Source organism: Bufo gargarizans, chromosome 10 (assembly GCF_014858855.1).
Source record: "Bufo gargarizans isolate SCDJY-AF-19 chromosome 10, ASM1485885v1, whole genome shotgun sequence".
Lineage (NCBI taxonomy): Eukaryota > Metazoa > Chordata > Amphibia > Anura > Bufonidae > Bufo > Bufo gargarizans.
Genome location: NC_058089.1, coordinates 116,805,603 through 116,877,691, shown reverse-complemented (window position 1 = coordinate 116,877,691; position 72,089 = coordinate 116,805,603). Strand labels below are relative to the sequence as shown.

General features: G+C 44.6%; 1 protein-coding gene across 1 annotated transcript; it reads left to right on the top strand.

Moving 5' to 3' along the window:
• The first annotated feature begins 39,951 nt into the window (after positions 1–39,951).
• SHCBP1 (SHC binding and spindle associated 1) lies at positions 39,952–54,278 on the top strand. Its single transcript, XM_044270245.1, has 13 exons — positions 39,952–40,080; positions 41,443–41,607; positions 43,813–43,928; positions 46,183–46,391; positions 47,157–47,249; positions 47,713–47,952; positions 48,042–48,219; positions 50,043–50,163; positions 50,341–50,472; positions 51,303–51,421; positions 51,742–51,828; positions 52,279–52,417; positions 52,674–54,278. Exons 1-13 carry the CDS (start codon positions 39,993–39,995, stop codon positions 53,072–53,074), a joined length of 2,088 nt encoding a protein of 695 aa, XP_044126180.1. The 5' UTR covers positions 39,952–39,992; the 3' UTR covers positions 53,075–54,278.
• Positions 54,279–72,089: the final 17,811 nt, after the last annotated feature.

Genomic DNA, 72,089 nt, shown 5'->3' with positions numbered 1-72,089 from the left:
AGACAGGACTGGAGGACTGACCTACATCGAGCTCCATCAAGTTGGAGGACGGAACTGTGTCCACATAGCCATCAGCTCTAGAGGACTAGATATGGGCGGCATGATGGCTTAGTGGTTAGATCTAGTGCCTTGCAGTACTAGGGTCCTAGGTTTGAATCCAACCAAGGACAACATCTGCATGGAGTTTGTATGTTCTCCTCCAGGTTCTCCGGTTTCCTCCCACACTCCAAAGACACACTGATAGGGAACTTAGACTGTGAGCTCCAATGTCTGTAAATATATATAATAAATAAGTGAGTAAAATAAAGAAATAATAGATAAACTCTGTTTCAAAAATAGCATTTACCCCCAGGTGTTCCTGGTGATAGCACCGGATTGTAAGGGGCTCCACTGCAAACGGCCTGCCTCTGAGGTTCCCCCCAACATTTTCTTAAGCATAATGAAGATATAAAATATATAAAAATATATAAATGAGCATAATGAAGATTCAAATATATAAAAATGATAGAACCTTAGAAGAGATTAAATGATTCAAAGTGGAGAATGTGTATCACACCGGGCAGCTGGGCATGTCATCACAAGTTTTGGCTCATAGAAAAAATATCAGTCAGTGATGTGGACTCAATCCCAGTGCAGATTCATATGTTCAAATCCTACACAAAATTATATTTAGCCATAATATGAAGGTGGAGGTGGATGGCAGAGGCTGGGACTCATACATCATGTGTACCGTGAAGAGGTCCAAGACATTGTACTGCACACCGCACCAACAATGCTGAGCAAATAGTCTATTTCTTTTTATCCTTGTACATAACAGTAGTATTATAGTAGTTATATTCTTGTACATAGGAGCAGTATTATAGTAGTTATATTCTTGTACATAGGAGCAGTATTATAGTAGTTATATTCTTGTACATAGGAGCAGTATTATAGTAGTTATATTCTTGTACATAGGAGACAGTATTATAGTAGTTATATTCTTGTACATAGGAGCAGTATTATAGTAGTTATATTCTTGTACATAGGAGCAGTATTATAGTAGTTATATTCTTGTACATAGGAGCAGTATTATAGTAGTTATATTCTTGTACATAGGAGCAGTATTATAGTAGTTATATTCTTGTACATAGGAGCAGTATTATAGTAGTTATATTCTTGTACATAGGAGCAGTATTATAGTAGTTATATTCTTGTACATAGGAGCAGTATTATAGTAGTTATATTCTTGTACATAGGAGCAGTATTATAGTAGTTATATTCTTGTACATAGGAGCAGTATTATAGTAGTTATATTCTTGTACATAGGAGCAGTATTATAGTAGTTATATTCTTGTACATAGGAGCAGTATTATAGTAGTTATATTCTTGTACATAGGAGGCAGTATTATAGTAGTTATATTCTTGTACATAGGAGCAGTATTATAGTAGTTATATTCTTGTACATAGGAGCAGTATTATAGTAGTTATATTCTTGTACATAGGAGCAGTATTATAGTAGTTATATTCTTGTACATAGGAGCAGTATTATAGTAGTTATATTCTTGTACATAGGAGCAGTATTATAGTAGTTATATTCTTGTACATAGGAGCAGTATTATAGTAGTTATATTCTTGTACATAGGAGCAGTATTATAGTAGTTATATTCTTGTACATAGGAGCAGTATTATAGTAGTTATATTCTTGTACATAGGAGCAGTATTATAGTAGTTATATTCTTGTACATAGGAGCAGTATTATAGTAGTTATATTCTTGTACATAGGAGCAGTATTATAGTAGTTATATTCTTGTACATAGGAGCAGTATTATAGTAGTTCTATTCTTGTACATAGGAGCAGTATTATAGTAGTTATATTCTTGTACATAGGAGCAGTATTATAGTAGTTATATTCTTGTACATAGGAGCAGTATTATAGTAGTTATATTCTTGTACATAGGAGGCAGTATTATAGTAGTTATATTCTTGTACATAGGAGCAGTATTATAGTAGTTATATTCTTGTACATAGGAGCAGTATTATAGTAGTTATATTCTTGTACATAGGAGCAGTATTATAGTAGTTATATTCTTGTACATAGGAGCAGTATTATAGTAGTTATATTCTTGTACCTAGGAGCAGTATTATAGTAGTTATATTCTTGTACATAGGAGCAGTATTATAGTAGTTATATTCTTGTACATAGGAGCAGTATTATAGTAGTTATATTCTTGTACATAGGAGCAGTATTATAGTAGTTATATTCTTGTACATAGGAGCAGTATTATAGTAGTTATATTCTTGTACATAGGAGCAGTATTATAGTAGTTATATTCTTGTACATAGGAGCAGTATTATAGTAGTTATATTCTTGTACATAGGAGCAGTATTATAGTAGTTATATTCTTGTACATAGGAGGCAGTATTATAGTAGTTATATTCTTGTACATAGGAGCAGTATTATAGTAGTTATATTCTTGTACATAGGAGCAGTATTATAGTAGTTATAGTCTTGTACATAGGAGCAGTATTATAGTAGTTATATTCTTGTACATAGGAGCAGTATTATAGTAGTTATATTCTTGCACATAGAGCAGTATTATAGTAGTTATATTCTTGTACATAGGAGCAGTATTATAGTAGTTATATTCTTGTACATAGGAGCAGTATTATAGTAGTTATATTCTTGTACATAGGAGCAGTATTATAGTAGTTATATTCTTGTACATAGGAGGCAGTATTATAGTAGTTATATTCTTGTACATAGGAGGCAGTATTATAGTAGTTATATTCTTGTACATAGGAGGCAGTATTATAGTAGTTATATTGTATAGAGCAGTATTATAGTAGTTATAGTCTTGTATATAGGAGGCAGTATTATAGTAGTTATATTCTTGTACATAGGAGGCAGTATTATAGTAGTTATATTCTTGTACATAGGAGGCAGTATTATAGGAAGTTATACTGTTGTACATAGGAGCAGTATTATAGTAGTTATATTCTTGTACATAGGAGGCAGTATTATAGTAGTTATATTTGTGTGTAAGAATATAACTTAGTGATGGCTGACCTCTGGCACTCCAGCTCTGATAAAACTACAACTCCCAGCATGCACTCTTGCTTGGCTGTTTTTAGAACTCCATAGAAATGAATGGAGCATGCTGGGAGTTATAGTTTCAACACAGCTGGAGTGCTGGAGATTAGCCATCACTGATATAACTCCTGGCTTTCCCAGCCTTCTGATGCCGATTTCAGTAAGAAAAAACAGTCAATAAGCAGCAGAGGACGGGAGACCCGGGAGCTCATGGATATCAGGACTTATTGGCACGCTCCGGAGCTGTTAGGACTTAGCAGTTAGGGCAGCATGAAACTGGTGACAGATTCCCTTTAACTTCTTCATTTGTATTTTAATCGTTAACAAGCTGACAGTCTGAATATTGGCCTACAAAATCACTTCTTTCATTGTGCATGGATGAGAGATAGAAATAATATTTCCAGATTATACCAATGAGATTTGATACAGTACTTTACAATAAAATCACCTACAAAAAAACCAACAACAAAAAAAGAGCTGAGTCTAGAATAGCTCAAAATAAATTCAAATCTTTATTCAGTAGATATACAGTATATAAAATGCAGTAAAATATGGAGACAGAATACATTAGAAGTGCGATATACACCTGAAGGAAGCATAACAGGTATCTGTTGCAGAGGGGGATACCATAGTACTCTCTCCCTTGCCCGACTAGGATGGCCAAATGGGAGGACACAATATATACATAAATCAGAAACAGTGTCCTAAATACAAATGTATTAGCCATTCATTCACAAATATAACAGACACAACATAACACCAGTCTTATAACATACCCATAAAGTAGGAAGATCGCCTCATAATACATTTGTATTTAGGACACTGTTTCTGATTTATGTATATATTGTATCCTCCCATTTTGGCCATCCTAGTCGGGCAAGGGAGAGAGTATTAGGGTATCCCCCTCTGCAACAAATACCTGTTATGCTTCCCTCAGGTGTATATCGCACTTCTTTTTCTAATGTATTCTGTCTCCATATTTTACTGCATTTTATATATATTATATACTGAATAAAGATTTGAATTTATTTAGAGCTATTCTAGACTCAGCGTTTGCTTTTTTTGTAGGTATATTTATGTCATGTTGAGTTTGCTGTTTTGGAGTTTTTTTTTTTTAATGCTGCCTATTACTTTCATTGGATTATCAACTATTGTTGAATTGTGTGACCTGCGTCTATTGATCCTGCATTTCTATGGTCATACTGTATTGTCTCACTTTGGATGACGGCTGGATTCTTGCTCTCGGCATATATTTATCAGTTGTGTTCTCCGTGGATCACAGAACAGCACTGAGCTGCGTCCTGTCGGCCAATTATTTCTGAGTCAGAATCCACTAAAGCGCTGCAGTCAGGGGCCACAATGCTAAATGGTTGACTGATTGAGCAGACAAGATAACTCCACAGACTGAACCTGACGCCCAGCGGGCAGGAGCCGCGGTCTGTGCCTCGTTCTCTGCAGAGCGAAGAGAAAGTCGATGCCAGCCATTGATCATTCTATGATGTTTCACCTCCCAGTCCCTGCAGGTGAACAGGTCTGATAACTGATGACATTGTGTTCCTCACATTCCCTATTGAACTCAGAAGTGAAGGGAAAAGTAAGAAGAAGCAATGAAGGCTTGTCACGTACAGACAGACCTCCATCAGACCTTGGTAGTCTGATCTGGGAGACATACTCTCTTCCATCCAGTCTCGGACTGGTCCACAGTGGTACAGAGGAATCCTCCTGGTGGGCCCCTGAGCAATGTGGGCCCCTAGTCTCCCACCCTGCACCAGTGGCACATAACACAGTAGACTGATTGCACTACATACATATACTCAATGTACAGCTCCTCAACCAGCCTATGTTCATAAAAAAAATTTGCTAGATCATTTGTTATATTTAAATGTATCCATTCTGTGGGCCCCCAAAATATATTTTACTGGTGGGCCCTAGGTACCCCAGTCCGACACTGCTTCCATCTGTTGCCTACTATCGCTTCCTTAACAATTGCATGTTATGAAGATGGAATGGACAGACCAGAAGGAATATGACTGCAGGATCCGACTACACAGGGTTTGTTTGTAGTCTGTAACCATGGAGACACATAGGTTTGCATGGAACCTGTATAAGACAAAGCAGTAGAAGATTTACTCATCAATCAAGATTCCGATTTGCACAGGCTGTTCTCCTTATATGATCTCCTGTCCCAGCGTGTACCAGGACCTGACCATGTGCTGCTCCTAATTATAGGCCGTCTTCACCTTGAGGCCGGTGGGAGGCCACCGATGGGACTTTTTGCCTTTTGTTGCCTTGTTTAGGATTACGAGCAATGCAAATCTTGGAAATGCATGGAATTTGGAAGCTTTGAAGAGTATTACTGAAGGAGTCGATGAGTATCCAACCTATGTGACCATCTGTCTAAAGCTTGGAGTTCCTCTTTAACATGTGATGTATGTGGAAAGACCCGTCCAGCAGTCATACATGTCTATTTCGCGTGGGACCGTTTAATTATCACTGTCAGCCTGCAGTAATAGAAATGACAAATAACGTAATTGTGCTGGACGCAGTTCACCCAGTGACTCATCTACAGCAGACATAAGGTACAGAGAGGCGGTGGGAGCGCGGATAATGAGCAGCAGCTCTCGTGGGAAGTCGCCATTACCACTGTCTGTCCTTCTCTGTCCTTATGTCTCCTCATGAGCTCCGTTCCCAAAGAGATTCAGCTGAAGATTTTATCATCTGTATTCAGGAATATAATACCTGACATGTAAGAGAGGAGGATGAGGCAGCTCTTTAGCTCAGTGTTATGAAGTAACTTGTCCTGAAGTGTGATAAGGACAGATTTTGTGTGTACTGATAGGACGGCAGCCATTTTATTTTTCCTAATAATCACTCCCCAGACAAAACGAGCCATTATAACTAATGAAAGGTATTGGGGAATATATTTATAATAAACTATTATTTAAGTATTTTCATTTTCTTAATTCCCGGAGAACCCCTTTAAGCTGGCCATTCATACCGTTTTCAGCAGGACCGGCAGACTGTGTACGGTTTCCTCCCACCACCTACAGATCCTATCTGTACGGACGGCTACATGCACACAACCGTTGTTTGTTTTGCGGAATGGCACGGACAGCCATTGATATAACTGCCTATTCTTGTCCGCAAAATGGACAAGATCAGGACAGGTTATATTTTTTTTGAGGGGCCACGGAACGTGTGCTGTTCGCATCTTTTGTGGTCCCATTGAAGTGAATGGGTCCGCATCAAAGCCGCAAAAACTGCGGTTCGGATGCGGACCAAAACAACGGCCGTGTGCATGAGGCCTAAGTGTAGGGGAATTATGACATGCAGTATAAACATGCATTTTTTCGTTGTGGCGTCTTTCTTCTCTTGCGGTACTATTTTAGGGTCCATGGCATATTTTTTTTTTATTACAGCATGCTCTAGCTAGGGTGCTCTCCCTGGCAAATTTCTCCCATACACCTTCATGTGTATTGCTTTTTTAAAGGTTTTGATGAATTTTTTTATTTACTTTTTTTTTACTTTTTTTGTTTAATCTTTTATAAAAATGTCAATACCAATGCAGAATCTGATCATTTATCTGTAACTGATGGATATGCAATGAGAAGTATCATTGCAATGATTGTAAATTACTATTTTTGAATAAATAAAAATACTAAAGACAAAAACAAAAAAGATCATTTAAAAAAAAAAAAAGTTTAAAAAAACCCATAAAATGCATGCACTAAAATACACTATTTATCAAAAATGCCACAAAAAGCCTAATGAAAACACCATAAAAACTGCATGTAACTCTCTGGTGGTTAAAAAATTAAAAAAACTTTATAGCAAATTTCTATGTGAAAGAAGCCGGTACTAGATAATATACATACAAACAGTACATCATATTATAATAATATAAAATAATAATATAATATATATATATAATATTAATAATATAAGTCAGGGCTCCAGATGGCGACTAGACGCGCCACCGCAGCTTTGGAGTGGAATACAGCGGTGGGGCACAGGAGATGATAGTTCTCTGCCCCGCCGCTGATGTTCTTCTCAGCAGTGCAGTGGAGGAGTCTCTCCCTCCCCCTGCGCTGCTGCAGCGGCCAATAAGAAGAGAGAGGGGCGGAGAAGGGGAGGGGCTGTGGCCACTGCGCCACCAATGAAGATAACTGACCTGTTAATACAAATACAGGAGGCGGGTGCAAATAGCCAGCACCCGACCTCTATGACAGGGAGCTGCGATCAGCGGCAGTTAACCCCTCAGGTGCGGCACCTGAGGGGTTAACTGCAGCGGATCGCAGCTCCCTGTTCTTTGCGCAGCATTTGTGCCCAGCCGCGCCCCAACTGCCGGATCCTTAGACATGCCCATCTCATTAGAATTCACTTCGCTGGGCGGTATTTTCCTGTCCCCGACATTCCGAGATCCTGCGCATGCGCCCGGCACCCTCACTCGCTGGGATCACATCACGCCCGCGACCCCTATTGAGGCCGATGACCGTAACTTCGTATTGGGCATGCATACAAACAATAAATAAATAAATAAACATATTGCATAAACTATTAAATTATTAAAAAATATCTCCTATGCGGTGAGCGCCGTAACAGAAATAAATAAATAAAAACCATGCGATTCGGCATTTTTTTTGTCACCTTGCCCCCCCCCCAAAAAATAGGATAGGACTGTTCTATTATGGGCCAAACGTTTCATAAAATGCGGAATGCAAGCGGCTTTTTTTGGTGTTTTTTTATTTTCCGCGTGGTTTTGAGTATCGCAATACTTTTTTTATGGTGTCGAAAGTGAATCGAAATTTTGGTATTAAAACAACCCTACGCCGATCTGATCGGTTTCGATTTGTCGACAAAAATTTAAATTTGGCTCCTAAATTTTTCAGTTCAGGAGCCAATGGCTACTAGCTATTTTTTTTTTTGTCTGGAGCACTGTAAGTACAGCAAGGCTCCATAGAATTCAATAGGGTGCTGTATAAAAATGTATTCCCATTCATGAGCTCTTTAAGGGGTTTCCAGGATTTTGGTATTGATAGTTTTTCTTAAGGATAGACCATCAATATCAGATCGCTGGAGGTCCGGCAACTCCCCCCCCCCCCCCCAGCCTCGCCGATCAGCTACTACCAGAAGTAGTCACTGGAAGTACACAGCCCCACCACTGGTGTAGGAGAAGGAGCTGGTTACACTGAAGTGAATGGGAGTAGCGCTGCAGTTACCAGCCCCGTCCACTACATGATGGATGTAGCTGTGTAGTTCTGGCGCTGGTAACACAGATCGCCGGGGTTGCTGGGTTTAGGCCATTAATATAAAATTTCAGACAACCCTTTTAAATGGATCTTAATTATAAATTGCTATCAGTATGATGAAACGTCACCGCTCTGATAGTGACTGGTAGTCGGATCCCATCAAATACATAATGTCTAACAGGATTCTCAAGCGCCACCTAGTGGTTAAATAAAAACAAACTTTTTATTTTTTTGTGTTTCCTCAATATTTGATTGCTTGTTTAAAAAGATCTGATTTAGTATCAAAATACATCCCATCCAGTATCTATTCCCTGGATACAGCACGCAGGCTAGTGCAGAGATAGAAGATGAAGGTTCAGCGGCGTGTCAGCTGCTTCGGGAACCTGCCGCGCAGCAATTAAATTCAACTTCACCATTTTCTCGTTCTCGCTGTTAATCAGCATCATGGTCCCCGCCTCTTAATTGACTCACAATTAGTGAAGAAGGCAGGAATAATCAGCAGTTATTTGCATGCAGCTGTCTACAGACAATATGTCGTCAATTTGCTAGGAGGGGGAACAAAATGACAAAACGATGTTCAGAAGAGGGAAATGGACATTCCTTTGGTCACAGTGTAAAAATGAAAACAAATTCATCCCATTCATTCAATATGACACTTGCCCCATGTTTGAGTGGCACAGACTATGAGAAGGCGAATATTACTCCTGGGCAGTATGTGCGGTATATGGCATTAGGGCACGGCCAGAAATATCTGCAATCTAATTAATGCACAAAATGTAAATATTCTGCTCGCAAACAATTCATTTTTTAGAATATCGATGGTTGGTGCAGGGGAGACAGAGTTTGTGTCTCTCCTGCCTTTCCTCTTGATTGAATAGGCAGATCATGCCGTATGATGACCCCCCCCCAACTCACCAATTAACCATAAAATATTGACACAATGCCACCTGGGTGTAACAGCGGCTGATGTGCGCTGCTGTTCTCCCGCTTACCGCCGCGGTCCTGGGCGCCGTGTTCAGGGGTGATCTGCTGCCTGTGCTTCCCCATTCACCACTGCAGTCCTGGGCTCTGTCCTTGCAGGTACTGTTTGTTCTGGGATCTGCTCCACGGTTTCCTTTCAGCCCTTGCCACAGCATGCTTGTGCAGCCAGCCAGAACCGCAGGGGCGACACGTGAGGTGCACGGTGGGCCGATGAGGGGCCAAGCAATAACACAGTTCATCGGTTTACTCGCGGTTAGCAGAAAGCCTCCCTGGGCCGGCAGCACAGTGTTGAGGTGGACAGCACGAAATCCTCCGCTCGGTGGTAGGGAAGCATCAGCCAAGATGCCCTTGGTGGCAGTGGTGTTTAGGGTGCTTGTGGCGGCTGGGTCACAGAAGGAAAACGCTCTCCTGCGCCTCATACCTTGGCTCTACCTCATTTCTGCAGCTGGCTTCACCCACTATTCCGTGGTGTGTAGCCTCAGCTTAACAAACGCTCATCTCATCACCTCATCATCTCATCTCCTCACTTCTCTAATCTAACTCCACACCCTCTCCAAATCCGCCTCACTAGGCCTGACCTAGGTATTTATATGACCTAAGTACTATCCCCATCTAGTGGTGGGATGTATAAATTACACCAGACCAGCCTATGAACAGGAATACAACGGGTGTTGTAATACAAAATGACATGCAATAAGATAATGCCGTTTTACATTAATTTTGCAGTTCCCACGTGTCCTGAGTGGGACACAACCAGATATTAAGGATGAATTAGCTGGTCGCGACCGTCCATCCACTCTGAATTACCTGATCCTCTTGGCCGCAAGAATAAATATGCGTTTCAGGGAACGTTCTAAGGAGGTCGCATGCACCAGAAGACCACCTTGTTTGGCTCCATCCTTCCAGAGAGCGGTTCTTCCTCTAGTGTCCACCCCATCTGAAGAGCCCATGTATATAGAGCGCCTTTGATTGTCTGACCAGGAACGTCTATGCCGCGAAGCTGAGAACCTGTGTCTGTATTGTGGAGGCAGGGCCCACTTTGTGCGTAATTGTCCACAGAAGCCGGGAAACGCCAATGTCTAGGATCAGTTGGAGAGGTGGTCCAAGACAACAAGAAGTCCTCTCGGAAACTTTCAGTTCCTGTGATTCTCTCTCACAAGGAAGTTGCATTCTCGGACTCTGGGTCAGCTGGTAACTTCATTCAGCAAGGTCTGGTCCATCAATACCGGCTCCCTACCATCCGTCTAGAAAGGCCTCTGTCTTTGGCTTCCATAAATGGACTGCCACTTCCTGAACCTGTGCTTTCTGTTACTATGCCCCTTAAGTTGCAAATAGGGCTTCTGCACTCAGAGATGATCTCCTTCTATGTACTACCAGCGTCCTTGAATCCGGTTATCCTTGGTCTACCCTGGCTGTGTCAGCATACTCCAGTTCAGGACCGGTCAGACTCTGCATTGGGGATTATCCTGTCAGTCCACCTGCTTATCGGAGGTCCGACCTGCTTCCTCGCCTACAGTAGTCACTCTATCTCATGGTCGAGTCTACCCACTCTCGCTTCCTGAGACCCAGGCGATGTCTGATTACAGCAAAGAGAATCTCGAGAGGGGGTTTATCTGGAAATCTACTTCACCAGCCGGTGCCGGGTTCTTCTTTGTACAGAAGAAAGACGGATCCTTACGGCCCTGTATTGACTATTGAGGTCTAAATAAGGTCACGGTCAAGAATCGATACCCTCTTCCGCTAATCTCCGAACTCTTTGACAGGATCCGGGGAGCTAAGGTTTTCACTAAATTAGACCTGCCGGTGCATGCAACCTTATCCGCATTCGAAAGGGCGATGAGTGGAAGACTGCTTTCAACACTCGTGATGGTCACTACGAGTATCTCGTTATGCGGTCAGTGTAATGCTCCCGCGGTATTCCAGGAGTTGGTAAACTATATCTTCCAGGACCTGCTCTATGTCTGCGTGATAGTGTATCTGGATGATATACTGATATATTCTCCAGATCTGACCACTCACCGGAGGCATGTACAGACGTGGACAAAATTGTTGGTACCCTTTGGTCAATGAAAGAAAAAGTCACAATGGTCACAGAAATAACTTTAATCTGACAAAAGTAATAATAAATTAAAATTCTATAAATGTTAACCAATGAAAGTCAGACATTGTTTTTCAACCATGCTTCAACAGAATTATGTAAAAAAATAAACTCATGAAACAGGCATGGACAAAAATGATGGTACCCCTAACTTAATATTTTGTTGCGCAACCTTTTGAGGCAATCACTGCAATCAAACGCTTCCTGTAACTGTCAATGAGACATCTGCACCTCTCAGCAGGTATTTTGGCCCACTCCTCATGAGCAAACTGCTCCAGTTGTGTCCGGTTTGAAGGGTGCCTTTTCCAGACTGCATGTTTCAGCTCCTTCCAAAGATGCTCAATAGGATTGAGGTCAGGGCTCATAGAAGGCCACTTTAGAATAGTCCAATTTTTTCCTCTTAGCCATTCTTGGGTGTTTTTAGCGGTGTGTTTTGGGTCATTGTCCTGTTGCAAGACCCATGACCTGCGACTGAGACCAAGCTTTCTGACACTGGCTAGTACATTTCTCTCTAGAATTCCTTGATAGTCTTGAGATTTCATTGTACCCTGCACAGATTCAAGACACCCTGTGCCAGACGCAGCAAAGCAGCCCCAGAACATAACAGAGCCTCCTCCATGTTTCACAGTAGGGACAGTGTTCTTTTCTTGATATGCTTCATTTTTTCGTCTGTGAACATACAGCTGATGTGCCTTGGCAAAAACTTCGATTTTTGTCTCATCTGTCCACAGGACATTCTCCCAGAAGCTTTGTGGCTTGTCAACATGTAGTTTGGCATATTCCAGTCTTGCTTTTTTATGATTCGTTTTCAACAATGGTGTCCTCCTTGGTCGTCTCCCATGTAGTCCACTTTGGCTCAAACAACGACGGATGGTGCGATCTGACACTGATGTTCCTTGAGCATGAAGTTCACCTTGAATCTCTTTAGAAGTCTTTCTAGGCTCTTTTGTTACCATTCGGATTATCCGTCTCTTAGATTTGTCATCAATTTTCCTCCTGCGGCCACGTCCAGGGAGGTTGGCTACAGTCCCATGGATCTTAAACTTATGAATAATATGTGCAACTGTACTCACAGGAACATCTAGTTGCTTGGAGATGGTCTTATAGCCTTTACCTTTAACATGCTTGTCTATAATTTTCTTTCTGATCTCTTGAGACAGCTCTTTCCTTTGCTTCCTCTGGTCCATGTCGAGTGTGGTACACACCATATCACCAAACAACACAGTGATTACCTGGAGCCATATATATAGGCCCAATGGCTGATTACAAGGTTGTAGACACCTGTGATGCTAATTAGTGGACACACCTTGAATTAACATGTCCCTTTGGTCACATTATGTTCTGTGTTTTCTAGGGGTACCATCATTTTTGTCCATGCCTGTTTCATGAGTTTATTTTTTTACATAATTCTGTTGAAGCATGGTTGAAAAACAATGTCTGACTTTCATTGGTTAACATTTATAGAATTTTAATTTATTATTACTTTTGTCAGATTAAAGTTATTTCTGTGACCATTGTGACTTTTTCTTTCATTGACCAAAGGGTACCAACAATTTTGTCCACGTCTGTATGTTTAATTTTACAGTGATTGAGAGAGAATCGACTTTATGCCAAACTCGAGAAATGCATCTTTAAAAAAATACCGTACCCTTCCTCGGATACATCATCTCGGATGCCGGGTTGCAGACTGATCCTGAAAAATTTAATGCGGTAATGGACTGGCCCCGCCCACAGGGTCTTCGCGCCGTACAGTGCTTCTTTGGATTTGCTCATTTCTATTGTCAGTTCATCCCGAATTTTCTTTATCTCTTATGACTCCAATCTTCGCTCCTACTGTCCCCACCATCCTAAGGGTACAGAGGGTGGTAACCAGTTGGGGGGGGGGGTGTACCTGCACAGTCTGATAATGGCAGCACTGATTGGATAGAGTGAGTCTGTAAAGGTACACACCCCAAACTGGTTACCTCCCCTCTGTACCCTTACTGCAGACTGCTAGCAATTCATTCATAACTTCTAGTAGAAATAATAAAGGAATGGCACAACATACAGACATAAGAATAGATGCTCCACAATTGTTATTATATGGGGAATGCATGAAGCAAATAAAACAGACATGTCATGAGAGGTGATAGGTTATTAATGCTGTTATTTATTGTATTTCATGCACTGTGTTTGGTTGTCCTGCAGGTGGCAGTGTATCTGGCAGAGTGCCTTTAGATAGAATGTACCTTACCATTCCATTCCCTCCCCCCCCTTTGGGCAAAGTGGGGTAGTCCTGCTTCCTACCAAGGGAAGGGTTGCAGGACGCTGTATAGGGAGTTGTGTTCAGAGTCCAAAGGGACCAGACATGGTGCAGTGAGGGGAGCGTTTCCCCCCTTGTGCAGCAGGAGTCTTCCAGGGTAAGCAGCTTGCAGAGCACCCTGGATCCAGTAAGTTCATAGACTAAGTATTATGAGGGGTTCAACGGCCAAAGGCACCCCACTCAACGATACCAGACCTGCTAGAAAGTTCAGCAAACAAACTAAAGCCAAAGATCAGCCCAGCAGCAAAGGGGCAAAGCAAAGTATTCAAGATTACCTGTCAGTTTACCCTTAGCCTGCTGGAGCCAAGAGAAAGTTCATATATTGTTTAGATGACTTAAGTTTATTGCAGGTGCGATGCACGGCGATGGCCATGGGTCCCTTAAAGCAAATGTTTTTCATGATCCCAGTTGCAGTGAAGCAACAAGGGCACAGGGCCCCTTTTAGTGATGTAGTAGATGGTACCCAGGTGTAGGAATGCCAGAGTGGTGTAGGGTGGTTTATAATGTACCGATGTAGTAGAGTTAGCCCTCCTGCTTTCTGAGATTTCTGAGTTGTGTTATCTAATCTAAGCAAACACCTTCAATTGCTTTTCAATGGCTTTTGTCTCCAGATAACGCGATGAGTTAAGAAATTTGAGTTAAGAGCTGGAGTGCTAACCCTGCTACATCTGTACCTTAATGTTTTTGTGCACATGTCACGGTGCTCCTACCCGGATATGCTGGAACCCAGGCGTTGTTGTCCGAAGCAGAGCAAATAGGGGAAGTAATCGAGAGATTTAAAGAAATAAATTGAGTCCAGACCTTGTGATGAAGTTCAATAACAGCTTTAGGCTACTTTCACAGTAGCGTTTTGGCTTTCCGTTTGTGAGATCCGTCATGGGCTCTCAGAAGGGGTCCAAATCGTATCAGTTTTGACCTAATGCATTCTGAATAGAAAAGGTTCCGCTCAGAATCCATTAGTTTGCCTCCGTTCAGTCACCATTACTCTCTGGAGGCGGACATCAAAACGCGCCATGTGTTTTTTTCTGACACAATAGAAAACGGATCCGTCCCCCATTGACTTTCAATTGTGTTCATGACGGATCCGAAGCCAGACAGCTTTTCCAGGAGCAGATATGACTAGGAAAAAGCTGAATGGATATCTATAGAACCGCCAGTAATTACATCTATAAATATCTTTAAGGAGCTTGCATATTTCTTGAGGTATTTTCCCACCAGACCTGGGGCAGTCGGTCAATGGGGAATGTCACTTGTTAACTGACTTGTTTATCAGGATGCAGCGGTGAGAAGAGATCACAGTACATTTGTTGTTTTCCCTATATTGCGAGGGTGGTTATTTCTGTTTCAATGTGTATGTGAATTTATGTTCTCAATACATCCAATTAGCATGCATGAGCCCACACATAAATTAGTGCTTTGCAGAATATGGCCGGGAAATAGAGAATTGCTGCTCACTATTCTATTCAAGACTGGACAAAAAGAACTGAAGAAAATTGCTGGTTTTAGAATTTATCCATCCATCCGGTGTGAGGAGGGAGTACGGTAACTGAAAAATGGAGACTACAGCGGGATGGAAATAAAGATAACGGACAATAATTATTGTATATAAAAATAAAATAAAATACTGCACCCATGTACAATTTGCGTATATAACTGCTATAATACTGCTCCTATGTACAAGAATATAACTACTATAATACTGCCTCCTATGTACAAGAATATAACTACTATAATACTGCCTCCTATGTACAAGAATATAACTACTATAATACTGCTCCTATGAACAAGAATATAACTACTATAATACTGCTCCTATGAACAAGAATATAACTACTATAATACTGCTCCTATGTACAAGAATATAACTACTATAATACTGCTCCTATGTACAAGAATATAACTACTATAATACTGCCTCCTATGTACAAGAATATAACTACTATAATACTGCTGCTATGTACAAGAATATAACTACTATAATACTGCCTCCTATGTACAAGAATATAACTACTATAATACTGCTCCTATGTACAAGACTATAACTACTATAATACTGCCTCCTATGTACAAGAATATAACTACTATAATACTGCTCCTATGTACAAGAATATAACTACTATAATACTGCTCCTATGTACAAGAATATAACTACTATAATACGGCCTCCTATGTACAAGAATATAACTACTATAATACTGCCTCCTATGTACAAGAATATAACTACTATAATACTGCCTCCTATGTACAAGAAAATAACTACTATAATACTGCTCCTATGTACAAGAATATAACTACTATAATACTGCCTCCTATGTACAAGAATATAACTACTATAATACTGCCTCCTATGTACAAGAAAATAACTACTATAATACTGCCTCCTATGTACAAGAATATAACTATTATAATACTGCTGCTATGTACAAGAAAATAACTACTATGATACTGCCTCCTATGTACAAGAATATAACTATTATAATACTGCCTCCTATGTGCAAGAATATAACTACTATAATGCTGCTCCTATGTACAAGACTATAACTATTATAATACTGCCTCCTATGTACAAGAATATAACTATTATAATACTGCTCCTATGTACAAGAATATAACTACTATAATACTGCTCCTATGTACAAGAATATAACTACTATAATACTGCCTCCTATGTACAGGAATATAACTACTATAATACTGCCTCCTATGTACAAGAATATAACTACTATAATACTGCCTCCTATGTACAAGAATATAACTACTATAATACTGCTCCTATGTACAAGAATATAACTACTATAATACTGCTCCTATGTACAAGACTATAACTATTATAATACTGCCTCCTATGTACAAGAATATAACTATTATAATACTGCTCCTATGTACAAGAATATAACTACTATAATACTGCTCCTATGTACAAGACTATAACTACTATAATACTGCTCCTATGTACAAGAATATAACTACTATAATACTGCTCCTATGTACAAGAATATATCTACCATAATACTGCTCCTATGTACAAGAATATAACTACTATAATACTACTCCTATGTACAAGAATATAACTACTATAATACTGCTCCTATGTACAAGAATATAACTACTATAATACTGCTCCTATGTACAAGAATATAACTACTATAATACTGCTCCTATGTACAAGAATATAACTGCTATAATACTGCCACCTATATACAAGAATCCATAAATACAGGACCAACCTGGGCAAGGTTAATTCAACTTATATTTACAAATGCCTAATTAGGCAATAGAAACCTATCTTGGCCCAGGTTATTTTAATACTTCACTTTTATTGAACACATTGTTAAAAAGTGTCACTAGACATAGTGAACCACATTTGAAGTGACACAGACAAAACACAAAATAACTACTAGGGTGTTAAAAACACAGTAGTGGGCCACCACAAAGATGCTATAGGTGTCAAAAAGAAGTGATATACTGGATTGCTCACTCCAAATAAAAAGGGAAGAACAGAACCAATTTCATATACCCGCAGGGAGTGATATAAGATGCTGCCGGCAAAGTTTGTTTGATAGTGGCAAATGTCAATAGTGGGAGACTGATGTCATCGTACCACTTATATAGTGATAGACTATTTGCCAATTTACTATTTGCCAGCATAAAACACTACCCTGAAAGGGTGTATGGACCTGTTAGTACCAAAAAATTGCCCATAAACCAGACACAGCCACTATTATTTATTGGCAGAGTGGCTAACCACGTGTCTGTGTGCTGTTACCAACAACAAAAATTTTTGGGCAGCAGTAGGCGACAAATCGCACAAATTATTAGCCCTTGAATGTATGGAGGGATTTTTTGGCACCCACCCACCATACACTAGACATACTAAAGGGACACTAGCACGTAAATGATGGCATTGGCTGTGATAAATGGAACATGTACACTACTGGTAAGTGCCAAATCTGTCCAAACCAGCACTATAAATGCTCACTGTGAATACAGAGAGGTTGTCACTGAACGGGCCAAGCCACTGCTTGTTGCTGGCTAGATGCGTGCCAACATATCAAAATGCTATTGTCAGCAAATTTGGCTAATAGCACCTGAAGTGGCAAGTGACGCAAAGTGACCCTTTGTTGAGGAGGATTTATGATATCCACTCTCACTGCAACCAAGACACCATCACTGTGCAGTTTGTCCCTAAATACAAGCGATCGCTATACTGTTTAGACATTCAACTGGTGTGTGTAGGACCAGCAGGATTGCTGTTCTCCTAAGATACGACTGATCGTGTAAAGAAACTAAGTCACTAGTGGTGATTAGCAGATGGGGGCCACTTGTCTGCTAATTAAAACCTAGAACTGCCCCCCAACATGTTTCACCAGTCTCGCTGGCTTCATCAGGGGTAACGGGCAGCAATGAATGAAAATAATGTACCGGAAGGCTAAATGGTGTCCTCGTGATTGACAGGAGAGATTAGCCAATCAACAACGGAGGCGGGACATTTCAGTGACCAATCAACATGTAAGGAGCCGACTGACGTCATCCCCCTGCGCAGGGCCTCTCCATTAACGTCATCACAGGCGTCACGATGTCGCAGAGGGCATGCGCCAGAACTCCGACATAAGATCTACGCTGGAGCGGCTTAATGCGCATGCGCTGCGCGGCGAAAACATGCGCGCGAACTCTGAATGAAAACGGAACTTTCTGCAAGGTCCAACTCAATAATATCTCCTGACACAGAGGTGAGACATAATTGTACTTCTCATTGTGAGAGAGATGGACATAATTCTCTATTAAATATAGGAATAAAAATATGCTATTGATTAGTATCCATCAATCTGTATCCTGGTGAGGCTGAATCCATCAGAATATGTCTTGGTAACGCAGAATAAATGGGCGAAGGGGAGAGGAACCAAAGCCCACATACCAATAAATGACTCCTCACAGATCAATTTAATTAGCAGACAAGTGGCCCCCATCTGCTAATCACCACTAGTGACTTAGTTTCTTTACACGATCAGTCGTATCTTAGGAGAACAGCAATCCTGCTGGTCCTACACACACCAGTTGAATGTCTAAACAGTATAGCGATCGCTTGTATTTAGGGACAAACTGCACAGTGATGGTGTCTTGGTTGCAGTGAGAGTGGATATCATAAATCCTCCTCAACAAAGGGTCACTTTGCGTCACTTGCCACTTCAGGTGCTATTAGCCAAATTTGCTGACAATAGCATTTTGATATGTTGGCACGCATCTAGCCAGCAACAAGCAGTGGCTTGGCCCGTTCAGTGACAACCTCTCTGTATTCACAGTGAGCATTTATAGTGCTGGTTTGGACAGATTTGGCACTTACCAGTAGTGTACATGTTCCATTTATCACAGCCAATGCCATCATTTACGTGCTAGTGTCCCTTTAGTATGTCTAGTGTATGGTGGGTGGGTGCCAAAAAATCCCTCCATACATTCAAGGGCTAATAATTTGTGCGATTTGTCGCCTACTGCTGCCCAAAAATTTTTGTTGTTGGTAACAGCACACAGACACGTGGTTAGCCACTCTGCCAATAAATAATAGTGGCTGTGTCTGGTTTATGGGCAATTTTTTGGTACTAACAGGTCCATACACCCTTTCAGGGTAGTGTTTTATGCTGGCAAATAGTAAATTGGCAAATAGTCTATCACTATATAAGTGGTACGATGACATCAGTCTCCCACTATTGACATTTGCCACTATCAAACAAACTTTGCCGGCAGCATCTTATATCACTCCCTGCGGTATATGAAATTGGTTCTGTTCTTCCCTTTTTATTTGGAGTGAGCAATCCAGTATATCACTTCTTTTTGACACCTATAGCATCTTTGTGGTGGGCCACTACTGTGTTTTTAACACCCTAGTAGTTATTTTGTGTTTTGTCTGTGTCACTTCAAATGTGGTTCACTATGTCTAGTGACACTTTTTAACAATGTGTTCAATAAAAGTGAAGTATTAAAATAACCTGGGCCAAGATAGGTTTCTATTGCCTAATTAGGCATTTGTAAATATAAACTATATACAAGAATATAACTATTATAATACTGCCTCCTATGTACAAGAATATAACTACTATAATACTGCTTCTATGTACAGGAATGTAACTACTATAATACTGCTCCTATGTACAAGAATATAACTACTATAATACTTCTCCTATGTACAATAATATAACTACTATAATACTGCTCCTATGTGCAAGAATATAACTACTATAATACTGCCTCCTTTGTACAAGAATATAACTACTATAATACTGCTCCTATGTACAAGAATATAACTACTATAATACTGCTCCTATGTACAAGAATATAACTGCTATAAATACTGCTCCTATGTACAAGAATATAGCTACTATAATACTGCTCCTATGTACAAGAATATAACTACTATAATACTGCTCCTATGTACAAGAATATAACTACTATAATACTGCTCCTATGTACAAGAATATAACTACTATAATACTGCTCCTATGTAACAAGAATATAACTACTATAATACTGCTCCTATGTACAAGAATATAACTACTATAATACTGCCTCCTATGTACAAGAATATAACTACTATAATACTGCTCCTATGTACAAGAATATAACTACTATAATACTGCTCCTATGTACAAGAATATAACTAATATAATACTGCTCCTGTGTACAAGAATATAACTACTATAATACTGCTCCTATGCACAATAATATAACTACTATAATACTGCTCCTATGTACAAGACTATAACTACTATAATACTGCCTCCTATGTATTAAGAATATAACTACTATAATACTGCTTCCTATGTACAAGAATAGAACTCCTATAATACTGCTCCTATGTACAAGAATATAACTACTATAATACTGCCTCCTATGTAGAAGAATATAACTACTATAATACTGCCTCCTATGTACAAGAATATAACTACTATTACTGCTCCTCTGTACAAGAATATACTACTATAATAACTGCTCCTATGTACAAGAATATAACTGCTATAATACTGCCTCCTATGTACAGTAATATAACACTATAATACTGCTCCTAGTAGAAAATATTAACTACATATACTGCATCCTATGTAAAGAATATACACTACTATAATACTGCCTCCTATGTACAAGGATATAACTACTATAATCCTGCTCCTATGTACAAGATATAACTACTATAATACTGCCTCCTTGTACAAGAATATAACTACTATAATACTGCTCCTATGTACACAGATATAAACTACTATAATACTGCCTCCTATGTACAAGAATATAACTACTATAATACTGCTCCTATGTACAAGAATATAACTACTATAATACTGCCTCCTATGTACAAGAATATAACTACTATAATACTGCTCCTATGTACAAGAATATATACTACTATAATACTGCTCCTATGTACAAGAATATAACTACTATAATACTGCCTCCTATGTACAAGAATATAACTACTATAATACTGCCTCCTATGTACAAGAATATACTACTACTAATACTGCCTCCTATGTACAAGAATATAACTACTATAATACTGCCTCCTATGTACAAGAATATAACTACTATAATACTGCTCCTCTGTACATAATATACTACTAATACGCCATATATATATACTACTATAATACTGCCTGCTATGTACAGTAATATAACTACTATAATACTGCTCCTATGTACAGGAATATAACTACTATAATACTGCTCCTATGTACAAGAATATAACTACTATAATACTGCCTCCTATGTACAAGAATATAACTGCTATAATACTGCCTCCTATGTACAAGAATATGACTACTATAATACTGCTCCTATGTACAAGAATATAACTACTATAATACTGCTCCTATGTACAAGAATATAACTACTATAATACTGCCTGCTATGTACAAGAATATAACTACTATAATACTGCTCCTATGTACAGGAATATAACTACTAGAATACTGCCTCCTATGTACAAGAATATAACTACTATAATACTGCTCCTATGTACAAGAATATAACTACTATAGGGGGCGGAGCCTAGCCACGCTGCTGAATGGCCGCACGAGCTTGAGCTCCTCCAGCATTCCGGCTCATTCGCCCTATTTAAGCTCATAATTTGCTATATTATGGGGAAACCTGGTAAGGATAAGACCGGAGGAAGCACAGAGTCGACCCCACGACACTTAAAACAACCGGAGATGGAGAAATTTCTCAGGAAAACTCCGAGAGCGACCGTGCAGAAAGGCGCCATTATGGCGGCGTCTATGGCTAATGACTCCGACGCGGGAGAAATCTCGGATGCGGGCAGTGGCTCCGATGTATCGGATAGGAGGCCCAGAGATCCCCCTCTCTCAGAGCGGACCCTTCGTCGAGTGCTTGAATCGGCCCTCACGCCTCTTAAGCAAGATCTTGCGGACATTAAGGATGATATAAAGCACCTAGGCCAGAGGGTGATTACGCTAGAAAGTGCGCAGGAAGACATTATGACCTACGAAAACAAAGCAGCTGAGGTACTAGCGTCTCACAGATCCTTACTAAATGACGCCTTCTTAAAGCTGGAAGATCAGGAGAACCGAAGTCGCCGGCGCAACATTCGCATTCGCGGCCTTCCTGAATCCATTGCGGCAGAGGCCTTGCCGACGGTGGCGCGGGAGTTATTCTCCAAAATGCTTACGCCAGAGAGAGCGGAGGGAATAGTGGTGGAGCGCATACACAGGGCACTGCGCCCTAGGCCTAAACCGCAAGAGCCGCCGCGGGATGTGATTTGCGGCCTGCTGAGTTATGTAGACACCGCGGCACTTCTTAAGAAGCAACGAGAAATGGAGGTGTTAGAATATGACAACACACCGCTCCAGATGTTCCAGGATCTGGCGCCATCTACCCTGGCTAAACGGCGCTTATTTAAACCTTTACTGGAGGCCCTCAGGAAAACATCGACCCCGTTTAGATGGCTATATCCCTTTGGGCTGGCGGTCTCCAGGAACGGAAAGCTGCTCACAGTGCGCTCACCGGCTGACCTCGAAGCTGTCTGGAGATCCTTGGATGTCCCTCCTGTGGAGATCCCCTCGTGGCTACCAGCAGACCAAGATGGCCCCCTACCTCTCCCGCCTCGTGTGTCTTCTTGGCAGACGGCATCTGCAAGCAAGCCAGATCGCTTGGGACGCAACAAGATGGACAGGGCCCTAACTTGAGCCCGAACCAAGGTGACGTTGATTGTTTTGCCTGTTAGCAGGGGCTGATAATGATTTGCCTTACCCTATTTTTCTACACTTGGGATAACTGTCTCTCGGCTGCACAGCCTATTGTTTGCCTGGAGGGTAATGGCCTTTCTCTGACCACCTGGTTTTTTGTAATGTTTCATGTTTTTGGCCTAATGTCCTCTACAAGAAGTCACGTTTAACCGGGACACTTTTCTATTGTTTTGGACTCTGCCTCCCAGTAGGCAACTTATTTTTCTCTCCCCAAATGCAGGGGAATGACCGGACCGTTTCCGGTGCTGGAAATGTTTTATGTTTTTGGTCTCTTTCTTTGTAGTAGACCTAGAGGTGCTTTACCTGCCCCCTCACCAATCCAACCCTGTCTTGGATGGTGATAGGTGAAGCACTCGCCTCTTTTGTGCTGGTTTTCTACCAGCCTCATATGTTGGTTGTTATACCTTTCATTTTCTGTTTCTTTTTACCTTTCCCCCTTTTTCCCCATATTCCTCACTCTGCTCATGATTACTGTGTGCTCATTACTGCTTTCCTGGGTATTTGGTACTGTTTCTCTCATGAACGTATATTGATATGTCTTCAATTGTAGTCGCCTCCCTAAATGTTCATGGGCTGAACGAGCCATGCAAACGGTCTCAAATTATTTCTCTTCTCCTGAGGGACAAAGTCTCAGTTGCTTTTCTACAGGAGACTCATTTTAGGACAGGTAGAATCCCCAACCTCCCCCCTAAGAAATTTGTTCAGTGGTTCCATAGCACAAATGACTCAGCTAGCAGAGGAGTTAGTGTGGCTATGCACAAAAGTCTACCATTCAAGCACACCGCTACCTCAGCGGACCCTGAGGGACGGTACATTTTTGTGAAGGGTGTATTAAGTGATTCACCGGTTACATTCGCTAATCTATATGCGCCTAATAGAGGCCAAGTACCATGGCTCGTTCAGACCCTTGACCTACTGGCATCCTTTACTGATGGACTGTTAGTTTTAGGGGGCGACTTCAATGTCGCCTTGGAACCGGCGGTGGACACCTCGGTGGGTAGACCGTCTGTGTCCTATAGGCTTTTGAAAAGGCTTAAATCTTCCCTGCGAAAATTGAAGGTCAGGGATGTGTGGCGTACTTTGAATCCCAGTGGCAGAGATTATACATATTATTCACATGCCAAGTCGTCCTTCCATAGATTGGATTACCTGTTCTTGTCTGACTCACACATACGCAATGTCTCTGGGGCCCGGATTGGTAGTATCACGTTATCCGATCACGCGCCTGTTATTATTAATTTCTCCCTGTCTGGTCCGCACAGAAAAGAACGCTTATGGCGTCTTAACGACACCTTGATTCTGGATCCCACCCATGCTTGCAAAATCAAGGCGTCGATTTCTGAATTTTTCAAACTTAATGATACACCTGACTCCTCTCCTTCTCCTTCCATACTGTGGGAATCCCATAAGGTAGTAATTAGGGGGGAACTTATCGCGTTAGGGGCTCATGTGAAGAAACAGAGGACGCAGGCCTTAGATGCTGTGCTAGCAGACATTGCTCGCCTTGAATCCTCTCACAAGGAATCACAGGCCAAGCGATGTTTGAGGGATCTTACTGAAGCCAGAGTACGCTTAAGAAATCTATTGAATGTCACCTCTGCTAAGCTGGTCCTACGCTCACGTTTTTAAGCATACGCACATGGAGATAGAGGAAACAGACTGATGTCGGCGATTGCTAAACAGCAGTTCTCTGACTCCTTTGTTTCCTCTATTAAGGACTCCGCGGGGAAAATGCATAAGTCCACTCCGGATATTGCCAAGGCATTTTGCGCCTTTTATGAAACTTTGTATAACTTGCCCTCCCCTGAAGGGTCCACTACTAGTGATCTTTCGGAGGCAACAGATAAGTTTTTACAGACACTAGACCTTCCCTCTATATCCCCAACCAAGGCGTCCCAGCTTACTAGACCCATTACTGATTCTGAGATTCGTAAGGTGCTCACGTCCATCCCCTCGGGCAAAAGCCCAGGCCCAGATGGTTTCTCCATTGCATATTACAAGTCCTTTAAGGACGTTTTAATTCCCCGCTTCAGGGATTTGTGCAATTATCTTCTCTCTGGAGGCTCCCTGGCTCCTCACTCTTTATTGGCGCACATCACTGTCCTGCATAAGGAGAATAAGGATCCCACTTGCTGCAGCAACTACAGGCCGATCTCTCTGCTTAACTGTGATGTGAAGTGGTGGGCGAAGATTTTGGCTACAAGGCTTCAGGATGTTCTTCCTGACATCGTCCATGAAGAACAAGTTGGCTTTGTCCATGGCAGACAGGGGTCCGATAATACGGTACGGCTTCTTCATCTTGTAAATTGGGCCAAAAGATCCTCTAAGCCCTTAATCTTGGTCAGTACTGATGCGGAAAAGGCCTTCGACAGGGTCGGCTGGCATTATATGTCGCGGACCCTGTCGAAGTTTGGTCTTCCAGACCAATTCATTGCAGCCATTTATACCTTGTATTCGTCCCCCTCTGCCAGGGTCAAAGTTAACGGTGCATTATCACCACCATTTCGCATCACTAACGGGACGAGGCAGGGTTGCCCCCTTTCTCCTGCACTATTCGTTTTGGTAATGGAGACCCTTATGTGTAAAATAAGAGGGGACCCGGATATTAAAGGTCTTCAGATCGGTGCTTCCACACATGTTGCTGCAGCATTTGCGGATGATCTATTGGTCATGATCTCTAATCCTAAGGAGGCTTTACCCAAATTACTGACTATATTCGAGAGCTTTGGATTTGTATCCAATTTTAAAATTAACTATGGAAAATCCATGGCACTTAATATCTCCTGTCCACCAGCGGTGATTACGGCTATTAAGCGTACCACTCCATTTACTTGGGCCTCCAGAGACATTGCGTATTTGGGGACTCACATATCGGCCAATGTACAGGATCTGGCTTCCCTTAACTATATACCGCTTCTGACAACAGTGCGTACGCATTTACAAAATTTGAAGCTTCCATTTGTATCCTGGGTAGGGAGAAAGAACTACATTAAGACCTTTATTCTTCCCAAATTTCTGTATTTGTTGCAGGTGCTTCCTATTTGGTTGCCAAACTCATATTTTACAGAAATAAGGAGAATATTCACACGCTTCCTGTGGAATGGGAAATCTCCGCGTATAGCTTATTCGGTTCTCACGAGGGACAGACGGTTTGGTGGTTTTGGGATGCCAGATGTGAAATTGTATTATAATGCAGTACAGCTCTGCAGATGTGTGGCTGTCATGACTCGTCACTCTAGTTCTCTTTGCTCCCGCCTTGAAAGGGTACTGCTCACGAATCAAGAATTACTCACTTTGTGGGGCATTAGGCCTCTTTCGGCCAATCACTACTTCTCCTCTCCGGTTTGGAAGGGTATGCTGGTTGAATGGTCCAAAATGGTTCAGTCTCACACTTTTAATTTTCCTAACCCTAGTATGCCACTTAACTTACTACAAAACCACATTCACCCCTCTGTGCTAAACCCCTCCGGGATTTGGTCTAAGCTCGCTGGCATTCCTCTGCGAGATGTCCTTCTCCCGGACGGTAGTTTGAACTGGGTTTCAGTGGTGGACCTCCCGGAGGTTAAAGCTGCGCCTTTTTTCCACTTAGCAGATTTTAAACGTGACACTAAAAAGTGTACTGGGTCCTTTGCAGGTAATAGTTCCCCCTCTTGGCTTGAAAGGAGGGTTTTGGCTTCTAAACCCCCCCTTAGACCGGTATCCCAGATGTATAAAGAAATACTTTCTTCATTGCCCCCAGAGCTACATTATGTGGTCTCCTGGGAACGGGAGCTATCCATGTCTCTTACGGAGCCGGAGAAGGCGTCCATCCTGTCCCACTCGCACGGCTTCAGTCGTTGTGTGCGGATTCAGGAGAATTCCTTTAAGCTTCTCAGTAGATGGTACAAAACGCCAGAGTTCTTGCATAAATTAAACCCTGAGATTCCTGAATCATGTTGGAGATGTGGCACAGGTATTGGGTCTTTGTCGCATATTTGGTGGTTTTGTCACAAGATTCAACCGTTTTGGAAATCAATTGAGACATTGGTTAACCAAATATGCCATACTAAGATATCAATAGATGCTAAGCTCGTACTATTGTGGTGTCCTAATAGCTCTCTCACTCCCTCTAAGCATGATCTCCCTACGATGCTGCTTACAGCGGCGAAGCTACTTATTCCCTTTTTGTGGAAGAATGACTCCCCACCGACTCTCCTTATGTGGACTGACAAGGTGGACCAGATTTACCGTTTCGAGGAGCTTGCGCATTGGGAGACTAATTCACGTGCCCGCTTCTTAAAATTGTGGTCCCCATGGAAAGCCCATAGAAATTTCATATATTAGAGCAGAAGTTATCTCACTTCCTTGTTTCCCCCCCCTCCTACCCTTTTCTCCCCCCTGACTGTTCCTTTCCCTTCTTCCCTTTTATCTTTTTATTTAATGTTTTTATTGACTACGGCAAGATTGCTTGTATTGTCTATACATGATGTATATGCTGGATGAGCGTATGGAGATTTGTCATCACCATTGTACTGTCATGTATGGGTCTCGACCCTGATCTTTTGCTTTCTTTCAATAAAAAGAAATATGGTTAAGAATATAACTACTATAATACTGCTCCTATGTACAAGAATATAACTACTATAATACTGCTCCTATGTACAAGAATATAACTACTATAATACTGCTCCTATGTACAAGAATATAACTACTATAATACTGCCTCCTATGTACAAGAATATAACTACTATAATACTGCTCCTATGTACAAGAATATAACTACTATAATACTGCTCCTATGTACAAGAATATAACTACTATAATACTGCTCCTATGTACAAGAATATAACTACTATAATACTGCCTCCTATGTACAGGAATATAACTACTATAATACTGCTCCTATGTACAAGAATATAACTACTATAATACTGCCTCCTATGTACAAGAATATAACTACTATAATACTGCCTCCTATGTACAAGAATATAACTACTATAATACTGCCTCCTATGTACAAGAATATAACTACTATAATGCTGCCTCCTATGTACTAGAATATAACTACTATAATGCTGCCTCCTATGTACTAGAATATAACTACTATAATGCTGCCTCCTATGTACTAGAATATAACTACTATAATGCCGCCTCCTATGTACAAGAATATAAAATCAGAAGCCATGAATATTTCAGCTCCGACCAGACAAATTCACCTGCTGAAAACGAAAACCCCTTTCATATGGCAAACGTCTCACTTGTCCTACCTGGGAATTAAGATTCCTTGTAGAATGGACGAGCTTTTCCGGCTGAACTACGCTGCACTGCTGAACGACGCCCAACAACAACTGCACACGCTGAGAATTCCGTATGTTTCCTGGATGGGCCGGAAAAATGTGTTAAAAGCATTTATTATGCCCAAGATACTGTACGTCATGCCGATGCTGCCCGTCTTTCTCCCCTCCTCCTTCTTCTTTACACAAATTAGAAGGCTCTTCAGCACCTTTCTTTGGGGGGGGAGGGGAGCGAGACTGGCGCATCGCACGCTGATTCTGAGAAGGGATCAGGGAGGTATGGCGCTGCCTGACGCTCAGTTATACTACAAGGCCATTCACCTGAAGAGGTGGCTACATATCCATGCCCCCTGGTCTACTATCTTGGGTAAGGAGCTTGAGATATCCCAGCTCGACAAAAAACAGAGAGCGGGGTTATGGGGTCTGAACTCATCCTCACTTCACTCACATGCGCTGCTTAAAGGCACGGCGGCCGTTATCAGACAACTGAACAAGGACAAAGGCTTGCTGCATGCTCTCTCACCGCTGACACCGGCTGACCTTGCTCCATTCATCGTGAGGCCCACTGCTGACACCGTGTCACCTGTGTGGAATAAGCTACGTAACTACACCGTCACAGAGTTCTTGGATGGGGCATCAGGTGCTCTCCCTGCACATCACCCCCTAAATCACACTTTATGTTCTAGCAACTTTCTGGATACCATAGAATATAACTCCGTCAGCAAACCGTTACTAGCTTCTAGACAGCCCACTCCAGAAACGACATGGTTCGAGAAGTTGCTGCACTTAAAATCTCCCCCTAGCAAAATAATATCTAAGCTATACTTGGCTCTTAATGTCCAGACTCCTATGGGGGTCCCACAATACCTGAAAACCTGGGCATCGGAGCTCAATTTAGAATTCTCGGAAACAGACGTATTACGCATACATGCTCACTCCCACGGATTCTCAAGATGTGTGAAAGTGCAAGAGCACTCATACAAAGTGCTGACCCAGTGGTATCAGACCCCTAAACCACTGTTCTTGAAAGGTCTTAGTCAGTCTGACACGTGCTGGAGGTGTAAGGAGGCGTCAGGGACGCAAACACACATATTCTGGTCCTGCCCTAGGCTCCGCCGGTACTGGGACGGGGTTTCAGCTACGATAAATAAAGTAATGACCACTTGTATTCAGCTATCCCCTGAACTGGTGCTTCTCTGGCTCCCCACACCGACCTTCACGCCATCCAAAAAGAACTTAGCAACGCATTTGATACAGGCAGCGAGGCTACTCATACCACAGAAATGGCTCAGCGAAGATCCGCCGACACTTCCACATTGGGAGCAGAAAGTAGATCAGATATGCAGACTGGAGGAGTTGGCCGGTTGGGAGGCCAGACAGCACGAGAAGTATCTAAAAGTCTGGGGACCATGGCTGACATTTCGTAACAACAGAGAGGGCGGCATGGACCCCCCGAGCATTGGTGTGGCAAGTTAGCCTGACATAACCTGTGATCCCCCTGTGGTCTCACCACAATGCCATTTGATCTCAATTGCGTCTGCTAGGATAATGCTTAGATTAGAACGCTTAAACGAAAAGCGCCATTAACATGCGTGCACAGGAGGGCCTCATTTGGGGGCCTGTTCACCCCGTTTTTTTTTTTTTGTTTTTTTTCCTCCTAACTCAATACAAAGTTGCAGAAATGCAGTTTCCCATCCCCCCCCCCCCCTCCCCACCTTCCCACCCTCCCACCCTAGTTTGGGTTTTGGCCTTCTCCTTACCAATGATGCCTAAGGTTGTTCCTAGTTGGCTAACATAGGGACAGATATGATTTGCACGACCTGCACTTAACAGATGTCTATTAATTACTGTCTTCCTGCGTCTTTTGCACAATATGTCCTTTAGTTGACAGCACTCGATAGAACCTTACAATGTATAATATGACTTTGCAAGGATTTGCTTGTTTTCATCAGAGTTGTAAACATTCCGATGTAAGCTTCAGTGTACATTGTCTTGTGTTCACGTGTATATGTTGCATTCGTATGCTTTATACATGCCTTTATGTGACTTGCTGTAACTCTGTATGTGCAAAAGTGGTAAGGGGTTGGATCCTTCCACCCGATGTTGTCATTTACAGGAAACCAGCTCACCAGTAACTGCCTGGACCCCCATGCAGCAAGATGCATGGCGGCCCCGGGCAGCGCAGCATACAGACTTGGTTCACCCCTCCGGGAAACCAGCCCCCTTCCGGAGGAAGACAACAAACATATCAAAAGATATCACCAAACATACAAGACATGGAACACCAAGCTAGACATAACACACCAAATCATAACCCCACACCAAACATACAACACATATAAGGGAGGGAAGACATCGCTGGAGACCTCGATGTCCCACTAGGAGGCCCTCCTTCTGGGAGATGAAACACGAAGACCAAGAGCATAACTCCAGCACACACCATAGCTGGAGTACCACTGACACCTCACCTCTAGCCACAGGTAAAGTCAGGCTAGTGCCCCACCCAGGACACACCTAAATCCCCACTAGCTAGAGGATTAACCCCTCGCTCACCAAACCGCAGGGAGACACACCTTAAAGGGGAAATTTACGTGCAAACCGACAACAACACGTTGCCACCAGCAACCAGTCTGCACGGCAACCGCATCACAGTCAAACAACAATATGACCTTGACACTACCACTCCCATCCTCTGCTCCGGCTCCTCAGGGGCTTGCTGCATGTGGTTGCTATGCAATCCTCTCTTCCCATTCAAAAGGTGCTTTATGGCTCTCCTACTCAGCACTGTTGAGTTACCAGGGCAACTGACCCCAGAAGATAACTCCGTATCAGGTGGCCTACAGGGGTGCATCTAACTGTTCTGCTGCCTGAGGTGAAAACTGAAATGGTGCCCCCCTCAATGCAAATTTCTTAAGCTAACCCCTTTGCCACAATGAAAGCGCTCATTGCCCATGGCCCTCTCACTGCCCCCCTCTTTCCTCTACTTGGTGCTGCCTGAGGTGATCGCATCACTTGGCCTCATGGGTGGTGCACCCCTGGTGGCCTATTTGCTGCTGGACGCCACCTTGTGATCAGGGTGTTGCTTCACCCGTGTTACTTCTGGTTTGGTTTTGTGTTTTTTTCCTGTCTTTCCCCTTTCAGATCTTTGGTTCTTCTAGTCCTTCTCTGGTCTAGACCGAGGCTTTCATCTGGACTTTGCTGAGTTGCCATTGACCGGACAGTTTCTGACTACATTTTCTTAGGTCGTGACTGTAAATCACTTTATGGAGGTTAGAGAGTTTATACCAAAGACCCCCTTCGACTCTGCACCACGGTTTGGCCAGTGCAAATACTTAGAGGGTGCACTTGGCCTCTCATGGACAACATGGAGGAAAGCTGAGAAAGTGAACTTGTTTTTCCACTGTGATTTATTGCAGTCAATGAGGTGTGAGGTCCGTGGTGTCAGGTATGAGGTACGAAGAGTCAGGTAGAAGGTAGAAGGTGTCAAGTATGATGAGGAGGGAGGTGTGCGAATGGGGTTTAAGGTACGAGGCCTGAGGTATGAGATTTAAGGTACGAAGGTTTGAGGCACCTCATGTCTCACTCTCTGTCCAGGTTCCTCTGTCAGGACTTTTGCTTAGGCTGCAGGTTTTGCTGCGGATTTCTCTGGTATTTCCGGTTCGGATGTTCTGATGCTGCAGCGGTTTCTGGTAATAAACGCATTTCATCTGATGATTACTTTTCACTATAAACCGAGAACACAAAGAACAAAGACATCAATTGTGGTAATTATGTCATCTAATTATACAGTATAATGTACGCTGCGCTCTCGCCCGTATAATGCACGCCGCGAGCTGCTGCACACGACTTTAGTCATTCATAGAAAATGCAGCAGAGCCGTGTTTTCTAGTGATTGGAATGTAGATAATAATTAGGGCGGCAGACAATGGGGCGCTGCTGGGGCAGTACTGTACGGCTCGCCATCATGAGCGGTCGCGGTCACTGCCATGATTGTCAGCAGTGATAAAAAGGAACTAAACTTCTGTATAAGGGAACTACAGAGAGTGCCGTGCCCCCGTACACACAGTGCATTCAGAAAGGCTTCAGACCCTTTCACTTTTTTCACAAAAAATCAAGTTTCCCCATCATCCTCCACTCAACGCCCTATAATGAGAAAGTGAAAACGGAATGTTCGAAGTTTGCAAATTGATTAAATTTCGCATGGATTTTTCAGACCCTCGACCTTTAGCTCTGGGGCCTCCCATTGCTCTTCGACATCTCTGAGATGTTTCTCCATCTTGATTAGAGTTCAGCTGACTGGACAGGATTTGGAAAAACACAGCCCTGTATCAGCACAGACAGTCAGCCCTGACTGGAACTCTGCCCGCTTTCCCTTTCTACTTGTGGTGCAAGCCCTAAGCAACAAGTCTGCAACTGGTCGACGTTCCATGCTCTGCTAAGTGCAAGACGAACACACATAGACAGACGAGAAAACACAAAAATGTGGTCATATGGGAATGGGTAGGAACCGGGCGGACAATACGGTACCAAATCAGAAGACAGAGGGTAGTCAGAATAGTCAATCTAAAGTCAGAACCAGATGGGAGTCACAGTACCAAAGAGAGTGGTCAAAGGCAAGCCAAGGTCAAAACAAATAGCAATGCAGTAGGCACAGAACGGAGCCGGGAGCACAGCAAGGGAGTAAAACCTATAACTGAAAAGGGTGTATGGATTTAAATAGAGCACCAACCGAGTACCTGGATCAGAACTGATAGGTCCAGGAACTCGGTGCCCCATTAGACCAGAACACAGTAGCCCAGACAGTAGCAGTCACTCAGCCTGCATCATAAGCCAACACACCTAAGCTAAACAAACCACTAAGTCTCCCCCAGCGTGCAAGCGCTGCAGGGAGAAACAGAGCAAGCGCTCCATTGACATGGATGCGCTCGCATTACCAGGGGTTTGGCTGGGCAGGACATCACGGGGTGTGTGGCCTGGCATCGCGTCTAACACGGCACAGCCATGCTGCAGCCCTAGACCGCAGCGCTGAAGCCCGGACAGGTAAGTTGGTGACACCCTCTTTATATAAGGTCTCACAGCTGACAACATATCAGATCAAAAACCAAGCCATGAGGAGGAAAGAACTGCCTGTAGCGCTCAGAGACAGGATTGTGTGGAGGCACAGATCTGGAGAAGGGGACAATACATTTCTGCTGCACTGAAAGTTCCCAGGAGCACAGTGGCCTCCATAATTCTTAAATGGAGGAAGTCTGGAACATCCAGGACTCTTACTAGAGCTGGCAGTCCCACCAAACTTATTAATTGGGGGAGAAGGGCCTTGGTAAGAGAGGTGACCAAGAACCCAATGGTCATTGAGACTAAGCTCCAGATGGAAGAAACCAGAAGGTCAACCATAACTGCAGCCTCCACCAATCTGGGTTTTATGGCAGAGTCTCCTCAGTAAAAGGCACATAGAAGTCACCTGGAGTATGAAAAAAAAGCAACTAAAGGACTCTAAGACTGTGAGAAACAAGATTCTCTTGTCCGATGAAACCAAGATTGAACCTTTGAACTCTTTCAATTCTAAGCCTCTTGTCTGGAGGAAACCAGGCACCGCTCATCACCTGCCCAGGACTATCCCTACAGTGAAGGCTGGTGGTGGCAGCATCATGCTAGGGGGACAGGGAGACGGGTCAGGGTGGAGGGGAAGACGAATGGAGCAAAGTACAGAGATATTCTTAATGAAAACCTGATCCAGAGCTCTGGACCTCAGACTGGGCCAAATGTTCACTTTCCAACCAGACAATGACCCTAAGCACACAGCCAAGACAACACAGGAGCGGCTGAGGGGACGACTCTGCAAATGTCCTTGAGGGGCCCTGCTAGAGCCCTGGACCCAATGGAACATCTCTGGAGAGACCTGAAGATGGCTGTCCACCGACGGCCCCCATCCAACCTGACAGAGCATGAGAGGATCTGCAGAGAAGAATGGCCGAAAATCCCCGAATTAACCATTTCACTGCCCAGAGAATTTACAGTTTCCAGGACTTAGATATTGAAGTGCTATCCTCAGGATAGTTCATCGATATCAGATTGGTGAGGGTCTGACACCCTGCACCCCCACAGCTGGGCAGCCGCCAGTGCTGGAAACTATACAGTGGCAGAACGAGTCTTGTGCCTCCCATGGGTCTTCGGGCAGGAAATAATCTGACAACCCGTACTTACCCATTAACCCCCCCCCCCGCCACCTCAGTGGTCCTCGCCGGTCCTGCAGCCATGATGCCACCTACCTGCCCTATCGCTCTGTGTCTCCGCAGTTTGCTTCTATTCCGGCTACAATGAAAAGTAATTCCATTTTTTATAAGCTTTATCTTTACATTCCTACTACTTTTCAACAGCTCTGCTTGCTGCCAATGAATAAAAAAAACTCGAGGGAATTTATCAATAGACTTATGCCAGTTTAAGAGTGTTGGCGCACGCCAAGCTCGTTCTAAATTTGCAACATTTTGCACTTCAAAAGCGATGATAACAGTGGGCAGGAGACGTGGCCTCCACAGACTTGGGATGGATACATTTTAACTGCGATGATACATTGTAGCAACCTATCAGGACAGGAGAAAGATTTGTCAGAGGGTTGTCTGCAGTGGATACAGTTGTAACAAACCCCTCAGCTGATTAGGTCTGTGCTGATTTTTAGTCACTGACAGCAAGCAAAGGCTTTTTGGTACAGAATTGACGGATCTATTACCAGCATTCATCTCATCCTCCTGTGCTTGAGATGCTTCGCAGCAGCAGTGCCGTTGCAGTGTGTTAGGGCAGAACTTTTCACTTACTTCCACCCATAAACCCAAAAAAAGGAGCCATTCCTCGCTGTCACGAGCTGTTACAGGATCAGGTAGCAGGCGGTCACTTAGCCGCGCCGCGGTGCGAGCCGCTGACGTCTGGGACGATTAGCGGGGAGACAGGTGTTAAGCAGAGGTGACAGGGACGCTGATTCTGCGCCGCTCTGAAATTCTCCATTTAAGTGTAGGGTGACGGCAGGGAGAGGGAGGCTGGGGATTACTAGGGACTGTGCCATCTGGACTCTGCTACATTTAAAGGGCACCTTTCAGCTGGATCAACCCTGTTAAACCAGACACACTGCCTGGTAGGGTTGATCCTGCGGATTAAACTGACAGCTGCCTGGTGAGAATTGGTTGTGATGTTCATAATAATAATAAAAATAATAAAAAAAGATGCAAATGAGGGCCGTGGCCAGTGCTGGAAAACAGGAGAGCAGAGGCTCACTCTCATTTGCATAAAAAACGATCAGGATCAACCCTACCAGACAGCAACAGGGTTGATCCTGCTGACAGGTGCCCATTAAGCCAGCCATAACATTAAAACCACCGGCCTAATATGATGCAGCTCCCTTTGTGCAACTAGAAGAGCTCTGACCCATCGTGGCAGGGACTCCCCGACACCTCTGAGGCGTCCCGCGGTATCCGGCAGCAGATCCTGTAATTTGCTAGGTGCGGGCCTCCATGGATTGGGGCGCTGCGCAGGACCCACCAGCCGAAACCTGAGCTTCCACATATCAAAGACAGCTCCGTGGTATAATATCGCCATCTTGTGGTGTCTTTTTAAAAATGCAAGTAATTCAGACATTTGTCAAAACTGGTGTTTTGACACCAACCAATCAGATTCCACCTTTCATTTTGGACAGCTCCTTTGGAATGATTGGTTGCTATGGGCAACTAAGCTGGTGCTTTCAAAATGTCATGATGGCACCGGAGACTGATGTCAGCGGACCCTTGTCCGATGTAAGTGGTATTAACATCTCTGTATGTAACCCCTTCAGGACCGCCGCCGTACAGCAGAAGGGGTTGAAAATGGTCACCAAGTTTTTGCTGTTTATCCCGATCACAGACATTTAATTGTGGTCAGTTGTGACCACGGCATCTGAGGTGGCTTCTGGGGCCCAAACTGTTTCCCCATGTGGAGATCGGGGAAGCCGTTCATTCTCTGTAATAGCCTGGATCTGTCTGAATGATGCCAGGCTATTACAGCTGTAGTTCCCATGGAGGCCTGCAGGTGGCAGGGCTCCCTAGGAAAATAGGGAATCTCCCATACACTGCAATAGTAATTCATTGCAGTGTAAGGGCTCATGCACATGACCAGGGTTGCACCTAGCCTTTCTGCTGCCTGAAGCGAAAACTAAAACGGTGCCAGCTGCCCCCCCATGTCAATTTCTTAACCTAACCCTTTTGCCACATCAAAAGCGCTCATTCCCCATGGCCCTTCCGCTGCCCCCCTCTTGCCCCTACCTGGTGCTGCCTGATCGCCTGACCTTTTTTGCGGAACGGAAATACAGACATACGGAAACAGAATGCACATGGAGTAACTTCCGTTTTGTTGCGGACCCATTGAAATGAAGGGTTCTGCACACGGTCCACAAAACAACGGAACAGGCACAGAAAGAAAATATGTTTGTGTGCATGAGCCCTAAGGGAGAAGCGCTCTGAAGGTAACCTATCCAAGTCCTTAACCCCTTCCCGACATGTGACGTACTATTACGTCATGGAAGTCATGTGGCTTCCCGCATTTTGATGTAATAGTACGTCATAGTGATCGGTTGGAGTGGTTCGCGCCCGATCACTGCAGGTGTCCGGCAGTCCCTCGTAGCCGGGCCCCTGCTGTAGCTGTTTACAGTGATGCTGGCGGATTAACCCCTTCTATGCCGCGGTCAGCGGAGCATCAAGTCCCCGCTCTGCTGTGGAGGGGACCCGATGGGTGACAAGTCAGCCAGATGCCGTGCAGAGGCTGCCCAATGCCTTGCACGGCATGGGGACCTGCCTTCTACGGGGGCCGAGGAGATCCAGCCTCAGGCCCGTCTCCTAGGCAACCTGTCCAGCCTCAGGCCCGTCTCCTAGGCAACCTGTCCAGCCTCAGGCCTGTCTCCTAGGCAACCTGTCCAGCCTCAGGCCCGTCTCCTAGGCAACCTGTCCAGCCTCAGGCCTGTCTCCTAGGCAACCTGTTAGTGTATGACTCGGTGTAATCCACTAAAAGGCAATGGATTACAGTACAGATGTATTGTAATGCATTGCAGAGGGGATCGGACAAAAAGTTGAAGTCCCAGAGTGGGACAGAAATAAAGTAAAAAAAAAAAAGCAAGAAAAAGGGTTTTCAATTAAAAAAATAACGTTTCAAGTAAAAAAAAAGAAAAAAACGCCCCTTTCCCCAGATTTTAGAAATAAAAAATAGGAAAAAAAAGGAAAAACACACATATTAGGTATCGCCGCGTCCGTAACGACCGGCTCTATAAATATATCACATGATCCACCCCGTCCGATAAACACCACAACAAAATAAAAACTGTGTCAAAAAAAGCTATTATTGTCATCTTACATCACAAAAAGTGCAACACCAAGCGATCAAAAAAGCGGATGTCGAACAAAATTATGCCAATAAAACCGTCACCTCATCCTGAAAAAAATGAGCCCCTACATAAGAAAATCACTCAAAAAATAAAAAATACCGGTATAGCTCTCAGAACATGGAGACACTAAAACATCATTAATTATTTTCAAATATGCTATTATTGTGTTAGGCCTCATGCACATGACCGTTGTGTGCATCCATGTCCGTTTTTCCGTTTTCCGTGATTTTCTGCGGACCCATTGACTTTCAATGGGTCCATTGAAAACTTGGAAAATGCACCGTTTGTCATCCGCGTCTGTGATCCGTGTTTCCTGTCCGTAAAAAAAATATGACCTGTCCTATTTTTTTGACGGACAACGGTTCGCGGACCCATTCAAGTCAATGGGTCCATGAAAAAACACGGAGGCACACAAGATTGTCATCCGTGTCCGTTTTTTTCCTATCATTTTCAAGGCAAACTTGACTTAGATTTTTTTTTCACTTTTCTGGTCTGGTGATCTTTAAAAAATCAAGGAAGACACACGGAAGAAAAAACGGAGACGGATCACGGAACAACGGAACCCCGTTTTGCGGACTGTGAAAAAATACGTGTGCATGAGGCCTTAAAGTGAAATAAAAAAAAAGAAAGTAGACATATTAGGTATCGCCGCATCCGTAACAACCAGCTCTATAAAAATATCCCATGACCTAACCCCTCAGGTGAACACCGTAAAAAAAATTAAATAAAAACTGTGTCGAAAAGCCATTTTTGGCACCTTACATCACAAAAAGTGCGACACCAAGCGATCAAAAAGGCGTATGTCGAACAAAATGGTACCAATAAAACCGTCACCCATCCGGGCGTGAAAATCGCACCGCATCCGCATTTGCTTGCGATTTTCACGCAGCCCCTTTCACTTCTATGGGGCCTGCGTTACGTGAAAAACGCTGAATATAGAGCTTGCTGCGATTTTCACGCAACGCATAAGTGATGCGTGAAAATCACCGCTCATCTGAACAGCCCCATAGAAGTGAATGGGTCCGGATTCAGTGCGGGTGCTGTGCGTTCACGTCACGCATTGCACACGCGCGGAAAACTCGCTCGTGTGAAAGAGGCCTATAGTAGACATATGGGGAATGTTAAGTAATAAATATTTTATGAGGTATCGCTTTCTGCTTTAAAAGCAGAGAAATGGAAATTTTGAAAATTGCGATTTTTTCAAATTTTGGGGTAAATTTGGGATTTTTTCATAAATAAAGGTAAAATATATTGACTCAAATTTATGACTGTGATGAAGTACAATGTGTCACGAGAAAACAATCTCTGAATGGCTTGGATAAGTAAAAGTGTTCCAGAGGTATTACCACATAAAGTGACACATGTCAGATTTGCAAAAAATGAACTGGGCAGAAGGGCGAAAACTGGGCGAAAACTGGGCGAAAACTGGCCCGAGGTAGAAGGGGTTAGGAAAGGTTAAAAAAAATTGTTTAAAAAAATTTAAAACAATAAAAAAATAATTCAAATCAGCCCCCTTTCCTGATAATAAATATAGATTATCGGCATCGCCGTGTCCCAAAATGTCTGTACTAGCAAAATATTAATGTATTTATCCTGTATGGCGAACGCCGTCATGGAAAAAAAGAATCTACCGTAAATACTTAGATTAATTAAAAAGTGATCAAAAACTCATATACGCTCCAAAATGGAATTTAATGAAAAGTACAGATTGAGCCATCACACAGCTCCATGGACGGAAATATAAAAAAAGTATAGGGTCAGATGGAGATGAAAAGAATATTTTTTTACATTTTTTTATTATTTATTTATTATTTGTATTATTTTTTATTTATTTTTTATTTTTTTGTATTAAAACAAAAGAAAAACTATACATATGTGGTATCGCTGTAATCGTACTGACCTGGAAAATGAAGAGAATAGATCCTTTTTACTGTGTAGTGAAAGCCGTACAAATGACACCCATAAAACTGTGGCGGAATTGCGTTTGCACCCCATTTGGATTATTTTTTTGCAACTTTCCAATACATTGTATGCAAGAGTAAATGGTGCTGAAAAAAAAATAAAACGTTATGGCATGGTAAAAAAAAACGTTAAATGGGATAAAGAACCACTTTACTTTGTCATTTATATGTACTGTCCCTTTCGGATTTACACCCGCCTGCAGTGACGACCTCCTGCCGCTAGTCGGCGTGGTGCAGTTAGCACTTCGGCCCGTAGCTGGCGCACTGCTGTTGCCGGCGCTCTGGTTACACGAAAACTCCATCTCTTTGATCGCAGCTCTGAGTGGTAAATAGGCGGGCCGGCCGTGACGTCAGAGGAAGGTGTGGCCGGGAGATTTGAACGCTGGCGCGGTCGGGCGGACTCTGCCGTTGTCATGTTGGGCAGACTGCCGCAGAACCTCTTGGACGAGGAGGAGACCGACAGCTCCCAGGACCGGGGCTACATGAAGGACGTGAAGCAGGGTAAGGAGCTAGTCTCGTCAACGTCTGGCAGATCGGGAGAACTACAAGTCCCAGCCACTCCTGTCAGTCTCTGCTCGAGCTCACTGGCACTTTTGGCCCCCACAGCCCTGCATAGGGACTACAAGTGCCAGCAATCCCTAGTGGAGGCTCCTATGACGACTGGCACAGCTGTTGTCTCAGCTGGAGAGGGGCCTCTAAGAACTACAAGTCCCAGCATGGCAATGGGACTGTGTTACAGTGCTGCAGGGTGGGGAGGCGATTGTCAGCTTCTGGATGGTATCAGTGTTTCCATTCACTGGTGGCAAGCAGAAGTCTTGACACTAGTGACTGAGGCACGAAGTTGTCGTCGTGACGTGCGGTGGTCTGTGTGGCTGGGCGGAGATCAGCGGCGGTCTGTGTGGCTGGGCGGAGATCAGCGGCGGTCTGTGTGGCTGGGCGGAGATCAGCGGCGGTCTGTGTGGCTGGGCGGAGATCAGCGGCGGTCTGTGTGGCTGGGCGGAGATCAGCGGCGGTCTGTGTGGCTGGGCGGAGATCAGCGGCGGTCTGTGTGGCTGGGCGGAGATCAGCGGCGGTCTGTGTGGCCGTGGCTGGGCGGAGATCAGGGGCGGTCTGTGTGGCCGTGGCTGGGCGGAGAACAGGGGCGCTCTGTGTGGCCGTGGCCGGGCGGAGAACAGGGGCGCTCTGTGTGGCCGTGGCCGGGCGGAGAACAGGGGCGCTCTGTGTGGCCGTGGCCGGGCGGAGAACAGGGGCGCTCTGTGTGGCCGTGGCCGGGCGGAGAACAGGGGCGCTCTGTGTGGCCGTGGCCGGGCGGAGAACAGGGGCGCTCTGTGTGGCCGTGGCCGTGGCCGGGCGGAGAACAGGGGCGCTCTGTGTGGCCGTGGCCGGGCGGAGAACAGGTGCACCTGTAGGGAATGACACGGCTGCAGCTGAAGTCCATATCTGGTCATAGCCACGTTCTTAGAGGACACGCCCCCACACTGACAGTCTCTGACAGAAGCCAGATTTAAAGGGGCCACGGCACTATAATGAATGTTGTAGTGGCTGTAACTGCCGTATACATCTCCAGTGACTGACGTGAGCCGCACCGGGTAGTGACCGGCAGAGGGATTTTCTTACCGCACGCGTCGCATCCATCTTCCTGTCACTTCAGGGTTAAACACTCCCAGAATTCCCAGCATTCTCTGCCGCCTGAGACCTGTGTCCAGTGATCTCCTGACCATAACAGGCTCTGTAGCTTTAGGAGCACAGCTGTCAATCACCTGGCAGCCCCGCCCCTGCTGAGCGCTGCACACTGGGGGAACACTTGGGACCCGAGGAGCCGTCCTATAGGACACAATTCTCACTTGTCCTGTTTTTCTCCAGTCTTGTTTCAGGAGGATGAGGACAGTGACTACGGCAGCCACAAGAAACTCGGCAAGGTATCTCCGCAACGTGTCCGAGCTGGGAACGTCCTGCTCCCGGACGTCTTCCAGACCGGCAACCTCCTCTTCTACGAGAGGTTCGAGGCCTACAAGGATTATGTGCTGGGTGAGTACTGACTGAAGCTTAAAGGGGTAGTCTCACTTCAGCAAGTGGCATTAATCGTGCCCGTTTCCATGGTTACGACCACCCTGTGGTCATGTTCGTTATTGGGAAAGGCTCCGGTCTCTGGTGGATGGGACTGTTGGACCGTGTACAAGCCGGCTTTTCTTTCCCCACAGTGTGCAAGCATGACCACCACTGCTGGATTGCAGGGTGGTCGTAACCATAGAAACCAGCAGTGTATAATGTAGTGGGAAAATGAATCCAGACAGTCAAGGAGGCAATATGGACAATCGCAGTACATTAGTAAGTGCCTTGTATTAACTCTCTCTACCTGATAAATTCCATTTCTTAAAGTGAGAAAACCCCTTTAAAGGGGTATTCCGCCAGTTGGTTATCTCTGTCAGTCCCATAGACATTGAATGGAGTGGTAGTCGCATGTTCAGCTGTCGCTCGAGTCAAATGGAGGACTCCTGTTCTTGGGATCAGTCAGACCCCCATCATCCAGAGGCCAACTTATTACTGGAAGACCCCTTTAAAGAGAATCTGTCACCTCCCAATCAAACTGTATGTAGACACGTGGCTGTGGTTCACCTGATTGAAACGCTGGTTTTGTTTTGCGGATCTGAGGCTCCGCTCGCAAGTTATAACCCTTTTATTTTCTTCTTAATATGCAAATAAGGCCTTTGGTGCAATGAGGGCATCACCATTGCTCTTGTCGCACCCAAGCTTCACTTCTTCTTTCTGTGGCCAACCTTTCCCTCTCTGCTTAACCACTGTCTGGTCCCATCAATCAAAGCAGCCAGGGTTGGGGCTAGCCACAGAAAGGAGCGGAGCTTGGGGGCAATCAGAGCAATGGTGACGCCCATATTGCACCAAAGGCCTAATTTGCATATTAAGAAAAAGTATCGTAACTCTCTGGAACGGAGCCTCCGATCAACAAAAGAAAATCAGCGTTTTAATCGGCTGAACCACAGCTGTGTCTGTGGCGGGGGGGGGGGGGCGCTGGTGACGGGTTCCCTTTAACATGACACCAGTGATCAGTTAGTTATCCCGTGGCTTGGGGATAACGGCGGGGGGGGGGGGGGAAGCGTAGAGACCCTAGATGTTCCTGTTTGCGCCACTTTTTAGAGAGATGTTTGGTACAGACTAGGGTTGTCACGATACCACGATTTAGATTAGATTTTGATACCATAAAGTATTGCAATACTCGATGCCACGCGAAAAGAATAAAACGCCCAAAAAGCTGCGTGCATTCTGCATTTTGTGGAACGTCCGGCCCATAATAGAACAGTCCTATCTTATTTTTTTTGGGGGGGCGAGGTGACAAAAAAATGGTGAATTGTTCTGTTTTTATTTTTTATCTGTGACGACGTTCACCGCATAGGAAATATTTTTATAATTTTTTAATAGTTTGGACTTTTTTCAGACATTGCGATACATAATGTTTTTTTTTATTTTTATTTATATATTCTATATGTAAAATTGGGAAAGGGGGTAATTGAAAATTTTGGATTTTTTTTTTAAATAACTATTTCCCCCATTAGGGGGTAGAACCTGGGATCTTTTCATCCCTCGTCCTATTCACCCTGATAGAGCTCTATTAGGGTGAATAGGATCTCGCACTCTCCCTGCTGCCCTGTGCATATTACACACAGCAGCAGGGAGATTACCATGGCAGCCAGGGCTTCAGTAGCGTCCTGACTGCTGGTGCCCCGATCGGAAGCTGCCACCAATGAGAATACTGAGGGGGAGGATGCCTGGGGCCACTGCCACCAATGACTGTAATACTGGGTTGGGGGGGGGGGGCATACTGCGCCACAAATGTAGGCTGTGGGTACTGGCAGTATCAGGGCGATGCGATCCCCATCAATTAGCCCCTGAGGATCGCCGCACATTGTCATAGAGGCGGAGTATGTGATACCGCCGGCACCCGCAGCCTACATTTATAGTAATGGTTTAATTATATTCATCGTGGAGGCGCAAAGGCCACAGCACCCCCCCCCTCAGTGCTATCTCTTCATTGGTGGCGGGGAGGGAGGGACTCTGAGCTGAGAGCGGCGCGCGCCATGTTCTCTGACTGATACTAGGCTGCGCAGTAGTGCAGACACATTAGTAAATCTGGGCCGCTGCGTTTTGCGTCAGTAACGCCTTGGTGGCACAACCCCTTTAAGCAGGGTAGTGATGTAACTCTTCATGATTCCTTAACAGGTGACTGTAAACCCCTGGAGGTGGGGGAGTTCATAGCGGAGTACCTGGAGCAAGCCCTGCTACCCTGCGGCTGGAAGGCAGTATGGCACACCGACATCTTCCAAGTTCTCGTGGAGGTTTGTGAGATTCTTTTTATTTAAAGGGATTGTCCTGTCTTGTGTGTTTATGGAAGCATCCAAATTCATAGATCGCCCCGAACTGGGTGAGAGACTAAGGTAGATAATAAAAAAAACACAGTAGCCCTCCTTTTTCGGCATATCCATCATAAGTGGAGCCCAAAATAAATAACTGCGAACTAGACATCCCCTCATCCAGCGCCGGATACATACCTCAAGCCACAAGGTATCGAACAAGGACCTGTAACGATACATCACACCGCAATACAGCGAGCATCTGCTAAACTGTGGAGCGGCGCTCGCCTCCCAAACTGTGGAGCGGCGCTCGCCTCCCAAACTGTGGAGCGGCGCTCGCCTCCCAAACTGTGGAGCGGCGCTCGCCTCCCAAACTGTGGAGCGGCGCTCGCCTCCCAAACTGTGGAGCGGCGCTCGCCTCCCAAACTGTGGAGCGGCGCTCGCCTCCCAAACTGTGGAGCGGCGCTCGCCTCCCAAACTGTGGAGCGGCGCTCTGCGCTTTGCGGACAAGAATAGGCAGTTATATTAAAGGCTGTCCGTGCCATTCCGCAAATTGCAGAACGCACACGGACGCCATCCGTGTTTTGTGGATCCGTGATTTGCGGACCGCAGAACACAACGGTCGTGTGCATGTAGCCTCATCACTGATCATCTCTCCCAGCCCGCACGTTTCCCCTCCCCTTCATCCCACCTCCCCACACTAATACAGAACGATCCCTAAACTTAGCAAAGAGGGGAATACAATTACACCCCCCCCCCCCTCCGCTCTGTAAAAAACCCAACACATGAACTACCTGCGCAAGCCGCCTGTCAGCCGGGACATCACACACATAACGGAGCGATCGCTGCACCCCCCCCCCCCCCCAAATAAAATAAACTCAACAGATCTTTCTAGCCAAAGTACATAAATATTGATTGATTAATTTGCCTAATCATTGACCCATTTATACAGCGCAGCAGAGCTGATCGCCCCCCTCTCCCCGTACACGGAGCAGCCTCCCTGGCATCTGCCGTCCTGCCCACCGTACAGGGCAGCCGCTGTCAACACAAAGTACCGGGCACTTGTGGTCACTGCAGACCCAGCTCTGACGGCCTCCTACCTGTGGAGGTAGCAGCGATAGCCTTCATGCCTCCACTCGCCAGGTCCTCTCGGACTCTTTACCGCCCTGATGATTAGTCAGACCGCTTTATGAGCGCTCTGTCCGATCAGATGCAGTCGGGGGTCTGCTGGGTCCCCCTGACTGCAGAATATAAGGCCCAGGTCATCTGGTAATCATTGTATAATCAAGTTCTGCAACATTTTGAATATGTTTCTTTTGTGCTTCAGTTCCTCACCAAATGAAAGAGCTCTGCTAGCTCTCAGTGAATGGTGACATTCTTGTTTCCATTCAGAGGCTGAAAACCTGTAAAGAGCTTGTTCTACTGTCAGACAGCTGATGTGTTGTTGCAGTGTATAAATCAAGCGCTAGATACATTTACAGCATCAATCTCCTTCTCTTGCACGAATATTGATACATTGTAACCAGGGTTTTTCTAAGAGCAAGCAGAGATCTTGAAAGCAATGATGGCCCGGAGCAGAAAGTTGCAAAAAAGAGAGGGAATTCCACTAAAGAACATTTATTACCAATTCACAGGATCAACCGCTGGGGCCCCTAGCGATCCTGAGAACAGGGGTCCTCTGTGTGAATGGACTGGTGGGGGGGGGGGGGGTACATTTGTGACCGATGCTCCATTCACTTCTATGGGATTGATGGAGATCGCCGAGCGCTGTACTTGGTCAGTCTCATAGAAGTAAATGGAGTGGTGGTCACGTTCCCGCCTCCACTCCGTTCACACAGGAGCTCTGGGACCCCCCCTGTTTTGGGATCACTGATCGGCCAAGTGGTCGGACCCCCCAGCAGTGATACTTTTATGTTACATTTATGACACTGTAAATCCCTTTCAATTTCAAGTTTTACTTAGGGCTCACTCTCACACGACCGTATTTGTGTCCGCATCCGGATGCGTTCACTTCAACGGGGCCACAAAAGATGCGGACAGCACATACTGTCCGTACTTCTGTTCCGTGGCCTCACAAAAAAAAAAAAAAGATGGCGCATGTCCTATTCTTGGCAAGAATAAGGATTTCTATGATGGGGCGTACCGCATTTTGCAGGTATCCGTGTTTTGCAGTTCCGCAACTTGCGGAGCGGAGAACACATGCTGTCATCTGATTGAGCCCTTACTCTGACCTCGGCAGGTGACGGAGGTGTCCTGCTCCAGCCGGAAGGCGGTGGTCCAGCCGTGTGAGCCCTTCTTGTGCGAGTGCTTCGTGGAATGCGTTAATGAACAGAGCATCCGCGACCTGCTGGAGGTGAAGGAGCAGACGGTTCCTCTCCAGGAGCTCCACTTGGTGTTCGATGATTCGCCGGAGTATGCCCAGACTGCGATGGCTATAGAACATGTCAGGTTAGTGACGAGAAACCTTTAACTTGAGTACGGCCGAGTCCGGTACATTGATCGCAACGTATACTCCTTGCCGCTGACTCCTCCATAAAGGCAATGCTCAGCTCTGCAACCAAACTAAATGAGGAATGAAGCAACTTCACTGTGGGTCTTACATTTCCTATTGTTTTCTGTCTACAGCTCCCCTGCAGGTTGTGTGTCTCCATGGTAACAGACTACAAAGTCTGAGTAGTCTGACCCTGGAGTCTCGTACTTTATTCTGTTTGTAGTTCTGGTAGATTAGCCAGAAGTAGAGGACGGACAGAAGGAAATATGGCTGTGGGATCAGACTACAGTGTTTGTTGTCTGTTACCATGGAGATGCATAGACTGCAGATGAGCGGTAGGAACGGACCTACAGGACATTGTTAATTGTAAAGTTACTCCTTTTTCATTTTATATGCATTACAGGGAATGTGATGGGGTTTATCCAAGATTAGGAAAATATGGCTGCTCCCATGGGTTGTGTGTGGTATGGCAACTCCACTGCCTTGAAGTGAATGTGGCTGAGTCGCAGTACCACACACAGCCTGCGGACAGGCGTGGCACTGTTTTTTGGGGGGAAAAAAAGCAACCATGTTTGTATTAATCTGAACAACCCCTTTAATTCCTTTTTATAGCTTTAGTAGTTCTGGTAATTGGAGTCTATCAGGACTTTGCTTTTCCTGCGGTGCTCTTGATAGCTAGCGTATGTGGCTGCATGTAACTGTCCATGCCTTCTCCATTGCAGATTCTTCTACCAGAACATCTGGCGTTCCTGGGATGACGAGGAAGAGGATTATGTTGATTATTTCACGAGATTCGCTGAACCTCGGTTACGCCTGTAAGGACCGCACGGAGGGGTACAGAATGAGAGGGTGTTATCTGTGTGTTTGATCACTTAAATGGGTTCTACAGTTTCTTTTAACTGATGATCTATCCTCTGATTAGATCAGCTTCTGATCGGCGGGGGTCCGACACCCGGGACCCCCGCGATCAGCTGTTTGAGAAGGCGGCGGCGCTCCAGCAGCGCCGCGGCCTTCTCGCTGTTTACCGCAGGCCCAGTGACGTCACGACTAGTATCAAGTGGCCTGGTCGCGGCTAAGCTCTGTTCACTTGAATGGAGCATAGCCCCGCCCAGGCCAGTGATACTAGTCGTGACGTCACTGGCCCTGCGGTAAACGGTGAGAAGGGTGTCTGAACCCCGCCGATCAGAAGCTGATGATCTATCCAGAGGATAGATCATCAGTTTAAACAAAGTGGAGAACCCCTTTAAGGTCCCCCCTCTTTTTTTTTTTTTTTTAAAGATATTATGACATTTTGGAAGATCGGATCCCATCATTGCTGGTGTTGGAATATCAATCCCTCCTGACTCGCTGTGAACAAGTTTACTCCCAGTTCAGCAATCTCCGGAACACATTATCCAACAGGGACTCTGACTCAGACTGCGAGCTGGACAATGTCTCCATGGTAGAAGGCATGAAGATGGACAGCGATTTGGAGAATTTGAAGAGGAAACTGAAACTCATTGAGAACCCCCTCCTGAGGTATTGGCGCTAACTGCTGAGTGGCTCTCCCTGGTGGCTGAGCTGGTGGACCTCACACACACTCATGGTGCCTTCTGTTGTATTTGTAGGTATCTCTTCTGTTATCAGAAAAGTTCAGAGTCTTGTAGCTTGAAAAAGAAAGGCCCTCGACCTACAGGAGAATGTATCATTCATGTTGTATCTACAAGTATGTCCATTGAAACGTTGACCAGTTTGACCAGGGATCGTCTGATGCCACAGTCTTGTAACCAAAGTCAGGAAATTCAGGTAAGATTCCAATTGGCCTACTTTGGGCTACACACTTGCGGTAGTCTTTTCCGGCATGCTGTTCCGGCGGGGGAACAGCCTGCCGGATCCGTGCTACTGCAAGTCCACTATGCCGCCGGAAGTCCGCTCCGGCCCCATTCCGCTATATTGCCGAGGGGCGGCTGGACGAAAATTGCAGCACGCTGCGCCTTTTGTCCGGCCACCTCTCTTCTTGTTTGCATGCTGTGGCCGGACCTCCGGCCCACCCCCATTATAGTGAATGGGGCCGGAGCAAACCTATGGTGGACTTGTGGTAGCACAGATCCGGCAGGCTGTTCCCCCGCTGGAACAGCCTGCCGGAAAAGGCTACCGCAAGTTTGAAAGTTGCCTTATAGGGTTTTTATATTAAAGTACCTAAATCTTCCAGAATGCTCACCAGGTGAAGCCATAATAGCTGGAAAATAGTTACTTTTTATTTTTAATGATCTTGCCCAGTTCTTAGCTGCACCTTTGTTTGGATGCTACTAGGGCTTACTGTGGGCTTCATTACCAATGTAAAGGACTACAGATCCCATGATTACTCTCTTAAAGACTTTACTACAAGGTATAAGGTGGTGCTGTAATTAGTCAGTGTCTTTACTCTGCTGCTCTTTCACCTACTCTACACTGTCTGCTGCCAAACATGGGAAACAGATTGCCTCCAGAGATGGGGAAGAGATCTTCCTTCTTGGAATTTTTTACCATAACTAAAACATTGATGGACTATCCTTTAAAGGGGTATTCTCATCTTCCCTTTTCATACTTACCTTCCTTGAGCGCAACGTTCACTTCCTGGATTCTTCTCCCGGCCGGGCCGCGCTTGGGCAGAAGACTGAAGATTTTCTCCCGGTCGGGCCACGCAATGTCCTGAACGCGCACTCTGCCGCCGTGCATGCGCCATGGTGACTTATTCCTGGCCTGTATAGTACAGAGCCGGCGTGCGCGTTCGCGGCTCTGTACTATACTGGCCAGGAAGAAGTCATCATGGCGCGTGCACGTTTAGGACATTGCCCGGCTGGGGGAGAGAATCTTCAGTCTTCTGCGCAAGCGCGGCCCGGCGGCATTCGACAGGAGAGGTGGCCGTAACTAGGGGAGACCAAAGACAACATCAGGTAAGAGGGGACTTATTTTCTAATAAAGGGTGGGAATTGGCTAATAACATGTATTTAGAAAAATTATGACTGTCAAATCATTAACCGATTTAACAGTAATCATTAAGATGAGAATACCCCTTTTAAGCCATCATTGTTTGAATATTAGTGGTCCAAGCCCCACTGATCATCAGTCTATTTGTGGCTAGATATTTTGCCCAACATCCACGACCCAATCCTCCTATGAATTTATATGACGTATGGCTGCATGAGCACCAGACCCCCACATTTCTCAACAGCTGAGGCCACTGTAGCTAAAAGTAGATCATGCTCACTTCTTTGCTGCACCTTTGTTTTGATGCTGCCAGGGCTTGCTGTTGATGGCATTACCATTGTAAAGGGCTACAGTTCCCATGGTTCGTCTCTTCTCTCAGACATTGCTTCTATTTAGAGCTGTTTTCCCAGCTAGACAGTTCACCTTACATCCCAATTAATTTGTATGAGAGAGAGTGCAGGCCCAACATACATTATTATACCATGTAATGTACTATGCATAAAAATATAAAAAGGTTGTGGTGAGACAAACCCTTTAGGTTACTAGTAACGCTGCCATCATCACAAGAGCCAATGCACGCATAATGTTCAGTAGATCTGGTCGAGTTCACCTACCTAGTACAGAAATGCTGAGCGTTGATATTTTTCTTCTTTTCTCAGTTCCATAAAGATATCCTGGAGGCTGTGAATGCATGCTATGATGGAGATTTGGTCTTGGTCTGTCCCGGCCAATACGTTGTATACGGTCAGATCTGCATTGCGGACTCTATACATATAGAAGGTAATAACACGTGGTCCTTTTGATGGGATGAGATTGGCACTTATCAGCAGGGAGCAGTCAGCGCACTCTCGTATGGTCAGCGAGACTCTCTACAATCCCTAGAAGGGGCCAGATCTATGGCCCTCTGTCCTGTGGTTATTTAATGGGGCTTTCCTAATTACCTTTTGCCTTTTCCAGGTTATGGCATGCCGGATGACATCATCATAGAAAAAAATGGGAAAGGAGACAAGTTTGTGGAGTGTGCCGGGGCCTTTGTGAAAATTTCCAACATGAAGATCATCCAGCACAATGCAGTGGAAGGCATAGTCAGTAAGTGCACGGAGCCTCACGGGCGACATGCCAGCCAATGGGCCGCGACAAGGACGAGCCGTCCTAGCATCACCCGCGATGCTAGGAAGGCTAGTCCCCGTCGTGGCCTGCTATTGGCTCCATCCTTCCCCATAAGCGACGTGGGAAAGTCCGTGTATGGAATCTGATCATTAGTGCAACCCTGCGCTTTAAAGGCGTTGTCAGGTTTCATGATATTGATGTCCGATCCTCAGGATAGGTCGTCGGTATCAGATTGGTGGTTGTCCGACTCTAAATGCTGTTTGTAGGGGCCGTGGTGCAGGGTAATTACAGCTTTTTCTTCCAATTCCTCGAATGAGAGAGGAAACCTTAATCGTACACTAGCACCATCGCCTCCTTCAAGCAGCTGATCGGCAGAGGTGCCAAGAGTCAGATCCCCACCGATCTGGTATTGATGACCTATCCTGAGGACAGGCCATCACTTGTAAAGGAGAGGACGAATTCTTTACAATAATTTTCTGGAAACATATGTATGTATTTTTATTTTATTTTTTAAAGTGCTACAAAGGGTTAAAGTAAACAATGTTCACCCTGACTGGTTCCACAGTGCTGGTCCGGTGCCACCAGGGGTAGTGATTGGCTAACCGGCCTTTCCAGTGTGTGAACCCAGGACCAGGAAATGAGCAACGGGGACAGGACTGGTGCCGGAGTGGAGGGGACTGGGGTGCGTGTGGGTTTTATTTATAGCCCATTAAAAAAATATTCCTCACCGAATCCCTTGCACTCTCTCTTTGCTGTGTTCCCCCGGCCCGTCCTCTGTTTGGGCTGATTTTCTTGTATGTGATCCTCAGGTATCCTCGGGGGTAAGACCGAGTTGGAGAACTGCGTGTTACAATGTGACACAACTGGCATCACTGTGAAGAAATCGGCCGAACTGGTGATGAAGTATTGCGACCTCTATGGAGCCAAGGTAAAAAAATAAATAAAAATAACAAATGGCGGCTGGGCGACGGCCCGTATACAGCGATGTTATGTGTGGTCACCACATGAGTGTATCAGAAGTCACTTGGACAGGATGAGGAAACAAATGTTTTTTTTTTTTTTTTTCCAGAACTGGCACCCCCCTTGGGCCATGTCTGGTTTACAGCTTAGACCCTTCACTTAATGAACTGAGTCTTCTAATCCTGGGCAACCCTTTAAAGTGTTACTCCTCTGATACAGTAATCCTCGTCACTGGGTTACACCCTTTCTTGCCTGTATATCGGTTCACGATGTTCTTCTTTGATCCAGGGTGCCGGGGTGGAGATCTATCCCGGAAGTAACTGCAGCCTGATTGACAACGGCATTCACCACTGCAGAGATGGGATCCTCATCAAGGTATGGCCCGTCAGTCCACACAATTCTTCTACATACATGCAATCTGCTCTCCTCTGGCAAAGCCCCCCCCCCCCCCCCATGTTATAGCTGAGAAGCTGGCGATTGTGCAATCCCTGGTACCTGGTCACGCTTTCTTCCCCCTCAAATAAACAACCCCATTTAAAGGGGCATTATTCTGTAACAATATAGTGCCGGGACTTGGCTCAACTTCTCCCCTGGTCATTGATTCTGAGTTGATATTGATTGAGTCTTAAAAAAAAATAAAAATCCCTGGGCACCTTGAGCATCCGCTGGCGCCTGGGCGGCATAGATGGTTTTGCATGTGATTTTAGGATTGATGTTCCTTTAAATCTTCGGTGCAAAATAGGAGCACCCATTGCCCTATATCAAGGGTTAGTATCTTGGTTTAGTTATTACATTCAGGTTGGACCTGGTGTTCCTATTTTTCAGGACTTTATCGATGAGGTGCACGATCTTCCCAAAATCACACTTGAAAATAACGTCATCCATAACAACGAGGGCTATGCTGTTCTGCTGGTGAAGCCGGGGGCTGTAACGGATGGACTCAGGCCAGAGACCGGGCAGGAGGGTGAGTTCCAATTAGCCAGTCTGCTTTTTTTGGGGGGAGGGTTTACATATCGGGGCTCGTTCACACACTCGGAGTGGTAATTACCGCGTTGGGGGGAGGCGGGGGGGGCTTGGCGCAGGACCCATTTCTAATCTTGTGTAACCACTCTACGATCAAGCCCCCCGGGGACAGGAAACCATGTAAGTGCGTTCTGTTCTGTGATGTGGACTATGTTGGGTCTATATCATAGTTCTAACCAGATTTCATTCCCCCCCAGCTACCAATATGGATGCTAATCTAGTGGAAGATAACGGATCTTCGGATGTGATACAGCAGGAATCTGAGGAGGTGGTGCACCCAGAGGATGAGGATAACCAGCCCCCAGTATCGTCTGAGCTGGTGCCAGAAGGTGACGCCGACCTCCTCCCCGCAGACGTAGATCACAGCGCAAGCGACTACTGCATCGCCAGCGAAGATGTGGACGGGAACCAGGCCATTGTGTCTGAACTGACCGCAAACTGCCGGAGGAAGACCATGATCCACAAGAAAAGACTCAGCACCCTGGGGATCACCAAAGCCGAGGACGAGCAGATCATGTCCCAGGAGATGTTCGTCTCCATCGCCAATAACCAGTTTAAGCGCAACGGGAAGGGAAGCTTCGGGACGTTCCTCTTTTAAGCCGAGCTCCTGACCGCCGCGCGCCTGATTCTCACTGGCCGATCTCAGTTACCCTATTTAAATGACTTCAATTGCACATTGTACATATGACTGTTTCTTACTGCATTTTGCACCGTGTTCTTTGTAAGCGCTCATCTGCCCTTATACTGGGAGCACTGGGAATAGTGGAAGCTTCACACAGGCGGTTGACTGATTTGGACAATCCCTGTTTGTTGGAAGGGCCCCTTCAAAATTCATCTGCTTTCTGCTGAGATCCCCATTGATCAGCCGCAGTCTGCCTTCATGTTCCCTGCAGCACCCCCACAGGAGAAAACGAGCATTACATGCTGTGTCTAGAAATGAATGGGATTGAGGTGTGATGTGCAGATGTGATCGGTCCCCCATTCCTTACACTGCTGGCTGAATTATGAAACCTGTTTTATATTGCCATATTTTTGTTTTAATTTTATAAAAGTTATACAAAATTTTACAGATTTTTTTTTCCCAGTTTTCATGAGAATTTTCTTCCAAATAGGCAGTAGGGGAGGGGTGCCACCCCCACGCTGCTGGTAAATAAGAATATTTATTATAATATTTAGCTCCTTTAAAGGCCCTGTCTGTGTGCCAGACTTCAGTATAGAGGCAGATATTGTAAGCCTATAGCGCTTGCGCTGTGCAATATTCCTCGATCCTCACAGCATATTAATCAATGACTAGAGTTTGCCAGGTTCAGTCTTTTATAATCACGGTTGTGTGAAAGCTGCTGCAACTTTGTGACATGCATAGTTGATACAAAGTATCTTTTTTAAGGAGCTCTGCTTGCTGGCAGTGAACGGGACCATTCTTCTTTACAGCCAGAGAGTGAAAACAATCCATATTGAGTCATGTAACACAGTTGAGGGTTGGTAACAATTTATCAGATTGTATACATTGTAACAAACTTCTAATGTGTGAGCAGTACTCGGTCAGATAAGAGAGAATATTCCTTGACAGGAAGCAGTGATCTTACATGGTGAAGAGATCCTGTGAAGGACTTGAGGTCTGTGACGTTCCAGCTTTGCACTTTGTCTCCACCCGTCCTGTATTTTATACATGTCTCTTGTCCGATCAGGTGATGTATCGGCAGGATTCCCTTTTTTGCCCTTGGGTACAGCACCTGCTCGCTCTGTATTTAAAGCTACGGTATCTTCAGTAAATAAAATGAGTGTCCGTGTAGATTTTTTATTAATGGCGTGTATGTGTGTTAAAGTCTTTGTGTCTCCTAACCACAACGACAGGCTTCCTCCTGCACACAGCAATCATGGGTTCTGTATGTCCGGCTATGGAACCGCAGCGCGTCAGGACGAAGACCATAGAAAACCTGGGGGTGGCGGTAAAATGTGCACTAAGTGTATGTGCAGTTACTACATTTATATATGTAACAAATCTAAATGAAAGGTTCAGCTACTCTAGAGCTGCGCTCCCAACTGTATTGGTTGTGATTGGAAACAATCAGCAAGCTTGTCGGGCACGCCCCTAATAGAGCAGCGCTGTGAATTGGCATGCTGGAAGTTGTAGTTTCGCAACAGCTGGAGAGCCACAGGTTGGCCAGCCCTGCTCTAAAGCCTGCAGATTAGTGAGTGCAGCTCTGAGGTATCATACAGGATGTAACTCAGGATCAGTACAGGATAAGTAATGTATGTACACAGTGACTCCACCAGCAGAATAGTGAGTGCAGCGCTGGAGTATAATACAGGATGTAACTCAGGATCAGTACAGGATAAGTAATGTATGTACACAGTGACTCCACCAGCAGAATAGTGAGTGCAGCTCTGGAGTATAATACAGGATGTAACTCAGGATCAGTACAGGATAAGTAATGTATGTACACAGTGACTGCACCAGCAGAATAGTGAGTGCAGCTCTGGAGTATAATACAGGATGTAACTCAGGATCAGTACAGGATAAGTAATGTATGTACACAGTGACTGCACCAGCAGAATAGTGAGTGCAGCTCTGGAGTATAATACAGGATGTAACTCAGGATCAGTACAGGATAAGTAATATAATGTATGTACATAGTGACTCCACCAGCAGAATAGTGAGTGCAGCTCTGGAGTATAATACAGGATAAGTGATGTAGATCGGATGCAAAGTAAATTTCATCATTTGCATGTGGTCTTGGTACAGATTTCCTCCTCCTGCCCGGTGTACGTGGCTCCCCGGCTGTAAGGTGCGGTATAAATCTCATTTTGCTCTGACTGAAATGATTTCACTAATGTTCAATTAGTGAAGCTGTTGTATTGATAAAGCAGTAAAACGCTGCAGTACTTAATTCTAGACGTCTTGGAGTATTCGCAGAGCTGGGCGGCTTCAGCCATGTTAAGGGAATCTCACCAGGAAGTCCACTGTTAGGCCTCATGCACACGACTGTTCTTGTTTTGTGGTCCGTTTTTCACGGATCGGTTCTGTATTTATTTTTTTTCCCCTCTGATTTAAGTCCTCTTCCATTCCATTATTCCGCAAAACATCCGTATGTGATCTGTTTTTTGCGGACTGGAAACAGTAACTTATTAATCACCAAACACGTGAGGAATATGGGCTGGGCATAGCATTTCTACAGTATGGATCCGCAAAATACGGATGCGTTCCGTATTTTCTTGCGGACCCTTTGACTTGAATGCCTTGGACTGTGATTTGTGGACAATAATTGGACATGCACTACTTTTTTGCGGAATGGAAATATGGAAACGGAATGCACACGGAGTACCTTCTGTTGTTTTTGCGGACCCATTGGAGTGAATGGTTCCGCATACGGTCCGCAAAAAGAACGGAAGCAGAAAGAAAATACGTTTGTGTGCATGATCCCTTAGGCTGGGTTTACATGTTCAGGTTTTTCGATGCAGTTTTTGAAGCCATGGAAAGGCAGAGTCTTACTTTTGGAATCTCTTGGCTTTACCTGTCAGATCCGGTAGACTGTTCTGGCTGAGAACTGCCCGCCGGATCCCGGTCGCGTCCTGCCGGAATTCTGTCCGACCCCATTCATTACAATGGGAAACAGACCTAATTTACCAACATGTTTCTTCATGATGCAAATGAGTAGTTAAAGGGGTTGTCCAGGTTCAGAGCTGAACCTGGACAGCCCTCCATTTTCACCCAGGCAGCCCCCCTGACATGAGCATCGGAGCAGTTCATGCTCCGATGCTCTCCTTTGCCCTGCGCTAAATCGCGCAGGGCAAAGGCATTTTTCTGAGTTCCGGTGACATAACGGACTCTCTATGGGGCTGACAGGAACCCCGGTGACGTCACCGGCACTGATGGGCGGGATTTGGCTCTGCCCTAGCCAGTAAAACGGCTAGGGCAGAGCTAAAGCCCGCCCCTCAGAGCCGGTGACGTCACCGAACACACTGCTGGGCGGAAGTTACCGCCCGGCAGTGTGTTATTGAAAACACAAGAGCCTGTGCCCTGCGCGATCTAGCACAGGGCACTGGAGCGCATCGGAGCATGAGATCAGGTTGGCTAACATCAGGGGGGCTGCCTGGGTGAAAATATGGGTATGTCCGGGTTCAGAGCTGAACCCCCTTTAAGTGCACAGAAGGTGGCCCTTGCACATAACTCCTCATTTACATATGGAAACTCAAGCAACAAATCACTAAGGCCTCACGCACACAACCGTTGTTTTGGTCCGCATCCGAGACGCAGTTTTTTAATGGGGGGGGGGGCTGGCTGCAAAAGATGCGGACAGCACTCCGTGGTCCGCACAAAAAAAAATATAACCTTTCCTATTCTTGTCCGCGTTTTGCGGACAAGAATAGGCAGTTATATCGATAGCTGTCCGTGCCGTTACGCAAATTGCAGAACGCACACGGACCGCAAAACACACAACGGTCGTGTGCGTGTAGCCTAAGTGAAAGGTATCATTACATTCAGCTGAGCGAGCCCTGCAATACGGTTATAGTACGACTCCTGTCTTGGTAAAAAAAAGTCCTTTGATTCAAATTTCTGAGGAAGCTCAGGCCTCTTAAAGAGTAACTAAACTTTTGAGTAAAATTTTAATAAGATAACCCTAATAAAAGTTTTTCTACTATACTTTATTAATGGATTTAGTATTTTTATTACAGCCCTGCCCCCAAAGTGCACCATTCCCTGTGCTCGGCGGTGTACGGGCTGTAGACACTTTATCAGTCAGGACTACAGCAGCAGCAGGGCGTACGGGCAGGAGCGCATATTGCTGCTCCTGCCCGTGTCCCCCGGAGGATTACTAACTCCTGGCATAGCACATGTGTACCCTGCACCCATGTACTATGCCAGGATTAGCGGAGCGGCTCCTGCCGGCTCGCTAAGCTAAGTGCTGACATGCCGTTCTCTTAGTTTAGCGGAGCAGGCAGACGCAGGAGCCGCTCAGCTATTCCTGGCATAGTACATGGGTGCAGGGTACACATGTGCTATGCCAGGAGTTAGTAATCCTCCGGGGGGCAGGAGCAGCAATATGCGCTCCTGCCCGTACGCACTGCTGCTGCAGTCCCCATTGATGAAGTGTCTACAGCCTGTACTCCGTACACTGCCGAGCTGTCTGCGGTGTACAGAAATATCAATTTTACATGCACGGGGGGGGGGGGGGGGGGGACGAGACTGTAATTAAATACTATAATAAAAATACAAAATCCACGAATAAAGTACATTAGAAAAACTATTGTTAGGGCGGGTTCACATCACCGTTATAGATTCCGTTTTTGTTTTTCCATTATAACATGGTTATAACGGAAAATATCAGAATCCATAAGATGGAAGCCGTTAAGAGACATTCCGTTTTGCTGTCCGTCATAATAGAAGTCTTTGGGACGCATAACGGATCCGTCTGGTTTCCTGTCCACGGGCCTTGGTTTTCTGTCTTGCATAATAGAAACCAGACGGATCTGTTAGGATTGCCCATAGACTTCTATTATGACAGAAAGCAAAATGGAATCTCTCACAATGGCTTCCATTTTGACTTTCCTCTTATGCATTCCGTTATAACGGAAAACAAAAACGGAATCCGTAACGGTGATGTGAACCCGGCCTTATTCTAATTTTACTCAAAAGTTTAGTCACTCTTTAATAAATTTGGTGCAGAAATTTCATTTATGTTGGCCGTCAGCATTTCTTGTCTCCCTGGGGTTTGAATAGGACGCAGGTAACACTGCCCCCTGTCTACAAAAATCTAGAAAAAAACTCAAAATGCGTCAGGCGTTCATCATGTGCTGAGCGACTAGTTTGGTCTTGTCAGTGGTCGTACTGTCCTTAGATAGAGTTCTTATAGCAGCTCCTATGATGCACCGCACAACCTGGTATTTTCTGCCATTGTCCTTGATGGACCTTTCCATCAGAATGTAGGACTGCGGGAGCCGTGTGCGCAGCGTCCCCTTATGTGCAGTCCTCGCTGGATGTCCCAGCCGCGGGCAGTGACCTGGAAACTACATTCTGAGCAGACAGTTATGTTAAGAAATAATGGAATCTAGGGATGAGCGAACTCGAACTGTATAGTTCGGGTTCGTACCGAATTTTGGGGTGTCCGTGACACGGACCCGAACCCGGACATTTTCGTAAAAGTCCGGGTTCGGGTTCGGTGTTCGTCGCTTTCTTCGCGCTTTTGTGACGCTTTCTTGGCGCTTTTTGAAAGGCTGCAAAGCAGCCAATCAACAAGCGTCATACTACTTGCCCCAAGAGGCCATCACAGCCATGCCTACTATTGGCATGGCTGTGATTGGCCAGAGCACCATGTGACCCAGCCTCTATTTAAGCTGGAGTCACATAGCGCCGCCCGTCACTCTGCTCTGATTAGCGTAGGGAGAGGTTGCGGCTGCGACAGTAGGGCGAGATTAGGCAGATTAACTCCTCCAAAGGACTTGATTAACTGATCGATCTGCAGCTGTGGATCATTGAGCTGCTGATCCTCAATTGCTCACTGTTTTTAGGCTGCACAGACCGTTTGTCAGTCTCATTTTTCTGGGGTGATCGGCGGCCATTTTGTGTCTTGTGGTGCGCCAGCACAAGCTGCGACCAAGTGCATTTAACCCTCAATGGTGTGGTTGTTTTTTGGCTAAAGCCTACATCAGGGTGAAGCTGTCACACCAAGTGCATTTAACCAGCAATAGTCTGTTATTTTTTGGCCATATACTACATCAGGGGCAAGCTGCGCCTGTCACCAAGTGCATTTAACCCTCAATGGTGTGGTTGTTTTTTGGCTAAAGCCTACATCAGGGTGAAGCTGTCACACCAAGTGCATTTAACCAGCAATAGTCTGTTTATTTTTTGGCCATATACAAAATCAGGGGCAAGCTGCGCCTGTCACCAAGTGCATTTAACCCTCAATGGTGTGGTTGTTTTTTGGCTAAAGCCTACATCAGGGTGAAGCTGTCACACCAAGTGCATTTAACCAGCAATAGTCTGTTTATTTTTTGGCCATATCCCAGTCTAATTCTGTCACTAAATCCATACCGGTCACCCAGCGCCTAAATACTAGGCCTCAAATTTATATCCAGCTAAATCTGTCCCTAGTGCTGTAGCTGGGCGAGTTATTTAGTGTCCGTTCAAGCACATTTCTTGTTCTGGGTTGAAATACAATTCCCAATTTAGCAATTTCATAATTTAGTGGTTCCTGCTATATCAGAGCTATTTGGAATCTATCCCTAAAAGGGTATATAATATTGAAGGTGCACATTGGGTCATTCAGAATAACTTCACACACACCCGCTACTGTGTATTTCCAAGTCTAATTCTGTCACTAAACCCATACCTGTCACCCAGCGCCTAAATACTAGGCCTCAAATTTAAATCCCTCTAAATCTCTCGTTACCCACCGCTGTACTGTTGTTGCTGGGCAAGATATTTAGTGTCCGTCAAAGCACATTTTTTGTTCTGGGTTGAAGTACAATTCCCAATTTAGCAATTTCATAATTTAGTGGTTTCTGCTATATCAGAGCTATTTGAAATCTATCCCTAAAAGGGTATATAATATTGAAGGTGCACATAGGGTCATTCAGAATAACTTCACACACACCCGCTTCTGTGCATTTCCAAGTCTAATTCTGTCACTAAATCCATACCGGTGACCCAGCGCCTAAATACTAGGCCTCAAATTTAAATCCCTCTAAATCTCTCGTTACCCACCGCTGTACTGTTGTTGCTGGGCAAGATATTTAGTGTCCGTCAAAGCACATTTTTTGTTCTGGGTTGAAGTACAATTCCCAATTTAGCAATTTCATAATTTAGTGGTTTCTGCTATATCAGAGCTATTTGAAATCTATCCCTAAAAGGGTATATAATATTGAAGGTGCACATAGGGTCATTCAGAATAACTTCACACACACCCGCTACTGTGTATTTCCAAGTCTAATTCTGTCACTAAATCCATACCGGTGACCCAGCGCCTAAATACTAGGCCTCAAATTTAAATCCCTCTAAATCTCTCGTTACCCACCGCTGTACTGTTGTTGCTGGGCAAGATATTTAGTGTCCGTCAAAGCACATTTTTTGTTCTGGGTTGAAGTACAATTCCCAATTTAGCAATTTCATAATTTAGTGGTTTCTGCTATATCAGAGCTATTTGAAATCTATCCCTAAAAGGGTATATAATATTGAAGGTGCACATAGGGTCATTCAGAATAACTTCACACACACCCGCTACTGTGTATTTCCAAGTCTAATTCTGTCACTAAATCCATACCGGTGACCCAGCGCCTAAATACTAGGCCTCAAATTTAATTCCCTCTAAATCTCTCGTTACCCACCGCTGTACTGTTGTTGCTGGGCAAGATATTTAGTGTCCGTCAAAGCACATTTTTTGTTCTGGGTTGAAGTACAATTCCCAATTTAGCAATTTCATAATTTAGTGGTTTCTGCTATATCAGAGCTATTTGAAATCTATCCCTAAAAGGGTATATAATATTGAAGGTGCACATAGGGTCATTCAGAATAACTTCACACACACCCGCTACTGTGTATTTCCAAGTCTAATTCTGTCACTAAATCCATACCGGTGACCCAGCGCCTAAATACTAGGCCTCAAATTTAATTCCCTCTAAATCTCTCGTTACCCACCGCTGTACTGTTGTTGCTGGGCAAGATATTTAGTGTCCGTCAAAGCACATTTTTTGTTCTGGGTTGAAGTACAATTCCCAATTTAGCAATTTCATAATTTAGTGGTTTCTGCTATATCAGAGCTATTTGAAATCTATCCATAAAAGGGTATATAATATTGAAGGTGCACATAGGGTCATTCAGAATAACTTCACACACACCCGCTACTGTGTATTTCCAAGTCTAATTCTGTCACTAAACCCATACCTGTCACCCAGCGCCTAAATACTAGGCCTCAAATTTAAATCCCTCTAAATCTCTCGTTACCGTTGTCCTGTTGTAGCTGGGAAAGTTATTTAGTGCCCGTCAAAGCACATTTTTTGTTCTGGGTTGAAGTACAATTCCCAATTTAGCAATTTCATAATTTAGTGGTTCCTGCTATATCAGAGCTATTTGAAATCTATCCCAAAAAGGGTATATAATATTCAAGGTGCACATTGGGTCATTCAGAATAACTTCACACACACGCTTCTGTGCATTTCCAAGTCTAATTCTGTCACTAAATCCATACCGGTCACCCAGCGCCTAAATACTAGGCCTCAAATTTATATCCCGCTGAATTTGAATACAATACATTGGGCCAAATAATATATTTGTTGTTGTGGTGAACCATAACAATGAGAAAAACATCTAGTAAGGGACGCGGACGTGGACATGGTCGTGGTGGTGTTAGTGGACCCTCTGGTGCTGGGAGAGGACGTGGCCGTTCTGCCACATCCACACGTCCTAGTGTACCAACTACCTCAGGTCCCAGTAGCCGCCAGAATTTACAGCGATATATGGTGGGGCCCAATGCCGTTCTAAGGATGGTAAGGCCTGAGCAGGTACAGGCATTAGTCAATTGGGTGGCCGACAGTGGATCCAGCACGTTCACATTATCTCCCACCCAGTCTTCTGCAGAAAGCGCACAGATGGCGCCTGAAAACCAACCCCATCAGTCTGTCACATCACCCCCATGCATACCAGGGAAACTGTCTCAGCCTCAAGTTATGCAGCAGTCTCTTATGCTGTTTGAAGACTCCGCTGGCAGGGTTTCCCAAGGGCATCCACCTAGCCCTTCCCCAGCGGTGAAAGACATAGAATGCACTGACGCACAACCACTTATGTTTCCTGATGATGAGGACATGGGAATACCACCTCAGCATGTCTCTGATGATGACGAAACACAGGTGCCAACTGCTGCGTCTTTCTGCAGTGTGCAGACTGAACAGGAGGTCAGGGATCAAGACTGGGTGGAAGACGATGCAGGGGACGATGAGGTCCTAGACCCCACATGGAATGAAGGTCGTGCCACTGACTTTCACAGTTCGGAGGAAGAGGCAGTGGTGAGACCGAGCCAACAGCGTAGCAAAAGAGGGAGCAGTGGGCAAAAGCAGAACACCCGCCGCCAAGAGACTCCGCCTGCTACTGACCGCCGCCATCTGGGACCGAGCACCCCAAAGGCAGCTTCAAGGAGTTCCCTGGCATGGCACTTCTTCAAACAATGTGCTGACGACAAGACCCGAGTGGTTTGCACGCTGTGCCATCAGAGCCTGAAGCGAGGCATTAACGTTCTGAACCTGAGCACAACCTGCATGACCAGGCACCTGCATGCAAAGCATGAACTGCAGTGGAGTAAACACCTTAAAACCAAGGAAGTCACTCAGGCTCCCCCTGCTACCTCTTCTGCTGCTGCCGCCTCGGCCTATTCTGCTGCTGCCGCCTCGGCCTCTTCCTCCGCCTCTGGAGGAACGTTGGCACCTGCCGCCCAGCAAACAGGGGATGTACCACCAACACCACCACCACCACCTCCGTCACCAAGCGTCTCAACCATGTCACACGCCAGCGTTCAGCTCTCCATCTCACAAACATTTGATAGAAAGCGTAAATTCCCACCTAGCCACCCTCGATCCCTGGCCCTGAATGCCAGCATTTCTAAACTACTGGCCTATGAAATGCTGTCATTTAGGCTGGTGGACACAGACAGCTTCAAACAGCTCATGTCGCTTGCTGTCCCACAGTATGTTGTTCCCAGCCGGCACTACTTCTCCAAGAGAGCCGTGCCTTCCCTGCACAACCAAGTATCCCATAAAATCAAGTGTGCACTGCGCAACGCCATCTGTGGCAAGGTCCACCTAACCACAGATACGTGGACCAGTAAGCACGGCCAGGGACGCTATATCTCCCTAACTGCACACTGGGTAAATGTAGTGGCAGCTGGGCCCCAGGCGGAGAGCTGTTTGGCGCACGTCCTTCCGCCGCCAAGGATCGCAGGGCAACATTCTTTGCCTCCTGTTGCCACCTCCTCCTTCTCGGCTTCCTCCTCCTCTTCTTCCACCTGCTCATCCAGTCAGCCACACACCTTCACCACCAACTTCAGCACAGCCCGGGGTAAACGTCAGCAGGCCATTCTGAAACTCATATGTTTGGGGGACAGGCCCCACACCGCACAGGAGTTGTGGCGGGGTATAGAACAACAGACCGACGAGTGGTTGCTGCCGGTGAGCCTCAAGCCCGGCCTGGTGGTGTGTGATAATGGGCGAAATCTCGTTGCAGCTCTGGGACTAGCCAATTTGACGCACATCCCTTGCTTGGCGCATGTGCTGAATTTGGTGGTGCAGAAGTTCATTCACAACTACCCCGACATGTCAGAGCTGCTGCATAAAGTGCGGGCCGTCTGTTCGCGCTTCCGGCGTTCACATCCTGCTGCTGCTCGCCTGTCTGCGCTACAGCGTAACTTCGGCCTTCCCGCTCACCGCCTCATATGCGACGTGCCCACCAGGTGGAACTCCACCTTGCACATGCTGGACAGACTGTGCGAGCAGCAGCAGGCCATAGTGGAGTTTCAGCTGCAGCACGCACGGGTCAGTCGCACTACAGAACAGCACCACTTCACCACCAATGACTGGGCCTCCATGCGAGACCTGTGTGCCCTGTTGCGCTGTTTCGAGTACTCCACCAACATGGCCAGTGGCGATGACACCGTTATCAGCGTTACAATACCACTTCTATGTCTCCTTGAGAAAACACTTAGGGCGATGATGGAAGAGGAGGTGGCCCAGGAGGAGGAGGAGGAGGAGGAGGAAGAGGGGTCATTTTTAGCACTTTCAGGCCAGTCTCTTCGAAGTGACTCAGAGGGAGGTTTTTGGCAACAGCAGAGGCCAGGTACAAATGTGGCCAGCCAGGGCCCACTACTGGAGGACGAGGAGGACGAGGATGAGGAGGAGGTGGAGGAGGATGAGGATGAAGCATGGTCACAGCGGGGTGGCACCCAACGCAGCTCGGGTCCATCACTGGTGCGTGGCTGGGGGGAAAGGCAGGACGATGACGATACGCCTCCCACAGAGGACAGCTTGTCCTTATCCCTGGGCAGCCTGGCACACATGAGCGACTACATGCTGCAGTGCCTGCGCAACGACAGCAGAGTTGCCCACATTTTAACCTGTGCGGACTACTGGGTTGCCACCCTGCTGGATCCACGCTACAAAGACAATGTGCCCACCTTACTTCCTGCACTGGAGCGTGATAGGAAGATGCGCGAGTACAAGCGCACGTTGGTAGACGCGCTACTGAGAGCATTCCCAAATGTCACAGGGGAACAAGTGGAAGCCCAAGGCCAAGGCAGAGGAGGAGCAAGAGGTCGCCAAGGCAGCTGTGTCACGGCCAGCTCCTCTGAGGGCAGGGTTAGCATGGCAGAGATGTGGAAAACTTTTGTCAACACGCCACAGCTAACTGCACCACCACCTGATACGCAACGTGTTAGCAGGAGGCAACATTTCACTAACATGGTGGAACAGTACGTGTGCACACCCCTCCACGTACTGACTGATGGTTCGGCCCCATTCAACTTCTGGGTCTCTAAATTGTCCACGTGGCCAGAGCTAGCCTTTTATGCCTTGGAGGTGCTGGCCTGCCCGGCAGCCAGCGTTTTGTCTGAACGTGTATTCAGCACGGCAGGGGGCGTCATTACAGACAAACGCAGCCGCCTGTCTACAGCCAATGTGGACAAGCTGACGTTCATAAAAATGAACCAGGCATGGATCCCACAGGACCTGTCCGTCCCTTGTCCAGATTAGACATTAACTACCTCCCCATAACCATATATTATTGGACTCCAGGGCACTTCCTCATTCAATCCTATTTTTATTTTCATTTTACCATTATATTGCGATGCTACCCAAAGTTGAATGAACCTCTCCTCTGCCTGTGTGCTAGGCCTAAATATATGCCAATGGACTGTTGCAGTGGTGGCTGACATGAAGCCTGATTCTCTGCTATGACATGCAGACTAATTCTCTGCTGACATGAAGCCAGATTGTCTGTTACGGGACCTCTCTCCTCTGCCTGGGTGCTGGGCCTAAATTTATGACAATGGACTGTTGCAGTGGTGGCTGACGTGAAGCCTGATTCTCTGCTATGACATGCAGACTGATTCTCTGCTGACATGAAGCCAGATCCTCTGTTACGGGACCTCTCTCCTCTGCCTGGGTGCTGGGCCTAAATTTATGACAATGGACTGTTGCAGTGGTGGCTGACGTGAAGCCTGATTCTCTGCTATGACATGCAGACTGATTCTCTGCTGTCATGAAGCCAGATTGTCTGTTACGGGACCTCTCTGCTCTGCCTGTGTGCTAGGCCTAAATATATGCCAATGGACTGTTGCAGTGGTGGGTGACGTGAAGCCTGATTCTCTGCTATGATATGAAGACTGATTCTCTGCTGACATGAAGCCAGATTGTCTGTTACGGGACCTTTCTCCTCTGCCTGGGTTCTGGGCCTAAATTTATGAAAATTGACTCTTACAGTGGTGGGTGACGTGAAGCCTGATTCTCTGCTATGATATGAAGACTGATTCTCTGCTGACATGAAGCCAGATTGTCTGTTACGGGACCTTTCTCCTCTGCCTGGGTTCTGGGCCTAAATTTATGAAAATTGACTCTTACAGTGGTGGGTGACGTGAAGCCTGATTCTCTGCTATGATATGAAGACTGATTCTCTGCTGACATGAAGCCAGATTGTCTGTTACGGGACCTTTCTCCTCTGCCTGGGTTCTGGGCCTAAATTTATGAAAATTGACTCTTACAGTGGTGGGTGACGTGAAGCCTGATTCTCTGCTATGATATGAAGACTGATTCTCTGCTGACATGAAGCCAGATTGTCTGTTACGGGACCTTTCTCCTCTGCCTGGGTTCTGGGCCTAAATTTATGAAAATTGACTCTTACAGTGGTGGGTGACGTGAAGCCTGATTCTCTGCTATGATATGAAGACTGATTCTCTGCTGACATGAAGCCAGATTGTCTGTTACGGGACCTTTCTCCTCTGCCTGGGTTCTGGGCCTAAATTTATGAAAATTGACTCTTACAGTGGTGGGTGACGTGAAGCCTGATTCTCTGCTATGATATGAAGACTGATTCTCTGCTGACATGAAGCCAGATTGTCTGTTACGGGACCTTTCTCCTCTGCCTGGGTTCTGGGCCTAAATTTATGAAAATTGACTCTTACAGTGGTGGGTGACGTGAAGCCTGATTCTCTGCTATGATATGAAGACTGATTCTCTGCTGACATGAAGCCAGATTGTCTGTTACGGGACCTTTCTCCTCTGCCTGGGTTCTGGGCCTAAATTTATGAAAATTGACTCTTACAGTGGTGGGTGACGTGAAGCCTGATTCTCTGCTATGATATGAAGACTGATTCTCTGCTGACATGAAGCCAGATTCTCTGTTACGGGACCTCCCTCCTCTGCCTGGGTGCTGGGCCTAAATATATGCCAATGGACTGTTGCAGTGGTGGCTGACGTGAAGCCTCATTCTCTGCTATGACATGCAGACTAATTCTCTGCTGACATGAAGACAGATTCTCTGTTACGGGACCTCCCTCCTCTGCCTGGGTGCTGGGCCTAAATATATGCCAATGGACTGTTGCAGTGGTGGCTGACGTGAAGCCTCATTCTCTGCTATGACATGCAGACTAATTCTCTGCTGACATGAAGACAGATTCTCTGTTACGGGACCTCCCTCCTCTGCCTGGGTGCTGGGCCTAAATATATGCCAATGGACTGTTGCAGTGGTGGCTGACGTGAAGCCTCATTCTCTGCTATGACATGCAGACTAATTCTCTGCTGACATGAAGACAGATTCTCTGTTACGGGACCTCCCTCCTCTGCCTGGGTGCTGGGCCTAAATATATGCCAATGGACTGTTGCAGTGGTGGCTGACGTGAAGCCTCATTCTCTGCTATGACATGCAGACTGATTCTCTGCTGACATGAAGACAGATTCTCTGTTACGGGACCTCTCTCCTCTGCCTGGGTGCCGGGGCCTAAATATCTGAGAATGGACTGTTCCAGTGGTGGGTGACGGGAAGCCAGATTCTCTGCTATGGAACCTCTCTCCAATTGATTTTGGTTAATTTTTATTTATTTAATTTTTATTTTAATTCATTTCCCTATCCACATTTGTTTGCAGGGGATTTACCTACATGTTGCTGCCTTTTGCAGCCCTCTAGCTCTTTCCTGGGCTGTTTTACAGCCTTTTTAGTGCCGAAAAGTTCGGGTCCCCATTGACTTCAATGGGGTTCGGGTTCGGGACGAAGTTCGGATCGGGTTCGGATCCCGAACCCGAACATTTCCGGGATGTTCGGCCGAACTTCTCGAACCCGAACATCCAGGTGTTCGCTCAACTCTAATGGAATCCAATGTTCTAGGAAGATTTCTGCAAAAAGCATTGTCCTTCATCGGTCAAGGTGACTGGATCTCTGAAGAGCTGCTCAAGTCATGACAGATATCATCACCACAAGAAGAGGTTTTTATTTTTTTACCAAACACCAATTCATGAGTTGTAACTGTCCCTCCGGTCATACCTCAGGCTGCCGCCTTTCGCAGGGAAAAGAGCATCGGAGCATGAACTGCTCCGATGCTCAAGTCAGGGGGGCTGCCGGGGTGAAAATGGAGGAATGTCCGGGTTCAGAGCTGAACCCCTTTAATACAAACCACTTACTAATGTATTGTTATTATCCATATTGCTTCCTTTGCTGGCTGGATTCATTTTTCTATCACATTATATACTACCTGTTTCCATGGTTACAGACCACTCTGCAATCCATCAGTGGTGGTCGTGTTTGCAGAATGTAGGAAAAAGCACTAGCCATGAGAGGCTCACGTTTTTTTTCTCTATAGTGTGCAAGCACGGCCACCACTGATGGATTGCAGGGTGGTCATAACCATGGAGATGAGCAGTGTATAATGTGATGGATAAATGAATCCAGCCAGCAAAGGAAGCAATATGGACAATCACAGTACATTAGTAAGTGGCTTGTATTAACTTTCTCTACATGATAAATGCAACTTATTGAAGTGGGACAACCTCTTTAATGATTTATGCATGAGATACCGTACAAAGAGCAGGGGACGGGGAGTGATCACATTTCTGGCTTAGATTGATGGCTGTCAGTTTTGAATGTCATTCAACTCTAGGCCTGAAAATACTACCCCTATGTACAAGAATATAACTACTATAATACTGCCTCCTATGTACAAGAATATAACTACTATAATACTGCTCCTATGTACAAGAATATAACTACTATAATACTGCTCCTATGTACAAGAATATAACTACTATAATACTGCCTCCTATGTACAATAATATAACTACTATAATACTGCTCCTATGTTCAAGAATATAACTACTATAATACTGCTCCTATGTACAAGAATATAACTACTATAATACTGCTCCTATGTACAGGAATATAACTACTATAATACTGCTCCTATGTACAAGAATATAACTACTATAATACTGCTCCTATGTACAAGAATATAACTACTATAATACTGCCTCCTATGTACAAGAATATAACTACTATAATACTGCCTCCTATGTACAAGAATATAACTACTATAATACTGCTCCTATGTACAAGAATATAACTACTATAATACTGCTCCTATGTACAAGGAATATAACTACTATAATACTGCTCCTATGTACAAGAATATAACTACTATAATACTGCTCCTATGTACAAGAATATAACTACTATAATACTGCTCCTATGTACAGAATATAACTACTATAATACTGCTCCTATGTACAAGAATATAACTACTATAATACTGCTCCTATGTACAAGAATATAACTACTATAATACTGCTCCTATGTACAAGAATATAACTACTATAATACTGCTCCTATGTACAAGAATATAACTACTATAATACTGCTCCTATGTACAAGAATATAACTACTATAATACTGCTCCTATGTACAAGAATATAACTACTATAATACTGCCTCCTATGTACAAGAATATAACTACTATAATACTGCTCCTATGTACAGAATATAACTACTATAATACTGCTCCTATGTACAAGAATATAACTACTATAATACTGCTCCTATGTACAAGAATATAACTACTATAATACTGCCTCCTATGTACAAGAATATAACTACTAGAATACTGGTTCCCTATGTACAAGAATATAACTACTATAATACTGCCTCCTATGTACAAGAATATAACTACTATAATACAGCCTCCTATGTACAAGAATATAACTACTATAATACTGCTCCTATGTACAAGAATATAACTACTATAATACTGCCTCCTATGTACAAGAATATAACTACTATAATACTGCCTCCTATGTACAAGAATATAACTACTATAATACTGTTCCTATGTACAAGAATATAACTACTATAATACTGCCTCCTATGTACAAGAATATAACTACTATAATACTGCCTCCTATGTACAAGAATATAACTACTATAATACTGCTCCTATGCACAAGATATAACTACTATAATACTGCCTCCTTTGTACAAGAATATAACTACTATAATACTGCCTCCTATGTACAAGAATATAACTACTATAATACTGCTCCTATGTACAAGAATATAACTACTATAATACTGCCTCCTATGTACAAGAATATAACTACTATAATACTGCTCCTATGTACAAGAATATAACTACTATAATACTGCTCCTATGTACAAGAATATAACTACTATAATACTGCTCCTATGTACAAGAATATAACTACTATATACTGCCTCCTATGTACAAGAATATAACTACTATAATACTGCCTCCTATGTACAAGAATATAACTACTATAATACTGCCTCCTATGTACAAGATATAACTACTATAATACTGCTCCTATGTACAAGAATATAACTAGCTATAATACTGCCTCCTATGTACAAGAATATAACTACTATAATACTGCTCCTATGTACAAGAATATAACTACTATAATACTGCCTCCTATGTACAAGAATATAACTACTATAATACTGCCTTCCTATGTACAAGAATATAACTACTATATACTGCTCCTATGTACAAGAATATAACTACTATAATACTGCCTCCTATGTACAAGAATATAACTACTATAATACTGCCTCCTATTACAAGAATATAACTACTATAAATACTGCCTCCTATGTACAAGAATATAACTACTATAATACTGCTTCCTATGTACAAGAATATAACTACTATAATACTGCTCCTATGTACAAGAATATAACTACTATAATACTGCTCCTATGTACAAGAATATAACTACTATAATACTGCCTCCTATTACAAGAATATAACTACTATATACTGCTCCTATGTACAAGAATATAACTACTATAATACTGCTCCTATGTACAAGAATATAACTACTATAATACTGCCTCCTATGTACAAGAATATAACTACTATAATACTGCCTCCTATGTACAAGAATATAACTACTATAAATACTGCTCCTATGTACAAGAATATAACTACTATAATACTGTTCCTATGTACAAGAATATAACTACTATAATACTGCCTCCTATGTACAAGAAGTATAACTACTATAATACAGCCTCCTATGTACAAGAATATAACTACTATAATACTGCTCCTATGTACAAGAATACTACTATAATACTGCTCCTATGTACAAGAATATAACTACTATAATACTGCTCCTATGTACAAGAATATAACTACTATAATACTGCCTCCTATGTACAAGAATATAACTACTATAATACTGCTCCTATGTACAAGAATATAACTACTATAATACTGCTCCTATGTACAAGAATATAACTACTATAATACTGCTCCTATGTACAAGAATATAACTACTATAATACTGCTCCTATGTACAAGAATATAACTACTATAATACTGCTCCTATGTACAAGAATATAACTACTATAATACTGCTCCTATGTACAAGAATATAACTACTATAATACTGCTCCTATGTACAAGAATATAACTACTATAATACTGCTCCTATGTACAAGAATATAACTACTATAATACTGCTCCTATGTACAAGAATATAACTACTATAATACTGCTCCTATGTACAAGAATATAACTACTATAATACTGTTCCTATGTACAAGAATATAACTACTATAATACTGCCTCCTATGTACAAGAATATAACTACTATAATACTGCCTCCTATGTACAAGAATATAACTACTATAATACTGCTCCTATGCACAAGAATATAGCTACTATAATACTGCTCCTATGTACAAGAATATAACTACTATAATACTGCCTCCTATGTACAAGAATATAACTACTATAATACAGCCTCCTATGTACAAGAATATAACTACTATAATACTGCTCCTATGTACAAGAATATAACTACTATAACACTGCTCCTATGTACAAGAATATAACTACTATAATACTGTTCCTATGTACAAGAATATAACTACTATAATACTGCTCCTATGTACAAGAATATAACTACTATAATACTGCCTCCTATGTACAAGAATATAACTACTATAATACTGTTCCTATGTACAAGAATATAACTACTATAATACTGCTCCTATGTACAAGAATATACAGACGTGGACAAAATTGTTGGTACCCTTTGGTCAATGAAAGAAAAAGTCACAATGGTCACAG

Coding starts and splice junctions, on each gene's coding strand:
- SHCBP1 (XM_044270245.1), top strand. CDS start 39,993: ATGTTGGGCAGACTGCCGCAGAACCTCTTGGACGAGGAGGAGACCGAC. Junction 43,929..46,182: donor TCTTCCAAGTTCTCGTGGAG/GTTTGTGAGATT, acceptor TGACCTCGGCAG/GTGACGGAGGTGTCCTGCTC. Junction 50,473..51,302: donor TGCAGTGGAAGGCATAGTCA/GTAAGTGCACGG, acceptor TGTGATCCTCAG/GTATCCTCGGGGGTAAGACC.